We start from the raw sequence: 72089 nt of genomic DNA on the forward strand, positions 1-72089 counted from the left end.
CTAAAGGCCTGAGTTGCCGACCTCTGGTCTACAAGGACATTTTCCCCAGCATTTAACCTGACGCTTTAATAGACAATGTTTGAAAATCCCATGCATTACAAAGGGCTAATCTACACCAGGACGTTTCCTTGAGGCATGTTGATGAGCGTTATCTATAACGCTGCTTGCAGCGTTTAAAAAATTAAAATGCGGGACTAATGCTGGAAAACATTTTGATTGATTTCAATAGGTGCATTTTCCATGTTTATACTTTTTATAATTATTATTAAACAGGATTTATATAGCGCCAACATATTACGCAGCGCTGTACATTAAAATACTTGAAACGTAAACGCGGTAAAAACATGGCATAGACGTTTTCCAGGGTTTTAAAGGCAAGCTTTAAAATGCTAATAAAAGTGCATGAAAACGCATATAAATGCAGTAGGAACATTAACATGTGTTTTTAAATACGTTTTTGAAGACCCAGCCCTAGCAAGAAGGCTGATCTGACCCAGAATCATACAGTTCAGGAGCTCTTACCTCTCATTTACTTCACTTTATGCATGCTTGGCTGAGGCCAGTGTCCTGAAAACTATTAAAGTTTGAGAATGACCATGGTGGCTTGCCAACTAGAAATAAAGAAATAGGAGATCCACAAGGGTAGGTCCCATATTTTAGCAACATTTCCTTTTGGCAAGGGGATGCCTTGTATTTGTATTGAAACAGTACACATAGTGGTAATTTATGGAGTGCTGGAATGAACCCCAGCTCCAGATATCTTCTTCTTTTATACTGTTGAATGTCTTAATATTTAGAACTTTTTCACTTTATGCACTAACTCTGTGCTTTAATTGAAAAGTCTGTATTTACCTGCTCCTGGAAAGTGCAGTGGCATTTGTACAGCTGCAACATTCAGCAGCTGTAGTATCATCACAGCAAAAGTGCAGAGATTCAACTCTACCACTAGTCTGTGCCTAGCACTCTGGCCTTGTAGTACTAGGGCCCCAGGTCCAAAGCTCAGCCAGAACACAGTTTCCATGGAGTATGTACTCCTGTGTTTGCATGGGCTTCCTAAAATTTGGCTTACGTACAATAAACTGTGAGCTCCTGTGAGGGACAAGACTGAAAGCAAAGAATATATCAAGGTTTCCAGTGGATGTACTTTAGTGATGGAGATGGAGGATATGCAAGGTATAGTAAAAGGGCTGCCTTTCTCCATCACCCTGTAATTTTTTTTCTTCAGTGATCACAGAAGTTTAGTGCAGCACACAATTATATGTTAAATTAGACAGGAGTGTAAATCAGATACTCCCCTTGTCCTTTGCTCCAGTCTTTAGGTTTATTACAGGTTGCAAACAGGCTGAATGTAATCAAAGAAATACATTTTAAATTCTTCCCAGCTTGTTATGTCAGCCCCACATTAAAATTAAAGCTGAACATCAGACATCAAATTTATTTAGCTCTTCATTCATTATTACATCCTTTAACTTGTATTCTAGACAAATATAAATTATACAAATTATTGCAGCTCTTTAAATATTAAAAAATTAATAGAGGTGAACACATGTATACAATAAAGGTTGACTGGTCCTGTTTTGTGCCATTAGAACCTGTGAACACAGCACAGCATGTCTTAGAGAGGTGCCTGCGGGTGACTGGTTTCACAGAGAAATGGAGCGAAGGGATGAGGTATGTCAAACATTTCCCTGAAACTGAATGGCTTGTATTTGTTGGCTTTGGACATCAAAACGTTAAAGCCCCTCAAATTTTTGGGCCTCGATTCCCTACTGTCTTTAACAAAAATTTAAATGTCATTTTTTTAAGTCAGTTCATGTACTAGAATACGATTTCACATTAGCTTCTTAATGAAAGTATACATATAGTATACATAAAACACTATAGCAGAAATCAGACTGGGAAAGGAAGACAATCACAAGGAACTAGTCACAGGCTAAGGGGGAGACAAAGCCAGTAATTGGCCATTAGCTGTTAACTTTGCTAAAACTGTAAATTTCAGGACTAGATGGGTAGAAATACAAATCATTTAATATATCATACCCATATCTTTACCTATTTGGCTGTAGTTCAGCATTATGGATTAAATATATTTTAAAGAAGTGCAGATATCCATCCCAAATTCATGTATAATTCTTTTTCTCTGAAAACAGGTTATACATATTTAAAATGTGAAATTGTTTAATACAAAGGTTTGTTTGTACTTTTGTCTCATATATGTCAATTTAGCCATCTAGGTAAAGTCATTAACTAATTATTTTAAAAATTTGTAATAAACCTGTATCAGTATAATTGTATTATAAATGTAATAACTTCAACAAAATTATTGTCCTCTTTAAAAAAAAAAATGAAATAGTTTCCTTGTGTTCAAAGTCCAACTCAGTATTCCCAGGTTGAGAAATAAAAATGTGTAGGATAATAGGTAAGGGGAAAATATTCATGGCTACTTATTGCTTATCAGACATCGGCTGTTGAATGGTGTTTCTTCGCAGGAGATTATTTTTCTGCATACAGTAAAGTAAACAAGGATTTGGCTTGTGACTGTAACAGGCAGTGCCAAATATGTCTCTATGCTCCACACCTACAGACACACTCTGTGGAATGGTAAAGGCAACCAGTCATGAGCTGGCTAATTTAAATGTTTAGTAATATTTTATTACTATACTGGTTTATTTGTCATCAAAAATAAAGACAGGGTGGAGGGTGTCTAACTTTGCCACTTGCCTCCAAAACATTCTGTATCTATTCACAAGTGATATATACTGAATATATAATAAAAGGTGAGCCTGGACATCATTTTGTCTATCAATATCCAAAAATAGTACATTCATAAGTAATAATTTATCAGGCATTTAGAATAATTTCTTGGTTTATAAAAAGCAATGCTCTAACAGATTTTGTTGAATCTCTAAGCAATTTTCTTGGTGGAGACAGTATGGAAAACGTATTTTAAAAGTCACGGGTTGCCTTTTAAAAAATATTTGTAAGGTTTTTTATTGCTGTCCGTTCCTGCTGGCAAGATATACCCTCCTATTTTGGCCATGGTGACCACTGTCATGAACATGTTACAGGGACTACTGTCATGGGGGTTTTTTGTCTTGAGTTTTTCTTATCACTTTGTCCAGGAGAAAAATAGTTACAAGCAAACAGACAGAGATGATGATACTCTTACAACAGTAAAACAAGAAGGGATTTTAAATATTACTAGCGCTATTCAAAGTTGACTGAAGTACTGTGTAGGGGTATTGTGGAACTACTATCACTTGCATTTGATTACCCATGACCTAATTACTGATTTATGGCCTAACTGGCCATTAACTTGATTCCAACAGCAACGACTAACTGTCCCATGACAACAGTACAAAAAACATTTGAACCTCAGAATAATTTAGTTCTAAACTTGAGGTCACAGAAAAAAAACTTGTTGACACTTGGAGCTGGAGCCCCTAGGTATGGACACCATAATGTGTGTAATAGCAGTACTTCTCTGCTCAGAGTTTTTAGTATTTTGTCTATTTTTTTGTGTTTCACACCCAAATTTGACCCAAATCTGAAATGATTGACATTGACTGAATTGACATTGAATGAACCAGACCAATCTAATTTACTCATATTGTTTACTAAAGGCCAACTTAAGCCTCATTTTGGAGAACATTTCTTCATATAAAAACCTAGGACCCTCAGTAGCAAGACCTCTTTAAATAATTAATATCTCTTAAAAAAGTTCTCTATCCACATGCATACTTGTAACATGGCATAGATGTAATGGCAGCAATCTTGAGAAAAAAATATAGCCTCTTATATATAAATCAGTCTTTATAAATATAAACATCAGCGTTTCTACTTCAGTAATTTACTTCTCGAGGCTGATGCTTTCGTCAGCGACTGCAAACACAGGACTGATGGGAGCTGTAAATTTGGTTTTGTGGCTGTGAAGAATGACACAAGATCCAGGGTCAAAAAAGACCAGTTCTCCCCCATCAATATCCACCAAAACACCAATATGCTTGGGGCTTTTCAAAAGTTCTACAACTTCATGGTGAGAATTGTGGGAAAATCGGAAATCTTTGTCATAGCGCGAAAAGATCCAAGACACAGGGTTAAATCCTAGCCTGGCATCATTGCTTGCTCCTTTGCGTGCAATGCTTCTATAGGTAATACCCAGCTTGTAGGCACAGCTCTTCTCCACATTGACCTTCCAACAATGGATGCCCTTTGGGAATGACTCATTGGCCAAACAGTTGGGCCAGTGGTCAAAACGCTCAGGCCCATCTTGATAAATCTTTGCTTTCTTCTGTAGGAACTTCAGACTGTTGTCTTCTGCAAAGGCCAACAAGGGGCTCATAGACTTCTCATCAAAAGTCACTTCTTCACAAGCTGAAAAATAAAAGATATCATTATATAAATAATGTTTAGTGGACTCCATGTGTTGTATTGAAAGAGGTTTTTGAAAGTACAGCTGTATCTTTGTACTGTTTATGTTTAATAAGTTCCTCCAACCCCCCTGAGTGATATCCACTAGGTCTTATAGATACCCTAAGCGCCTATCAATTGATCTTTACAGCCCAATCTGGAGTCACATAATCTCTGGCTATGTACATACCTTTAATAACTGTCGTTTGAAAACAATCAATGATTTTCCCCGATTATTTTCTGTACATGCTGTAACTATACTAGCATTCAAATATATTCCACCAATAATGTACACACACTAGATACGATCGTACAAACGATCGTACAAACGATGCAGGAAGTGGCATGTACCAGAGAAAGTGTACCGCAGAACAATCCACGATCACTGAATGATGGTACACACAATAGATTATGAACGATCGTTGCCCAATCAGATCCGCCGGGGAGGTTGTTCGTTTCCACCGAGATTCCTCGTTTAATGGTGTCCTTGAGCACTTTTTTTGTTAACAATTATCGAACGATCTATCCTGGATGGTTTCTTTCCAACTACAATTATTACACGTGTGTACACAGCCTTTGTTTCCTGTGGGAAAGACATACCCAGTCCGAGCACATAATGTAGCCATGTGTAAAGCTTTTCTGCAAGAATAAATGCAGCCACGATGCACATGCAAAATATAAAGTGACCTTTCTTGCAAGAAAATACCCAGTGAAGGTTGCTGGATAATGATTGAAGATAAGTATGAGACATAATGTACAGGACTGGGTGGGCGAAAATTATTATTAGGATATATTAGGAAGAATCCCAACTATACTGTCAGGTGAATTCTAAATTACAGATGTATCAAAAACAAAGAGTGTTTAAAGTCTTACAGTTCATTTTCTTTAGAAAATAGCCACAATCTGGGCCATGCCAATATGCCATATAAAAGGACTCTTACTGTTTATGTGATGACCATATGAGTGGCTTAAGTGCTTTCTCAGATGCTAACACAGAACAAGTATAAAAATCAGGAATCCTTCTTCCTTTACTGATCTGCATTTATGAATCTCTGGTACTAACCCGTGGTCAAGCAGAGCACAGTGGAAGCCCATAATCTGTTCAATAATGGACTCTGTACGCAGTTAATGTTAAAGTTTAACTTATTCGACTCTTCAGGTTCCAGAATGCCTTCTGCTTCTTCTGTTCTGTGAAGAAAAAGGAAAAACTGTAAAACTATCATCATTGTGCTTGATTCTAAGATTAGCCTGTAAGAAAAACATTTAAGGTATCATTGCTGGCCTTGGCTCAAGCTGGAACAAGCAAAATTGACTTCTAATATAGAGACCCTATGGTTAGTAAAATTAAAGAGGAAATTGGACCATTAGCCAAAGAAATAGCATTTTCAGAAGAAAAGGGTGATAATGAGAGTTTATACTTTCTTTTAATACATTTGCTTTAAAGTGAACCCCAGTTTAGGTTCACCTAAAGTGGATCTACACTGAGAGTTAATGTAAGCTAACCTTGCTGACCTGGTTCTAAAAAAACCCAGCTAACCTGTTGGTGTGGTTTTGATGCCCTGTTTTTAAAAGCTTATGACACAGCTGCACGCTAGTTTCAGGTGTGTGACTAAAACTACTGAAACCAAAAGATCATCTTTACATCCAGGGAATTATTATTCATTATTATTATTATTTATTATTATTATTAAACAGGATTTATATAGCGCCAACATATTACGCAGCGCTGTGCATTAAATAGGGATTGCAAATGACAGACTAATACAGACAGTGATACAGGAGGAGAGGACCCTGCCCCGAAGAGCTTACAATCTAGTAGGTGGGGAAATTTCACACACAAAAGGATGGGAGATATGTAGTGTGGGAAGTAGTGATGGTTTCAAATGACAGAAGAAGCCGGGTAGGCAAGTTTGAAAAAATGGGTTTTGAGCGCTCTTTTAAATGAGCAGAAAGTAGGAGCAAGCCGAATAGGACGAGGAAGACCATTCCAGAGAGTTGGAGCAGCTCTAGAGAAGTCTTGTATCCATGCGTGTGATGAGGCTATGAGTGAGGAAGTCAGTAGTAGGTCATTGGAGGAGCGGAGGGAGCGGCAGGGGGAGTATTTTTTAACCATGTCAGAGATGTAAGTGGGACAATAACTGTGTAGGGATTTGAAGGCAAAGCACAGGAGCTTAAATTTGATTCTAAGGTGAAAAGGAAGCCAATGGAGAGAACTACAAAGAGATGTAGCGGAAGAGGAGCGGAGGGAAGGATGGATGAGTCTGGCTGCAGCATTCATAATAGATTGTAGAGGAGAGAGTCGGGTTAGTGGAATACCAGCGAGAAGGATGTTACAGTAGTCCAGACGGGAGATGATAAGAGCATGTACAAGGAGTTTGGTGGTCTCAGGGGACAGGTAGGGGCGTATTTTGGAGATGTTGCGTAGCTGAAAGTGACAGGACCTGGAAATGTTCTGAATATGGGGGGTGAATGAGAGGGCCGAGTCAAAGGTGACACCAAGACAACGTGCCTGGGGGGAGGGCCGAATAACAGTGTTGTTAACAGTTAGATGTATGTCAGGGGGAGATTTAGATTTTGAGGGGGGGATGATGATGAGTTCTGTTTTATCCAGGTTGAGTTTCAGGAATCGGTCAGACATCCATGATGAGATGGCTGACAGGCAGCATGAGACCTTATCCAGGACTGAGGGAGACAGGTCAGGGGTGGACAGATAAATTTGGGTGTCATCAGCATACAGGTGGTACTTTAAGCCAAAGGAGGATATGAGTCTACCGAGAGAGGAGGTGTACAGAGAAAAGAGGACCGGTCCAAGGACTGAACCTTGGGGAACACCAACAGAGAGGAGAGTGGGTGAGGAGGAGTTACCATTGAAAGAAACTTGAAAGGAGCGGTCAGACAGATAGGAAGCAAACCAAGAGAGAGCAGTGTCACTGATACCAATGGAGTGCATGATTTGTATTAGAAGGGGATGATCAACAGTGTCAAAAGCAGAGGAAAGATCAAGGAGAAGGAGCAGGGAAAAGTTGCCTTGAGACTTAGCTCTGATGAGGTCATTGGCCACTTTAGTAAGGGCTGTTTCAGTGGAGTGGGCAGCTCTAAAACCAGACTGGAGGGGGTCAAGGAGAGAGTTGGTGCTCAGGTAATGAGTGAGTCTTTTGTAGACAAGGCGTTCAAGGAGTTTGGAGATATATGGGAGAAGGGAGATAGGACGGTAGTTGGAAGGTAAGGAGGGGGGTTTCTCAGTGAGGGTTTCTTTAGGATAGGGAGAATTATGGCATGTTTAAAAGCTGAGGGGTATTCATTAGAATCAGTTCAGCAATGGCACCTTTCATCATCCCCCAGTTTAGGTTTACTTTATTAGCCGCCCTTCCTAGTCGCACATGCAATGTCTTTACTTCCACTCCTCTCCATTTAGCAACAGGGAATGAAAAAAGGAAGCTCTGTGTTTTCCATACCTGAAACAGCTGGTATGTATATGTAAAATGAGTATTAATAATACTCTCCAAGTATAGGCTGCCCTTCAAATATAACAAATTTTTCAGGTGTGAAACTACCATTCTATATGTTTATTTAACAGAAGTGTTTTACTGTTCTCCACATACAATTTAAAATGTAATGCAAGTTTTTGTATCCCTGGTTTAATATAAACTTATTATACAGAAAACTCACCTTTCATCCATCTCACTTTCTGAGTTCTGCAGCAAAGAGAGGAAAGAGAAACATAAGAATATGGTATAAAATTGCTGGGAAAATAGAACCTAAAACGTTTTCCCTGGTAAGGTACATAAAAAAAAAAAAAAAAAAAAAAAAAAAAAGGGAAAGAAATAATAATTTTTATGAGACAAATATTGTTTGGTACAGTGTTTTTGGATACCTAATATTTCTCATATTCTCTCACCTGGATTCAAAGCTTTATTTTGCTTTTTATATATTCCCTTCCCCCTTGTTTTACCCAGGTTTTTCTTAGACCCCCCTATAGCTGTCTTTATACTATATTGTTAATGGTTTATATATGAAAAGCGACATAAATGTTCTGCTATTTTTTTTTGTAACCGTGGGGGTTTAGCCCCTACTATATATATTATTTTGTCCTTTTCTCTGTATTCCTTTTTCGTTATATATGTTTTTGTACTGTTAAAAACTAATAAAACCGATTGAAAGAAAAAAAATAGAACCTAAAACAAGACCTCTATACAGTAAAACATATAGTGCTAGCGCTTAGCATGCTTTTGTTTAAAGATGACCACATACATAGCAATTGGTGACTGGTTTCACCAATCACAACTTACAATGTGTGGTATTGTTACGAATTTTAAACCTAAATGAAAATATTAATTGATTTCATCGATGTTCCATGACATTCATTGAGTTGGTTCCCTGACATTATTATATTTGTTAGATTGTTCAGAAACATCAGAATTCCCCACTGCAAAGCTATTTTTTTTGGAGAAGATACTTCTTAAAACTTTTTGTAAACTGTGGGATTACTCTGTGGCTCCATGGGGGTGCATATACACAATGCACTACATTTACACATACACATAATATGCTATAAAATTATTTAACTTGAACTATTTGACAAGATACTATGTTTTGGCAAGGGGAGGCATTAGAAAAGATCATACAAACTGGTTTTGACCTCCATGAAAGCATGAAAGCTAACAAAATAGGAAGCTTTCCAGCAAAGAAAACACCTCCACTTACAATCAGACTGATGTCATCCATCTTGGTGAGCATATCCACTAGATAGTTCCTGATGCCCGACAGTTTTTTGGAAGACTCGATCCAATGAGCTTGCTGGGTGGAAATGCCCTGCTGTACTCTTTCCTCTTCTGTGTGCACCTCCTCCAGCAGGCGCTGCTCCTCGTTGTCACACACATTGCGGATAAACGTCAGACGCTGGATGATCATTTCACTGGAGGCCCGGGCTGTGCTCTGTGGATGGGGACATAGACTGTAATGTATCTTAAGTGTGTCAAAAACATATGAAATTACTTATATCTCCATTTAAGGCAGACTTTACCTTGCCATGTGACCTTACCTTGCCATGTGACTTTACCTTGCCACCTTTACCATGTGACCCCCTAAGTCTAAATCTAAGTTTTAAAACTAGTAAAGGGGTAAAAAAATCTGTTGGCTTTTTATATTACTCCCAGGTCCCCATTGAGGACCCAAATTCACTTCTTCTGTGGGAGAGACAACAGGAAGTAAAACAAAAACACCCGAAAATTATTAGTTCTACTTTGGGTTGTTGTCACTAGAGGTGTCCACATTAGCAGATTCTTGGTTAATTGACAGCCATCTCTTTCTGTCCCAGTGACTAGGGACATCAATACAGACAGGGATGGTATATCTTCCCAATGAATAACCATAGATTATTTAGCACCTGTCAGAGGATCGAACCCTCCCCAGTCCATCCACAAAGCAGGAAAAAGGGTTTCTTTCTTGCACGCATTATGGAATCTTATTCCAAAAGGCAATTTTTACCGCCACATGTGGGATCTTTGCTGGCAGGGCATCTGTGAGGTACTTCTCAATCCCAGCTGTCTGCAACTGCAGCTTCTCACACTGATCGACAATCTTATTCTAGAAAGAGAAAAATTCTTTATTATTAAATAGCAAAGGCTGTATTTCTACAGTTACATTTTAGGTACAATTCAATAATGACACAACCCTCTGTAAAAACCCTGCCCATGACTGGTATAAATTTAGCAATTAAGTTTTACCTACTAGCATGTTTTATATGCAAAAAGGTAACAGCCATCAACCCAAGGAAAAAAAGGTTGTGCAGTGCAGTATGGCGCAGTGCAGTACACCTCACATAGTGGGCAACATGCAAGACTGTCTGACAAAGCATAAAAAACAATGTCTGATGTTCTAATGATATGTGATGCAATGCAGAGCATTGCTACTGTTACCCTAATGCACTGCTGCATATATTTATTGTAAAGTTTTACTTTGCTGTCCCATTTACTGTAATGAATAGGGTGGGCATCACAACAGACAACAATGTAGGTGGCTGTGTGCTGCAGTATAATGCAAGGCAACGCACAACTGTTAATTGACTGTTCTGTGTTCCCTGAACAGTAAAGAGTCTTTTGATTCCTCCCAGCATACCCTTCTAATAAATGTAGTCACAGCTGTCTAAAGATGACTTGAAAAAAAAAATAAAGGTTAGAGAAAAGTTACCACAATTTGTAAAATTTAAAATAAAATATTTTGCATCAAAACAGGGGTCTGCAAACTTTTTTGACTACTAGGCCATTTCAGGAGGCCAAGAAGGCGCACTAGGCCAGAAGAAACAAGGTGTCCAAGGAAAATTTTCTTCCAACTATGACTGCAAGCGAGCAGCCTGACTTCCGCTAATCCACAGTGGAGTCTCTGTGCGCGTGCTTGGCATTGAAATGCCCCTTGAGATTCGACCGCTTGAAAGTGCTGTTGGTGTCGTTGCACACTAAACACAGGGCTTTGCTGCGTTGGAGGAAGAATGATTCGTCAGTCCATTTGGGGTTGAAGACAAGACATTCGAGGTCAACCTTCCAGAGACTGGTAGCTGCTCGTTGCTTCTGCTCTTTAAGCATAGTAATTGGGGTTACTGTGTGGGAACTCGATGATATTGCGGGAACTCACGATAATGCAACAATTCAATTAGGCTGGATCCAACAATAAATAATTAGGGGAGCATTAAGCTGGACGGGAAAAACGGAAAGATGGCAGGAAACGAATCAATAAGGAGGGGAAGGAAGGACAGGATGGAAAGGGGGCCTGCCTTCAACACCAGTTGTACAATTACAGCCTTCAGATTCAGAAAGCTTTTTGGAAAAATTTCAGTTAATGTTGCATACAGCATTGGAGAGTACTACTAAGAAAATTACAGAGCACTTTACAAGGGAGCGAAGAGAGCTGGGCCAGCGCACAGTACAACTTGAGGGGCGAGTAGACGATGTTACCACTGTCCTAGAGGGGCATGAAGAGGATATTGAGTATTTGAAAGAGGAGGTACAGCCTTTACATCATAAAATGGAGGATTTTGAGAACAGGGGTCGCTGTTCTAACTATACGTGGTTTAGCAGAAAGCATACATGATCTTAATACAACAGTGACTGCCATTTTTTGCGAAATATGTCCTGAGATTGCAGTGGAAAAGCTAGAAATGGATGGTGTACTGCACATTAGTAAAACCAAAAACTGATGGTCCACCAAGGGATATTGTGGTTAAGTTGCATTACCCCTATGCCAAAGATGCGATAATGAAGGCAGTCAGAAAGAAGGAACCCCTCACTTTTCAAGGTCATAATTATCAGCTCTTTTTGGACTTGGCTCCAGCAATGATATTGCGTCGCAGAGAGATGAAACCATTTCTTCAGATCCTACAGAATCAGCAGATACCTTTATCTGCTTCCCCTTTAAATTGTTATTTACATATGGGGGCAAGTTACAAGCTATCTCTTCTATAGAGGAGGCCAGAAATCAGTTTCAGGAAATTGGACTTAATGCTTGTGATCAACATAAAAAATCAGGCCATGTGGAAATTCCTAACCCTCTTTTAGCACGGATATCTGAAATACATCAGCAAAAGAGGACTAAGGAGCATAAGGTCACAGATCCACTTAAACGCTTGAGACTCTCTCAGAGCAATATTTGAATACCTAATTCTTTTGTGCTCTCTTTCTTTTCTCTTCCTGCTTTACTTCAGGGTTATGGAAATAATGTTGGTCAATAATGTATGAATGCCCCTTTTCAAATGGATATAATGTTCTGATAAATCTGGATATAAATCTATTAGCCTATTTGGGATACTAATTATGTATTTGCTAGGAGCATATTTTCTTTAAATGGTTAGTTGAATATTTAGAGAATTGCTTGATGTTAATAAGTATTTATTAATGTGCCTTGGTCCTGGTGTAAAAATCACTCTCTTGTAAGTTGCCAGGGATATCCTCTGTCATTTAATTAGGGGATATGCCTGACGACATTTTCGGGGCCACAGGAAAAATTCTGTCTTCTCTTGTTTATATTGCATTTTTGTATTATTAGAAAGGGAGGATGCGGGGTGAGAACAGGTCTCCACTCCGCACACCCTGGGTGTATATATTATGCATAATGTCTAGTGTTTTATCTGTCCGTTGTCACCCCTGTCTTAGTCTATATCTTTTCCCTTTTGTTTCTGGTGTAAGGCAGGCAGCATATTGTATAAATGTTTGTGACAGGAAAAGGGTATTTACGAGTTGCTTGGAAAATATAGAGAAATGGTAATTTCAATACTTTCTCTCAATGTACAACGCCTTAACTCCCCAGTTAAAAGGTCACAAGCTTTTCGTTATTTTCATACACATAGAGCGGATGTAATATGTCTACAAGAGACACACTTCTCTACTTCCTCCTGCCCAAAATACTTTCATGCGGCCTACCCAATTGTCTTCAAAGCTAATGCAGCAGTAAAACAAAGAGGAGTGCTTATTGGCTTTAGGAAGACAGTGTCCTTTCAATTGGATAGAAAGATGGTGGATGAATATGGTCGATACTTGATATTGGTTTGAACACTAAATGACGCTAAGGTGACATTGGTGTCTTACTATGCTCCTAATGAGAATCAGTTTTTTTTGAACAGCTGATAATTTGGGTGCGCAAAAATGTGCAAGGTTATTTGAATATGTGTGGTGACACCAATGTTCCACTAATACCAAGTATGGATAAGAGAAAAATATCTATGTATACTGCTGTATCTGGGGATAATAAATTATCAAATAAATTGCTGGATTTGCAGGGATCTGAAATGTTGTCAGATATGTGGAGGGAACTACATCCTAAAGAAATGGAGTACACATATTTTTCTCATCCCCATCAACTTTTTACCCGTATGGACCATATTTTTTTATACATCAAAAAGCATTGCCCTTGGTTTTGTCTTGTGATATTTTGGTGGTCTCATGGTCAGACCATGACGCAGTTTGGGCTACATTGTCTTCCCTTTTTCCTAAACCTGATACATTCAGATGGTCACTTAATGACTCTCTGCTCCGTAACCCTGAGGTGGACCAAAAATTACAAGGGATTTTGGTTAGATATTTTTCTTTAAACCGACAACCTATGACATCACCACTTGTGCTATGGGCGGCGCATAAGACGGTGGTAAGGGGACAACTCATACAGATAGCCACACAGATTAAAAAGGAACGTAAGGCAAAAGTAATGGAGTTAGAATCTAAATATGAAAAGCTGAGAATGCAATACAAAACATCATTAAATAAGGGTATAAGGCGACAAATGGAGGAGGTCCCGACTGGAAGATAGTTTGGGTGACTTAGTGTTGGCTGACCAAACGGGTTTATAGCGGGAGATAGTACACAGAGGATATTGCATTTAATTCAACAAGCTAAACAAAATAAGACATCATTTTTTACTAAGATTGTATATAAGTAAAGCGTTTGACTCAGTGTTATGGCCATATCTTATATCATTATTAAACAAATAGGGTTTAGGAGAGAACTTTTGTAAATTGGAGTTTCTCACTGTATGACTCCCCTAAGGCATTTATACAATATATGGGTTACTGTTCAGAACGTTTTTCTATAGGCAGGGGTACCAGGCAGGGTTGCTCACTGTCGCCATTGCTTTTTGCTTTGGCAGTGGAACCCCTGGCTATAGCTATTCGGAACAATGTTGACATTCAGGGTATAGAGATAAATGGGGAACAACACAAATTCTGCCTTTTTGTGGATGATATTCTCCTTAGTCTGACGAATCCCATGGTAACTTTGCCCAATTTGATGAAGGTAATGGAAGGTTTTCAGGCCTTCTTGGGGCTGCAGTTAAATAAATCAAAATGTAAGGCTCCTAATATTAATTTATCAACAGAAGTGGTAAAATTGCTCAAAGAATCATTTCCCTTTCAATGGGAGTTAAAAAGACTTAGCTATTTGGGTATATTTATTCCCTCATCATATGACCTTTTATATAGCGTCAATATCCCTGATTTGGTGAAACACCTGATCCTTTTTTTAGAAACATGGAAACGTTATCAAATCTCATGGTTGTGCAGCAGATGGAATTGATCCGGAAGTGTGTGCAGTGGCGTACACTTCCTTTGACGCAGCGATCAAGTGGGTGAGGAGATATGGGCCCGGGGCTTTGTTGGCAAAAGCGGACATTGAGGCCTCTTTCAGGCTCTTGCCGGTTCACCCAGATTGCGTGCGGTTGTTGGCCTGTAAGTGGGAGGGGGAGTACTATGTTGATAGGTGCCTGCACATGGGTTGTTCCATTTCGTGCGCGTTGTTTGAGCAGTTCAGTACTTTTCTGGAATGGGTGGTTCCAATTGTAGCAAAAATAGACTCGGTCATACATTACTTTTTTAGATGATTTTCTATTGATTGGGCCTGCTGGCAGCTCGGTGTGCAGGGTGCTGTTGGCTACTTTGCAACATGTGGCGGAGCGGTTTGGTGTTCCTTTAGCGGATGACAAAACGGAGGGGCCGGTTACGGCCTTGACCTTTTTGGGCATTGAGCTGGACACGGTTGCGATGGAGAGTAGGTTACCTGTGGACAAATTGACAGCGCTGAAGTTGGAGGTGAGCGGCGCGAGAGGGCGCAGAAAAATGAAGTTGCGGGAGGTGCAGTCTTTGTTAGGTAAGCTGAACTTTGCATGTAGAGTGGTGCGCATGGGCAGGGTTTTTTGTCGGCGCTTAGCGGCCACTACAGCCGGGGTTAAGGCACCGGATCATCTTGTACGGTTGAATGGGGGGGTGCGGGCAGACTTGCCAGCATGGAATTTGTTTTTAGAGCAGTTTAATGGAAAAGCATTGTGGCTAGAGGGGCTGGTTGATGCGGTTGATTTGGTATTGTTTACTGATGCGGCAGGGGGGGTTGGTTTTGGGGCTTACTTTGGGGGGTAAATGGTGTGCAGGGGTTTGGCCGCGGGTTTCGGTGGAGGATGGTTTGGTTAAGAATTTGATAGTACTTAAGTTGTTTACCATTGTATTGGCGATGGAACTGTGGGGAAAGGAGTTGGCTAACAAGAAGGTTCGGTTTCACTGTGACAATTTGGGGGTGGTACAGGCCATTAACAGCTTTACAGTCTCCTCAGACCTGCAGTGAGGTTGCTGAGACATGTGGTCTTTAGGTGCATGGAATATAATGTGTTTATTTTTGCTAGGCATATTCCTGGGGTTGCTAATAGTGTGGCCGACGCCTTATCTGGTTTACAGTGGGACAAGTTTCGCGAGTTGGCCCCAAAAGCAGAGGAAAATGGTCATCAGTGCCCAGAGCATCTGTGGGAAATTGCGAGGGGATTATCGGAGGGCTAGTCCGAAGGTCGGTGAGTGAAAGGACCTGGAAGTCGTATGAAGCGGTGTGGAACGAGTGGCTCGCATGGGAGTCGCAGTGGGGAAGGGAGGCCAGGGAGCAGCCAATTCAAGGGGTTTTGTGTATGTTGGCTAAGAAATTTATGGAAGGGGCGTCGGTGTCGGTGGTGAACAGATTGGTGGCGGGTTTGGCTTTTGGTTTCAAGTTCAGGGGAATGGCGGATGTTACGAAGTCCTTCATTGTACGACAGGCTCTTAAGGGGTATAGAAGGGGTAGGAAGGTACAAGACAGTAGGAGACCTTTGACTTTTGAGTTGCTGCGGGGTTTGGTGGGGAGTTTGGAGGCACTTTGTTTTGGGGGGTACGAGACAAGCTTATTACGGTGAATGGTGGGGTTTGGCATTTCGGAACCGGGCTTGGTGTGGACCCTTGGACATTTCTATGTGTGGTGGGGTGCCCGGAGAGCACAGGTCAGGGCAGACGGCAGGCAGCTGGGGGTGCCCAGGACGGAAGCCACGTTGCGGTGGATTGGGATTCCAGGAATGCTGTGGAGTCGGGTGGTGCCTGAGGTTAGTAAGTTCACAGCGCTGTATAAGCCGCCCAATGTGTTGGTGGTGCACACGGGAGATAATGATTTGGGGAAGAGAGGCATTCGGGAGCTGATCAGGGATATAAGGTTAGATTTTTTGCGGTTGCAGGTAGAGTTTCCGGGGATGCTGATTGTGTGGTAGGATATCATAGCAAGGACCCCTTGGAGGGGTGCGAGGTCAGTGGAGGGTGTCAACCGAGGAAGGATTAAGGTTAACCAGGAGGTGGGTAGATTTCTGGCCAGGCATGGAGGAGTGGTGGTGTGGCATAGGGAATTAGAGGAGGAGACGTGGGGGTATTTGCGGGGGGATGGTGTACACTTGAATGCAATAGGTACAGGCCTTTGGTTCTTGGGCCTGCAGGATGGCGTGCAGCGGGCCCTTCGAGTGTGGAGGGGCGCTCAAGGATGGGGGGTCACCCTTGTGCTCTGTGGCGGTTGGGGTCTGGGGGAAGGTAAGTGCCCTACGGTAATTTGGTGGTGAAGGGGCATCCTGGGTGGTGGAGTGCCCCTTTAAGTTGGTTGAGGTTGGCTACTGAGGCAGGATGGGCCTAGGGGCCATAACAGTGGTTATGGTGGGTTGCAACTATTGCAACTGGAGGCGGGCTTTACCTTCCAAGACCTGCAGCCTGAGTAAATAACTCAACAAAGTAGACTAAGAGGATAGTTTAAAGGGGGTGTTAATATTTTAAATGTTGGGGGGGTATTAAAGGGTCAATAATTGGAATTATTTATAGTTATGTATATTTTTTTTAGAGCTATTTACAGTTGTAAGGTTAATATATGTTATGTAGGTTATTCACGTTATTTATGGTTAATTAATATTTATGGTTAATTTGTATTTATGGTTATTTATGCAAATGTTATGTTATTTATTTTGTATACAAATAAACGGCTGCTTGCCGGCCAATTTTAAGTCCAAAAAGGTGTTGTGTTTTGGTATAAGAAAAGGAATAAGAAAAGGAGGTTGGCAAGCCAAGGTAAAGGGAGTTAAGGGGAGGGGGGGGAGAAAGCAGAGAAGAGCATGGGCACGGGATCCGCACTACCCTAGTCATGTGTAAAACCAGATCTCTGATGCTCAGTGTATGCAATATGAAAGGCAAAGTAGAGTTTAGTATTCCCACTGAACACATATTTAAAGGTATTATTACAGTCTGACCTCCAGGTAAACAGGTAAACTAAAAGATCTAATGGGAGATTATTTTATTTGCCAAAGGATTTGTATTTTTGCCTACCCAGTCCACAGCTCTAGCACAAAGCACAGTTCTGTTTGGCAGGACTGCTGTAATAAAGTAACTCCTGCCCCAACCCTCTGACTGAACACTGAAAGAAGAAACCGCAACATACTGAGTTTATTACTCTGTCACATGCATTTTCCTCCCATAAGCAAGCACCTTGCACTTCTGCAGAAATGTTTGGCTCCTTAGTCTGCATCTCTCCCCTCTATGAGCTATGCTGTTTAGTGTATTTCAAAATTGACATACCAAGCCACGTTCAAGTGCTTGCACTGTGAATGTATAGCCAGATCTTTTGAGTAGGTAACAGTTAAAACTCCCACAATCTTTTTTGTGACCTCTGCAGGTCTGAGAGGTCACAAAAGCAGTCTTGAATGTATAGTTGCAATGATTGTGTAAGGTAGTCCCTGAACTATGGCCTCAGCGCAAAATCCAAATTAGGGTAAATTGATGTTCAGCCAAGCAAAAGTTTCTGGTGGCAATGACCCCACCACCTCCAATCATATTTTCCCTCTGACCAAGTTGCTTTGGCTATAAAAGTTTTGGTGAACAGTCATTTTATATTGTATTTCTTTACATAGCACTAACAAATTCCACAGCACATTGAGGGGTACATGTTAGTAATGTGCCCTTACAAGCTTACAACAGCCTCCCTAATCATAAAAAGTTCATGTGGACTCATGTAGCTCAACTGTGCTGGTTGCCTGTTTAGAATTAAAGGCTGGTAGATGGCCAAGATTCAGCTGCAAGAGAAAATAATAGAGAAATAATCTATAATGCATGGGATTGTCAAGCAGACGGCACAATGCAAGCCCACCTGTGCTGATCTTCATTGTGATGTTATTTCAATTTATTACATTAGGCATTGCATAACAACAGACTGAAATGCATGCAGCAATGTGTTTTGGAATGCATTTAGAAGTACAATTTGATATTGAGATTTCTGATGTTCTTGGGTTTTGAACACAGAAACAATGTACTGCACTGTTTGTACATAATGTGAAGATGGTTTTACTGTATTAAAGTCTAACTTTAAAAAAAAACACCTACCCTTACTTTTTAAAAGCCCTTTATTCCTCCACATTACAAGTTCAGCAGGCCTTCTTTTGCTCTGGCGCAGACTGGACAGCAGGCGCTGCCACCTTCTTTCTTCTTCTTCAAGGTTTTGCTTACGCTGCCTGATCTTACACTACACAGGTGAAAGATCAAGTGACATGTCTTCCTGAAAATGTAGAATAAAAGTGCGAATGTCTGAGATCGACACTTTTTTTTTTTTACATTCCAGGAAAGCCCCTTATATATATCCTAGAAGGCTGCGGGCTTCTCCTTCAGTAAAAACAGAAGAGGATGGGCCCCAAAAATGTTTTTAAAAAAAGTATGTAAAAACAAATCAATAAATAAAAAAACAAAACACCGTATTTTTACATAATATAAGAGGGTTAGCCACCCTTTTACATAATGTTAAAAATGTGGTTATAGGTCCACTTTAAAGTGAAACTAAATCCCACTTTTAAAAATCCCTTATCAAGCAGGTGGTTTTTGCAAAAATTGACAGGTGATATCCCTTCAACATTAACTGTTCTTACCAGCCTGATCAAGCCTGACCAAGCTGTCAAATTTTGCTGAGCAAAGAGAAACCCAGCAATCCCAGCTTCCCTTGCGCATATCAAGAATTATTGAACAAAGGCAGTACATGATCCCTGTATGGCCAATCAAAATGGCTGTAGGTGGTAAATAGGAACAGGAAAGGAAATAACATGTCAGCCCCATGCGATAGAATAGGGATAGGTAAGTAGAGCTGATTTAGTTACACTATATTATCTGTGCTGTGAACTTTAAAAATTATTTTTCTCAGTGCTCATAGATAGAGAGCTAAATGAGGGCTTATAAGTTATTGTTTATTTTGAATATGTAAATACTTTAGTGTGCATTGTTTGGGCAACGATTCACCCACAGCTTACTCTCCGATCTTTACAAGGTTTATTCCAAGGGTTTCCCAGAGGTAAAAAGGTTTAGAAAGGTGGTGTTACAGCTTTCACAATGCTTACTTCCTCAACCCCAGCAAGGGAGCAAAGGGAGGTAAATAAATGCAGTTCAGAAGAGGAGAATTCATAGAAACTTTCTGTCCCACAGGTCTACTTTAACCCTAAACCACTCCCAAAGTTCAATACCTTCACTCACTTAACATAATCAAATTCTTAACATAATGCCAAAACTGTTAACCTTCTATGGAAAGTTGTACCCTTTAAAACCAAACCCCAACACTAAACCTGAATCTAGCCATTTACCTTGCAATGTGACTATTTTTTTTTTTTATTCACAAGTAGTTGAGGATCCTGTTTGACTTGATAAAAATTGAATGGATTGCTTCTACTACACAAATTTGGTAGATCTAAAAGATACTTAATAACAAGATAACAAGATGCATGGCCAGTTAAACTACCCCAACAGTAACCTGATTGACCCATGTGTGTACAGAATAATGATGGATCAGTGTGGAAGGTAAATAAGATTTACACCAATGATGATATAATGATGCGATGTGATTTTATTGCAGGATGATGAAAGTTGTTTTCTTAATATATCTGGCATAGATGGGAACTATCCCCTCGTGAAATAGCAGAGGGTAAATACAAATTGCAGTTACATACTGGAGGAAAAGTAAGAGTACTGGTGACAAGGTTAGGGATGTAGTATACGTCACAAATTTGGATATCTAGGAGGGTTCTAATAAATATAATCCAGTTATTATATGCCAAGCCTGATTTTTACGGGATATAAATGGGAAATTTTTACTGGATATAAAGAAGAGATAGGAACAGACAGGCTTTTAAGGGCAAATATTTTATATGTGTTTATTAGGTGAACAATTTCATCTGGCCCTGGCTCTAACAGAGGCCAACTAATTTATTCAAATACCATGAAGTAACAATAAAATATCTATTTGCATAGATTCATTTTTGTACAATATTGTTTATGTACTAGGAAATATCACATAATGCCCGCATCGTTTGGCTTTTTGGCTTCCTCGGGGGACCATTGAGATCAAAGATAAAACAGTACAGATTTAAAAGGGGACAGCTGAATCAGTGCATCCTTAGAAGTTCAGATAAATTATTCTCATGAGGTCTGGCTGTAGTATATAAAGGGACCAATGTTGAGAGGAATTATTTGAAACAGTACTGGTTAGGTATTGTAGGATTAAAAGGTTTAGGTAATATATCAAGATGTCAATGACAAACGGCCCCTTTAATGTAATACTCATTTGTTTTTTAGTATCCGCATAGAGAACGATTGCAGCCTGGGAAGTTTTTAGCTCATTGTATATATTGTTCTAAGCAATCCAATTGATCGCTAATGCTATGACTATGTTGAATTGTAGGAGATAAGTAAACAGATGGTGTACTGATATGCCAATTTTTCAATTATCCGATAGATGTTGATTGATGTTGTAGGACTTGGGGGTAATTTTTGATCTCACCAGTTTATTGGTGTTTCAGTATGATGGTAGAGTATCAAAACAGGGCGTCCGCAGCACAGCCTCCATCCTAGCTTGTCTGTTCCTATCTCTTCTTGCTTATATTTAGGGATGTATTATGTCAAGCTGAATGTTAGATTATAGCATCTGAACAATGGTGAGTTTTGAAAAAATTAAAGAGTTAAAGAGCCAGTCTCCTGCCTTTCACTAATCTAAACTATATCTCTAATACGTAAGCACTCTAAACCATAACACTAAACCCTCTAGTATTTCCAATTTCCTAACCTAACAAAATACCCTAAAACAGTGGTTGCCAACCAGTGGTCTGTGGATTACTGGTGGTCCGTGAGAAAATTTTATTGGTCCACAGAAAAATTTGGACATATATACATTATATAAACAATGGAGACGCAACGTGACCTCAGTGTAATCTTAAGTTGTATGAGGCAACCGTTGCTGAGCCGTACGCTTCAGTATTGTTTCCACCATTAAAACAGTCATCCCGCTCCACGAATACCGATTCTAATCGGATTGTTCTATTTTATTTGTTTATTTCTCAGATGCTTTTTTAGATAAGTATGACCTTAACTGTGTAACACCTTTAAGCTGCGTACACACGGCAAATTTTTCTCGCCCGATAATCGGTATCGGCCAATTATCGGGCGAAAATCTGCCGTGTGTACAGTCGGTCGTCGTCCATCGTCCGACGACCGTCCTGGCGGATCCATGGACAATGGACGACGACCGATCCTAATGAAAGGGAAGGGGAGAGCGCGCAGCAGGGTGCCGCTCCGTCGCTCTCCCCCTCCCCTCTCCATAGAGCATGAACGGTGCTGTATGTACAGCATCGTTCATGCATCGTGCAGTCTTTTCTCGTTGGAAAGGATCGTGAAAGATCCTTTCCAACGAGAAAAATTGCAGGTGTGTACGCAGCTTAAGTGTTAAATTTAACAACATCTTTGATAACTATCATTTCTTGTTTGGTCTTAGATTCAAATGATATAAACCGATAATGAGTGGGAAAATTAGAATATTTTGCATTTCTTTAGTAATACCAAAGATAATGCAACTAATGATAATAGTAATAATACTAATACTTCACCTAACCATGAGCTGATCAATGAATCAGAGCCTCCACAGTCCTTGTCAGTACCATTAGAAAAATCATTATTTTACAAACGTATTTATGTTTTTTAAAGAATTCATATTAATGGTTTGCAGGATATAAAAATATGAATTTAGGGGTCCGTGAGGTCTGAAGGGTTAGTGTAACACCGAACAACTCCTAGGTAGATTCAGGAAGAGACAGAACATCTCACAGATTTTAATCACTCTCTGCGACCCCATTGAAGTGATTTGCTTCAATTTGTTATCTTCTTGACAACAGAAATTCAGAGCAGATCTAACATTTTAGAATTGCTACTGTAACAAACATTGTCATTGGCATTTGCCAAAGGCTAGGTACACACGTGTAATAATTATCGTTTGAAAACGAACGATCCACGATTATTCTTGATTATTTCGAACGATTGTATTCTGCTTAATTCTGCACAGGCTGTAACGATACGATCGTTCAAATATAATCCACTAATAATATGCACACTAGATACGATCGTTTAAACGATGCAGGAAGTGACATGTACTGGAGAAAGTGTATCACAGAACAATCCACGATCACTGAACGACCTTACACACAATAGATTATGAACAATCATTGCCTCCAGCGGGATTCCTTGTTCGTTGGTGTGGTTGTGCACTTTTTTTGTTGTGGATTGTTAGTTTCCAACGACAATTATTGCATGTCTGTGTGCAGCCAAAAACAGCAGAGAAGCCACAATTTCCTGATATGAAATGTTTAGGACAGGTCCACTTTAAGTGTCTGCATTCATTCTAAAGGTGTGTGGCATTTCCTAAAAGGCAATTATCTGCAGAACAAGGTAAAAGTGCCATTGTGAAACACACCCACTTGTCACTCTTCTGCATACAGTACACAGTTCAACAACATTCATACACTCTGTAGTATGTTGCAACCCTCCCCATGACTCTCATGGTGAACTGAAACTTGACACACATCAATGATGATCCAAAGGAAACATGTTTATTTCTCCCTCTTCATTTATTTCAATGCTGCAGTGAGTCACTGAGATTTCCCTGCAATCTTTGCTGCACTGCTCCAGCACCCTCCCTCTGTCCAGGGGGTTCTAACCGATGAAGTGGCAGCAGCTCCTGGATAACCCTGCTTCACAGGTGCAGTGCTGATGGTTACATTGCATTATTAGAAAAAGAAAGGCAGATTTACACTCACCCTCAATTGCGTGGCCCTCTCTTCCACTGAATTGGTCTTGTGTGACTGACAGGTTCCATGGGACTTACATTGGTGGCAAATCAGCTTGTGATCCTGGTAGCAGAACAGGCTCAGATGGTGCCCATGGTCGTTGCAGGTGCCTGGTATGGAGGATTGGGCACAGGGTGACGTTCCTTCTTGTACTTGCAGCTTGGTGGGTGATGGTTGCTCTTCAAAGGGGTTCTCTATAAAATCAGTGGTCTTTTCTACCCCGGAGGGCTCCAGGGATAAGGTGGCCATCTGTTCATCTGGGATCCATTCTACAGCAAAAGGAAACTTGATGTCTTTTTCAGCAGTCTGCAGAATGTCCATCTGCCCTGTGCCAGTCCAGGATTGGGAACCTGTGATTACCCAGACAGGGGACTCTGTGGGCACTGAGTCCAGGTGGGACATTTCAGTAGGTTGCTGGAGGAAGATGTGGATGTGATTTCTTCCTGTCTGTTCTCTGCACCTGTTCCCAGGTAAGAGACTGCCTCTGGGAGGAGCCCTGCAGCCTGTCACACAAGCAGAGGTCGCTTGAAAGTTAGCAGAGGATAGGTTGGTCTGTGGCTGATGACAGGTCCTCACCTCCTCCTGGGCTTCTCCCATTGATTGCATTATATATGCCAATCGCAGCCAGGCAACCTGTGTCATTGTAGAGAAATGCATATCCCAGCATGATCAGGCTGGGGAACTAGGAGAATTAAATCTCTCCAGGGTATGTACAATTACAAATCCTAAAACAGACAATCTATTTATATAGTAAATTACTTTACATTTACTGTATATCTACATATCCAACCACATTCAGGCTAGAGATTGTCAATATGCATTCTTTTCCTTTTTGTTCTTTTACAACCAATACAGCATGTGGAAACTCAATAAAACTCTGTACCTGCAGGGTAAAACTACATTACTCAGCAAGCCAGACTAGAAAATATTTTTTTTTATACAATCTTATGTAATGTGTGCTGCTGCAGAACTAACTATACCAGCATATCCAACTGCTGCAGAGCTACATATCCCAGCAAATCCAGAAAAATATACATGTTTCCTCTGTATGTATCCAGCTACTGTAGAACAACATATTCAGAATAAAATATATATTTCCACTGTATGTATTCAGCTAATGTATAACTAAATATCCAGAATAAAAGATATACAGTATTTCTTCTGTATGTATTCAGCTAATGTTTAACTATATATCCAAAATAAAAGACCTATTTCCCCTGTATCTATTAAACTGCTGAAGTACTACATATCCGAACATCAGAATACAATACCCTTTTCCATGTTTCTCTCAAGCTGATGCAGAACTATATATCACTGCATATACAGAATAGAATGCCCTTACCCTGTTTGTCTCCAGCTGCTGCAGATATATATACCCCAGCATATCCAGAATAAAATATATTTTCACCTGATTCTATCCACCTGCTGCAGAACTACATATCCCAAAAAAAGATCCCCCCCCCCCATATCTAACCAGGTGCTGCAAAACTACATGTCCCAGCAAATGCAGAAATAATCACCCATTCACCTGTAGCTGCTGAAGAACTACATATCCTAAAACAACCTTAAAAACACCATATGTACCATATCAGGCACACTGACCTCCCTCCCGTGGTGCTTACGCTAGCTACCAGCGGCGTACTTACCATACCCATTTCCGGACCTGTTGTGGATTCTACAGGGACCACCGGGAAATTGACAAAACGGCCTCCTTAGACGCAGAGACAGCACCGCAGCCTGTATTTCAAAATGGCGCCGGCGGCTACTGGTGCTCATTCAGACAGGGATTCTCTGGACGACTCACTTCCATCTGACTGCAGTCAGTAACAGTTCCCCTCAGATCTCTTCCTTCCTGATCCTTAACCAGGTGAGAGTTGGCTTGGCAAGATTAGGGAAATTATGAGGGATGAGATTTCACATGCAAATAAAAAGCTCTCCTCTGCATTGGTTAAAGAATTTAAGAAGTTGGGAGGCCGGATTGTTGTCCTGGAGGATTGGTTTGATGATGTGACTGTATTGGAGGGACATGAAAAAGATCTGGATACTGTACAATTGGAATTACAAACACTGAGGGATCAGTTAGAAGATGCAGACAATCGTGCTAAAAGAGATAACCTAAGAATCAGGGGTATCCCTGAAAGTATTATTACTACACAGTATTTATATAGCGCCATCATATTACACAGCGCTGTACAAAGTCAATAGTCGTGTCACTAACTGTCCCTCAAAACAGCTCACAATCTAATGTCCTTACCATAGTCATATGTCATTAATGTATTCTAAGGGGAAGTCAATTAACCTTACTGCATGTTTTTGGGATGTGGGAGAAAACCAGAGTACCCAGAGGAAACCCACGCAGACATGGGGAGAACCTGCAAACTCCATGCAGATAGTGTCCTATCCGAGATTCGGACCCCTGACCTAGCGCTGCAAAGGTACCAGTGCTACCTCTGAGCCACCGTGCTGCCCACAAATGTAATGTGGATCTTAATGGAGTAATAACATCTGTGCTCAGTGCTTTGGTACCTGATGTTCCGGCAGATCGTCTTTAAATGGACAGGGTTCACAGAGCCTTATCTCGTAGGCCCATGGATGGCCCTCCCAGGGATGTTAAATTTAGGTTTCACCACTACCGCACAAAGGAAGTGATTCTACAAGCGTCGCGTTCCCGGGACTCTCTTACTTACCACGATTTTTCCTATCGGGTTTGAGGATTTGTTGTAATCCACTATCCAAAAATGGTCTTTAAAACCATACTTGAAGATCCTTCAAGATAACAATGGGCAATATCGATGGCGTTTCCGGTTTAAATTATCCTTTACATATCACAATCGTCCATATTCAGTGGTTACTGCGGCTGATTTGCAGCAATGTCTCATGGACTTATCCTTATACCCTGTGGCGAATGATTCCCAAGCATCATGGAGATCACAAGTATCATCGGTACATGTGGGTTCGCAGGATCTTCCTGCTAAGAAACAATGTTCTTCAGAAAGGGCTTGTTCCAAGGCTTTGGGAGGTCTTCAATCACAATCCTTTCAGAAAATGGCGGATGGTTGATCTTTGATTCAGTTCAACTCACTTTATTGAGAGTTTCCTATTTTGAATATATGTTCCTCTCCCCTTTTTTTATATGTTTGCTGAGCTAAGTATACAGTTTTGCGTTATAAGTATGCATTTATTGTATCGTTTTCGCTAGTAATGTTTTGTGAATAATTCAATTCCCACAGTGGCATGGTCAGTGCCTTACAGTTACCTTTGTCCGAGGTGACACCTGCTCTCCCTCATTTTTGTTGACCTTGATTGTATTGGTTTCCCCCTTTTTTTAGGAACAAGGCTCAACCATGATGCACTACAGTGCTTCCCCTTCTATGGTTCTTTCATGCTTTTTGATTGAGATCTGGGTCTCATTGATCTTGTTGTTGATTTTTCTTTTTTTTTCTTTTTGTTGTCTATTGTATGTCTTTTTCTATTGTGTCCTTTTGCCAATTTTTTGAATGGCTATTCTTTATCTATTGAGAGTTTTGGATGGCATTGAAAGTCCTAACCTTGAATGTACAGGGAATGAATTCTCCTCTGAAGTGGTCTACTATATTTAATTACCTTAGATGCCATAAGATTAAACCCCCTAGCGTACTAATTCTATGCAAATTTCCATTTGTTTTGCATGGAAATATATTTTACATTGTAGGCTGTAATTCTTAGGCATAACTCACCGATATTTCATAAATTTATTAAGTTCAATAATAAATTTTAAATAAAAAAACACAAAATCTGTAAAAAAATATTAAAACATTTATTATAAGTGTACAGTAGCATATATAATATATAAATAATATAATTATATATATTATATGAATATTTCTTTGTATTGGACTTAATACAGCTATTTTGTATTGAATCCAATACAAAATTATTTGAAATTCCTGCCACTAAGTCCCAGCACCGCACCACCGCATGTACCGACATCACAGCTGGAGATCAGAGGAGCAGGACGTGTCCCCAGGACCTGTAGGGACCAGCGGGAAGCCGGGGGACAGAGATAGAACAAGGTAAGTGCGTTTTTTTTTAGTTTAAAGCACCCCCGAGTGTGACTCGGGAATATCGCTTTTTGCAAGTATAATCCACCCCGAGTCACACTCGGGATTATCACTAGGGGGTTTAATATCGCGTGTCTACAGGGGACTTATTTTTCTGCCTTCTGCGCGCTGAAATACTTACATGCCTCCTATACACAATTATCAAGGTAATGCCCCAGTTAAAAATGTGGTGTTTTGGTAGCGATACACAAAACAACACCTTTTATTTGTCATAAGCACATTTCTGATCCTCAAGGTTGTTATTCGTTACTGGTTGGCTCTATTCTTGACACCATGGTGACAATCTGTACTTACTATGCACCTAATACAAAACAGACATCCTCAAGGTACTGTCATTTTGTGTGGTGATTCCAGTATGGTTCTGAACCCAAAGTTGGATAAATCTAAGCCGGATGGTTCTGTTTCCAAACAGGAGATACTGCATTTCCATTCTATACTAAATATTTTAGATGTAATCAATGTTTGGAGAGAGCATCATCCTTTGGCAAGAGATTTTAAATTTTTTCACATCCACATAATTTCCATTCCCTTATAGACCATATTTTTATTTCACGGACCCTACTAACACAAGTAACAGATTTGCGTATTTTACTAGTAGCTTGGACGGATCATGATCCTGTCTTCTTGGTGTGCAATTAATTTTTTCCTGTACCTTTTCTAAAAATTGGTGTCTTAATGATTCATTATTATCGTATTCTCCAATTATGGCCGAAATACTTACGACAGACAGAAAAGCTTCTGTCCTTATCTCCCATATTTTTATGGTCACAAAGCAGACTATTGCACATGCATGGGAAGCCTCTACATAATTATTATTATTATTATTATGATTATTATTAATAAACAGGATTTATATAGCGCCAACATATTAAGTAGTGCTGTACATTAAATAGGGGTTGCAAATGACAGACTAATACAGACAGTGATACAGGAGGAGAGGACCCTGCCCCGAAGAGCTTACAATCTAGGAGGTGGGGGAAGTATCACACAATAGGAGGGGAGATATGGAATGGTGGGAAGTAGTGATAGTTTAAAAAAACAGAAGAAGATGGGTAGGCAAGTTTAAAAAAATGGGTTTTGAGTGCTCTTTTAAATAAGCAGAAAGTAGGAGCAAGCTGAATAGGACGAGGAAGACCATTCCGGGGAGTTGGGGCAGCTCTAGAGAAGTCTTGTAACCGTGTGTGTGATGAGGTTATGAGTGAGGAAGTTATTAGTAGGTCATTGGAGGAGCGGAGAGATCAGCTGGGGGAGTACTTTTTTTACCAGGTCAGAAATGTAAGTGGGACAATAACTGTGAAGGGACTTGAAGGCAAAGCACAGGAGCTTGAATTTGATTCCAAGGTGAAATGGAAGCCAATGGAGAGAACTACAAAGAGATGCAGCAGAAGAGCAGCGGCGGGAAGGATGGATGAGTCTGGCTGCAGCATTCATGATAGATTTTGGAGGAGAGAGTCGGGTTAGTGGAATACCAGAGAGGAGGATGTTATAGTAGTCCAGATGGGAGATGAATTGAATTTTATGGAAGTTAAAAATCTTATGCATGATACAATGAATAACGAAAAGATTACGGCCATTAATAATGACTCCCATGAAAAGTTTTTGGCCATATGGCAGCCCTTGCTAAACTATTATTTGCCATCCCCAAGAACTCTTTCCCTTTTACATGCATAAAAAGGTATTGTCATGTTATACTATAACTATCTCTTTCTTTTTTCTATTTCTTTGTTTCTTTTTTATTTTGTTTTTATATTCTCTTTTCTTTATTGGACGTTTCATTTACCATGGGTGTATATGGTATTTCACTTTTTATATACCTCGTTGTATTTTTTATTATGTCTTAACCACCTGGGCGTTACACTGATGTCTAGATTTCTGTTCCAAAAGCGTTACACTGTTTTTCATGAATTTTTTTTTTTAAATTGTAGACCTGTAACTTACAGAAATATGTCCGAACAGGGTTCTAGTAGATATCATGAATACAATCCAATACAAAATGAGAGTTTGAATTTACCAATTACATACTTTGTATTTATTTTGAATTATTTTGTATTGGATTGGATACAGGAGTTTGTATTGTTCAATCCAATACAAAATGTGTTTGAATGAGTTTCAATCTGAATTTCCCGCACACGCGCTAACGTCATCGTACGCGCCGACGTACAAGCTACGGAGGGAGAAGAAGCCGGCCGGCTTCTTCTTCCCGGAGAGGGCACCCGACGCTGGAGATCGACGCTGGAGGACGACGCTGGAGCACGACGCTGGAACACGACGCTAGATGATCGCAGCGGGACCGGGTAAGTGATCGATAAACCCGAACTTTTCTCACTGTATTTTCATACAATGAGAAAAGTTTGGGGTTATCGATAATTGTAATTATTTTAAACCCGAACCAAGGTCGGGGTTATCGCTCAGGTGGTTAAAGGAGTATTTGTATTGTTGATTTATGTTGATTTATAAATACTGCTGTGTAGTAACAGCTTTATGATTTTTCTTTTGTAAAACGTTGAAAGAACATTTTTATACTTGAAGTACTTTTCTTAATTTTAATATTGTTTGTATTTGTTTATGTGTTTTCAATAAAACACTTTTGTACCAGAAAAACACCATATATCTCTTGTTCAGTAGTGTATAGCCTTGGCAGCTCATGACAGACAACATGATCCACTTCTGATGCATGATCCACCTGTATTATTCTGACATCAGCCTTTTCATTATGTTTTCTGCTGCTGCAGAACTAAAAATCCAAGTATAGCCAGGTTAAGTTAAAATAGATCTCATATTGACATTAATTACCTTTCCTGATGCTAAAAAAACTACATATCACACTCATCTCCAGTCTTAATAGGTTTTCTCCTACTTAGGAGTTTAGGTCATGAAGTGTTGCAGAACTACAAATCCCAACAGAGGCAGACCAGACAATGCATGTCTCTCCCAAGACAAGTGCATATAGCTAGAAACTCCACTGTTTCCTGTATACAGCCAGCTTCTTCCAGGGGTCATTAGCAGCTACAGCAAGAAGGATGCATCATGCCTCATTACCTGGCTGTAGAACACAATAGGATGTAAAAAGATATTCAAGGACAACAGGAAGGTGTGTTTAAAAATGTAATTAGAAGCCTTCGATAGGGTTCAGTGGAAGTTGACAATCGAAAATCTGGCCATTGATAATTGCATTTTCAATACAGGGACTGTAGTACACTGTTTGGCCACTTGTTGTTTTGATGGCACTGTTCTGCAGAAACAGCTGTTAGGTCTGCTGCTGTCTGCTCCCTGTGAGCTGTGCCAGATGTCCACAGGTGCAGCGAAAGGAAGGCTGGCCTGTGTGTGGAGGTAAGTATAACTTTCAAAAGTCCGGATTTTCGAAAAACCAGCACTCCTTAGGTCCAGAGGTTGCCAGATTTTTGAATTTTAGCTGTATAGGTACGGTATTTAGATTTAAGATTACGTCTTCTACTCTACCCCTAAGTCAAGAGTGTTGGTGAACAGTTCCCAATCGGATATCTTTAACATAGCCAACAGCACCAGGCAGGGTTGCCCATTATTCACCCTCCTTTTTGCTCCAGTGATGGAACACTTAGCTGTAGTCATTAGGCAAAACCCCCCTATTCATGGGATCCAGGCACTCCACACTCAACATAAGGTGGCACTTTATGCTGATAATGTAGTATATGTTACTCAGCCCTTAATCTCTCTTTCCTCCTTATTTTATGAGTTCAACAGGTTTAGCCTTTTCTGTAATTTTAAAGCAAATCTTTCCAGGACTGAAACTTTGAATGTCAATCTACCTGCTGCCCTAGCTACCCAGATCCCCCGTAATTTCCCCTTCATTTGACGTCCTTCTCATATCACTTATCTGGGGTTAGCTATTGGCAATTCCGTCCGACCTATTCAAATTATACGCTCTCAATTACATTCCATTGCTTAAGAATCAAGTTAAGGATCTTGACCAGTGGAAAAACTACACTATTTCCTGGTTTGGCCAGATGAACGTTTTGAAAATGGATTCTCTACCCAAGCTTTTGTATGTATTCCAAGGTTCCCATTGCCCCCCTAAGTCCTTTTTCCATGCTCTCTGCTCACTCTCCATTAGTTTGATCTGGGGCGGTTGTAAACCAAGAATCAAACATATTTCGCTATGTAAGCATAAACAAGTTGGGGCATGGGTTTGCCCCACTTCAAATTGTACCACCTTGCTACCTTTCCCCTCCAGATAACTGAATGGCAGGGGACCTCTAATTTTAAACCTTCGGTTCAAGCCAAACAGGCCTTATCTCCATTGGACCTTAGAGCTTTAGCCTTGATACTTCCATCCTCCCTCAAACATTTTCCCCGATTCTCCTCTCACCTCCGCTGGGTTGAAGGTTTGGCACTCAGCAACCGTTTTGGCTTGTCTTCCCTGCCCTCTTCACTGATACTGTTACTCAATAATCCCCCCCAGGCTCCCTATAGAGCAGGGATGTCAAACTCTGGCCCGGGGGCCAAATTTGGACCGGCATGTGCTTTTTTTTGGCCCCAAAAAGAATTCTTAATATGAATTGCAGCTGGCCTGCCGCTACTGCAATTCATAGTAATGGCAGGCCAGCTGCAATTCATATTAAGCTGCTGTTCTACAGACGCAAGTACAATGCCACTGCTACAATTCCCAGCATCACTTGTGTCTCTAGACCGGCGGCCTCCCTGGCTATGCGTGGCCCTGCATTTTATAGATGCAATTTTATTTTAGTACCGGCATCACTCGTGTCCATTCAACAGTAGCCTATGCTTGGACCCCACAGAGTTCATACCGACAGGTAAACTCAATAATCAGAAATGATCAGGAATTATCATAGAGCTATTCCTATAATAATTGTTTTACTGTGCCAGAGAATGCAATGTGAAACCAAGGCCTGCCATTTGTAGAACACACAGTTGGTAATTTTGTGCCAGCTGGAGTTAGACCTGTTGACTCACGCTCTTGGCTGCTTGACAAACAGCTAGACAAATTTACTAAAAGCTCTGAAAGCTTTTGAAAAATTGTGCACATTATCAGAACTGCCATGCCATTTGGTCTCCATACTGTACAAAATGCTCATAAGTTGTCAGGATACAAATTTGCCCAAGTTTCTAGCAGACTGGCAGAGGGAGCTGGGTCAGGAAATAGTGAAGTCTGACTGGCTTTCTTCATTTGATCTGGCACACAAAACCTCTGTTTGTGGCTAGGAGAAAAAATATAAAATTTTGTTAAGAGGGTACAGAGACCCGGATTTCCTACACTGGGTGTTTCCATCTGTCCCAAACATTTGCTGGTGTTGTGGGGAGGGTGTCAGTACTTTTCTACACATATGGTGGGATGTTCAGACATGTACGAGGGGGTGCTGAGAAGTTCCTGGCTTTGCCCAGAAAGAAGACAGCCAGAGTTTTGAAAAACCACATTTATTCAACATATTCCCCCCTGAGACTGATGCACTTGGTACAGCGTAGTTGCAACTTTTCTAGACCGTTCAAATAAAAGTCCTTTGGTTGGGCCGCAAACCAGCTCTAAGCAGCATCTTTGACATCAGAAATGTCCTCAAAAAGTTGCCCTTTCAGGTGTTTCTTCAAATTCGGGAACAGATAATAGTCCAAAGGGGCCAGGTCAGGTGAGTAGAGGGGATGATGGACCAATTGGATACCCAGGGTGTTCAATTTGGCAGCCACAACATTGGACGTGTGCACAGTCCTCCAAAAAAAGAATCCCTTTGGTCAACTTTCCACAGCGTTTCCTCTTAATTGCCTCCTTCAGATGGTCCAGGAGGTTAGCATAATACTGTCCGGTGATACTAGAGCCCTGAGGGCTGAGGAACTTCTTCGGCCACCGGGACCCGCTGTGGCTCCATTCCTTTGACTGTTCCTTGGTTTCAGGATCATAGATGTGGAGCCAGGTTTCATCCTCAGTCACTAACCTAGCCAAAAAGTCCTGTGGAGCTTCAAAATGGGCCAAAACAGCTTTGGATGCTTCAACACGTTCCTTCTTCTGATCACTGTTCAAACATTTCTGCACCCACTTCGCTGAAAGCTTGCGCATGTCTAGGATAGTGGTGATAACAAACCCAACATGCTCTCGTGAGATGTCAAGTATCTGGGCTATCTTTTTTGTGGATATTCGCCGGTCCTCAGTATTTAGCTCATGGACAGCATCGCATGTTGCTGGGTCAGTTGGGGTTGGGGGGGCGCCCACTGCGGGGCTCATCTTCAGTGGTGAAATGGCCAGTCTTGAAACGAGATATTCAGGTTTTGACAGTGCTGTAGGAAGGACACTTCACTCCCAGTGTTTGTGACATCTCAGTGTGAATGTACCTTGCTAACTTTCTCTGGAGAAACAAAAACTTCATGACAGTCTGGGCCCTGTAACATATGAGAAAATTGTAATTTTAAATATTTTCGTTTTGTTTTATTTGTGATTTTTACTTTATTGAATTTCCAAGTATATTTCTTTGCTGAAAATTTTACATGTTTTCACTGTATCCATGGTATGCAAAAGTTTTTCAATAAAAATATTTTGAACCATAAAAATATAATTAGCATGTTGATAGTGGAGTGGGGGTGATAAGGTATAATTTTTCTGATCACAATTGTCTATTCACATATGCACACATTGGGCCTGATTTATTAAATCTTTCCAAGGCTGGAGAGGATACACTTTCATCAGTGAAGCTGGGTGATCCAGCAAACCTGGAATGGATCTGGTCCAGTATTGAAGACATTTGCTAGTAAACAGCAAAAAACTTGGTGAACCATTCCAGGTTTGCTGGATCACCCAGCTTCACTTATGAAAGTGTATCCTCTCCAGTCTTGGAGAGCTTTATTAAATCAGGTCCATTGGACCTGATTTATTAAAGCTCTCAAGACTGGATAAGAAATACTATAATAAGTAAACCTGGGTGATCCAGCAAATCTAGAATAGATCTGGTCCATGACTGAAAACATTTGCCAACTAATAGCAAATGATTTTTAATAAATCCATTCCAGGTTTACTGGATCACACAGGTTCTCCCATGATAGTCTATCTTCACCAGTCTTGAAGAGCTTTGATAAATCAGACCCAATGATGGGGACAGAGTTGTTATGTTTCTCACAATGGTTATTAAACAATTGAAGATCTTTATGTCCCATGACCAGATATTTTACTCTCAAAACATTTTTATATGCAATCTCTTTTTAGAATGGTTTTATTTTCTGCTGTACTCAATACAGACTTCACAGTTAATAGCTACAAGCTCAACTTTGTGCTAGCCACCTTTCTTATGCCAAGACAATATCCAAGACAATAGCAAGTCTTTTGCACCCCAATTACATGGAGGGCCCAAAAAACAGCAGGAAAGTGTCAGTAAGGACCAGAATTTTATCATTCCCCATATCCCTAAAGATACCCTTTGCTACCTGACAGATATTCTCTCTTTACCCAAAATATATAATAGCAAATACTGGAAGTGATATCACCCTGACCATATCTTTAGAAACTATTGGAGTGTTAAGGACATATAAGAAGCCATGATCTGACTTAGTCCTCCAGGCACATCCTCAGATACGTAAAATCACAAACATTCATTTAAAGTATCATCTGAATTTGCCAACATTAATGAATCCTTTACCACGTAAGCTTATGCACTATTCTTATGACAGCTACTACATGTCCTCTGTTTGTATTTCACCTGTGTATTTAGTTCATTCAAAAAGTAGAAAACATTTTCTATCATCTTGCTGTTAGACAAAATCCTTTTCCATTGAGCTATAATTTACATTGTGTGATTGTTGCTGTATCTGTACAATGTGAGCATGTGAGGCACTGCCCCTGATTCATCATTGAAATCCGCGATCGCTAGAAGCGCGAAAATACGCGCGACCGGCGATCGCGGATTACCGCGGTCCGGACTCGAGCGTGCGCGTACACTCGCCTCCTCACTGCCAGCCGGATTCCTGCTTGTATCAATTCTTTGTAATTTTTAAACAATGCAGTTTAATCACTTCATTTTAATAACATAATCAGTCCCTCAATTAATAAGGAAAAGCATTTGTGGGCACTCTACAAAATTTGATTGAACAGAAATCAATCAAGAGCTTTTCCTAAACCCCTCAGATTCTTTAACAATTTTTTTTCTGGAAAACCGGAGAGTATTTAATGACTTTCCACAAATAAACTACTTATTGCCAAAGCCCCAAGTTCATGACATAATGGGGTGAAAGGAAATAGAGGGGTTTCTGATTGTATCAAACCTAAAACACAAATGTATTACAATTAAACTTCATTGTTTAAAGGCCAAATAAACCTCTCTTCTTTTCTCTGTTTTTATATATTTTTTTTTTTGATTGCTCAATCAAATTCAAAAAGAGTAACTATGAGTTATGCTGTGGCATGATTTTTGTTTTGCTCTCGTTTGTGTATACTGCTTTTTATGCAGGGTTAGAGTTAGTCACAAAAAAACTGTATTTAGGAATTTTTTTACTTATTATTTATTTATTTGTAGTTTGTAAGTATCTAATATATATACTATGGATGACATGATGTAAAGCAGATTTAAACCCCTTTCAGCTGCAGTATGTTTTGTTACTACATTACTACAGAAGTTTGAGTGCAGGAGAATGGTTTTTCAAACTTGTCTTGCATACCATTTGATGCCATTATTCTCTTGGAGCAGTTATGTACACTTGCTAGACAGGACTTTCCCAACCTTCTGACCATAGAGATTTAATTGAACTCCTGAAAGCATAACATTTGTGGTCAATGTAAAATGTTTCTCACATTGGTGGCAAATAGAAAAAATTACTTCCTTACAATGCCACCTTTACAGACATTGAACCTGGAACTTGCAGGTACCATCAGATGGGAGAACAGTCTGCCACATTTCAAGGAACCCCTTTTCACTCCTAAAAATGGCTATGCTAGACATTACTCATTATTTTTCAGTCAAGTAGCCCCTCACAGGGTCCCTTACTTCTCCCTTACTCTGTTGATGGTAATAGTGGGCTTGTGGCTCAATAACTTTCCTTTTCTGGCACATCATATATGTTCTAAAAATTTTAATTACTTTTGGTGACAATTTTGTGTAAATTTCCCCAGTCATAAAGTTTTGTGCAATTAAGAATGTGCAGAATCCAGTAAGTCTTTGTAACCAACCGGACTTCAGTTATTTATTGACAAAATAATTATTATTATCATTAGGATTGTTAACATTTTTCATTCCCATTTTATTACTAAGAAATAAAGTACTTTTTTATTGACTGATAGTACACACTTTTTTTTTCCTGACAAACCAAACCAGTTTTCAGCAGCTGTACATTACCAATGTAATCTACCATTGCCATTTCCAGTCATTGCACACTTCCTATAGATATATAGATAGATATATAGATGGGTTGGCAAATGGCTTGCAATTATGTTGCAGCTTTCAATCATAATGAACTGCAACTAACTTCCCACTGTCATTTCTTTAGAAATGGATAAGGAAAGTTAGAAATATTCCACTGGTTGCTAACCAGTGTGTGTACTGAAAGGATCTGCAGGTTTCTTGGCTCTATTCCTCTGTGATTTCTCACTATCCCAGCGTCCCTCAGTACATCAGAACAGGCGCCTGGGAAGAATGGGTCAACGACGCATACACTCATATGGTATCAAGCAATCTTCAACTTTATTATAACAAACATTAGTTTATATACCATAACAATATGCCATTGCGCATGCTCATTTAGAATGAATGGAAATTCACTAAAGTATATGTATCCTAAAAGATTATTTAGCAACATAATTTCAGACACATACAAAACACCTTGTTATTATTAAACAATCGACATTATCTGAGTTTAGCAGAATTAACAAGGACACTCATCTTGGCAGAACATCAGGTTTATACATATATAGTATAAACAACCAAGGAATACATTCAGTTCTCACAACTAAGCTCTCATAAATAAAAACTGAAACAAAATGGAGTGTCTCAGGCAACAAAATGGAGTGTCTCAGGCAACAAAATGGAGTGTCTCAGACCCTTTCATGTACCAGTGTACTTTGAGTGACATGATGTAAAGGGGGCTTCAGCTGAAGTGTGTTTTGTAACTACATTACTACACAGTTTGAGGTAAGTAGGTTTTGCAGTTTTCTTGTTTCACATTTGATGTCATTGTCCTTTTGTAGTGAGTATGTACATCAGCTGAACCCCATTTTTCCAACCTTATTTCCCTAGAACAACATTTCTCAACCATTTTAACAAAAAAGAAAAACCTTTGAAAACATGTTCAAGACATCAGGGAACCCCTGCTATAATTTCTATATCCACAGTTTATATTATATTAGGTACATTATCCAAAAAAAAACCATTTAATTAGAGATCAGTGCAGAAAATGCTTCAAATGCATAGGTGGGCAGTAGTAGAAAAATGCTTTCCTTTACAATGGGGGTCAGAGTGTCACCCATAAAGACAGGTCTAATGAACATTGATGGATGATAATTGTCTTCGAAAAATTATTGTGATCTAAAGGCATAATACTTTTTGTTATCAATGCAAAGATTTTTTTATTGTCAAATGTTTGCACTTTTTTTATGTCAATAAGTGTAATAAAAATATTGAAATACAAATGAACATTGATGTCATGCCATTAGTTTTGTCAAGTGGACCCAAAACTATCCTGAAGAATAGCTCAAGGAACTTGATTTATATGTCATAATTCTGTTTGTCATTCTTGTCACCCAATACCACGGGTGTGTGTATATATATATATATTCAGAACACATTTACCTGTTACCTATTACCAGTCCCACATGGCTGCCCCTGGAAATCATACAACACCCATAACTGAAGCCTATTCTTGACCTTTACAGCTGCCCCCCTACATTGTCCTACTTCAAGACTGAAGGTGGATCACATGACTTTCTGATAGCGCACTCCCTGTGGGGCGGAACCAATGCGCAGGAGCTCAGTTGGGATAGTTTTCCATGTCACACCCGAGGATGGTAACCGGTGCCGCGTTGCTAAAGAGAAGAAAAGAAGACGGTGGAGGATGGGCGAACTCTGGGGGCACTGCGTGTTGTGCGGGGTAACTCTATTCATTTCAGGGCTGGCACCTCAGCCCCTTATTATTACTGCCGCAGGCTATGTACCATTATCATTATAGTTTTCATCGTCATCCCATCAATCACTTGTGCATGCTGTTCTTATAATATCTGCTAGTAATAATCTGCAGTATACATGTGTGGAATGGCAATGCTGGTCGTGTTTTTGTATCATTGCATTCTGCATGTTGCTCATAGAGTGATGATGATAATACAAATCAAACTAATAATTATTCACTTCTGTATTACATGTTCTGAAGACTCCTGGGTGATATAACATCTAATTATATTTGAGCAATTTAGTTATATATATTTCATGTATATAGTGGCAGACATCGCCAACAGTGGCTCCGGTGCAGATCTGTGGCCCCAGGGCCTCCCCAGCGAACTGGCCTGAGGCCCCTTGTTGGCTGAAGAGTCTCTGGGGCCCTTCTGTAGTGGCACCCATTGCACCTCCCTCTGTCCCCTCCTGTTTATGTATAGAGAGATGGAGAGATGAAAGAGAGGGAGAGGGAGAGAGAGAGGGAGATGGAGAGATGAAAAAGATGGAGAAAGAGAGAGATGGAGAGAGAGGGAGATGGAGAGAGGCTATGCTAAAAATGGCTGTGCTAAACATTACTCATTATATTTCAGTCTGAGCCACACATTTAATATGAAATGGGTTTTCAAGAACAACAACAGAAGAATTAAATCCCATTTATAATTTCCCTCTCCTCCACCTTTCTAAATACAATTTTGGAGATCCCCAAGCACTGAAACACAGTGCATTTTATAGTTTCTGCTCAATACTAGCATTGGGACAGGGGGCTTTTAGCCATTTCAATAAAAAAAATAACACAAATAGCCCCTCACAGGGTCCCTTACTTCTCCATTACTCTGTTGATGGTAATGGTGGGCTTGTGGCTCAATAACTTTCCTTTTCTGGCACATCAAATATGTTCTAAAAATTTAAATTACTTTTGGTGACAATTTTGTGTAAATTTCCCCAGTCATAAAGTTTTGTGCAATTAAGGATGTGCAGAATCCAGTAAGTCTTTGTAACCAATCAGACTTCAGTTATTTATTGACAAAATAATTATTATTATCATTAGGATTGTTAACATTTTTCATTCCCATTTTATTACTAAGAAGTTTGAGAACTTTGAGTGACATGATGTAAAGGGGGCTTAAGCGGAAGTATGTTTTGTAACTACATTACTACACAGTTTGAGGTAAGTAGGTTTTGCAGTTTTCTTGTTTCACATTTGATGTCATTGTCCTTTTGTAGTGAATATGTGCATCAGCTGAACAGAGAGAGAGAGATGGAGAGAGAAGAGGGGATGGAGATGAAAAAAATTGAGGGAGAGAGCACAGAGGAAAAATCTCTGTAGCTGTTCCAAGTAGTAGTCAAATAAAGGGGCCATGGAGTTTTAAAATGTATCAATTCTATCCAAAATCTAAAAAAAAATATATATATTTTGGTTGAACATTAAATTCAGATATTGCTAATGTATTGCCAGTGTAATCCATGAATAATAATATGATTTATAGAAAAAAATACTAAAAGCATTTATGTGTTTGTTAGTTTTATTATAACTGTTGTGTTCCTATTTGCCAAATATTGATATAAATCAGATATATATGTATTGACAAATTATTGGATATTCTGAATACATTTAATATGGTAAATATATATATTTAGAAAAGTAATATGCAACAAACTATATACATAGTTCTCCCCAGAGCTTTTTAGCCGGTTGCTCCGCCCGGCTGATTTGAATACCCCGCCCAGCTCTCGGCAGCTCTCATCCTCGGATGCACGGATCTCAGGCTGCTGTGTGCTCTGTGTCATCCGTTCAGAGGATTGCATACAGCTCAGCCTTCATGTGAAGGAGACACAGGCAGCCCCGCCCCCATCTCATAGCACGAGCTCTGCCTGTGAAATGTATCCAGTGTGTGTAAAGTATCCATGTCATTCTGCATCCTCACAGCTCTGTATACAAACCTCCATATCTCCTAATATGTATGTCACAATCACCTGTAATTTTCAGGGTGTACAGGGGACCCTCATAGATAATAGTTATTACAATTTCGCCCCCCCAGCTTTAAAGAATTTCAAGGTATGGGGGGTCACAAATGTAAAAAGTTATGAAAAATGAACTTTGGGGTTGCTGTTTCAGAGGAAAGTGCAACTAGGAGTCCTAAATTGAAAGTGCAAATTGGGAACCCTGGAGCCACTAACATAGCAAAGAGCATTGGGGTGGGGCCCCTAAATATATACCTACTTGTCAAACTACTGTCTTCTTCTCTTCTGTTTACACCAATTTCTCTAAGAGTGGGGGTACAAAACTGAAAATATAGGTGCAAGTGGCGGGCACATTCTCCCCTTACAACTAAATTTGCCGTGTGTTGCCACACCACCTTTTTTTACCACCCGCCTACAGCTTCCTACCACCCGGCTGAAAAAAATTTCTGGGGAGAACACTGTATATATATATATATATATATATATATATCAGTTTCAGATGGAGTGACACTTTAATCAGTCGCTTCTTTTTAATTATGTTTACATAATTATCATCAGGCCATTCTGAGTATTCCCCCCCCCCCATATGAAGGTTAAAAGACTAACATGCTTCTTATAAGTGTCATGTCAATCAGACTGATGCTGCGGAGTGCTGATCCTAATAAGATTTGGCTGGCTGGCCCCCTTAGCTACATAGTGCTGACCATCGCAAATGGTGAGCAAAAACAGCTCTCTTAATGAAATGTCTTTTTTTCTTTCCCGATTGGTTGGTTGTGCATCTAGTTCAGAGCCTGTTTAATCAGATTTCATTACAGAGATCTCTTTGGGATCCTGGAAAAGTATTAAATGGGTTTATTTATATGCACGGTAATCTTCTAAGACTCTAAAGTGGATTGTAACAAATCCATTCCTAATGAGTTGTGGTGTTTTTTACGTCCATCTTATATCCCTGAAATGTTGTCCATCCTATAGAATTTGAATGCTTTCTGTACATATGGTTGTTCTGAAAAGCTTTTCTGTATTTTTGAGGATCATTAGTGGCTAGGATTATACACAAACTTGCATCTTGTTTTGATAGTGTGAAATACTATTTGTCTGTGTTGACTGATAACAGATACCTTCAACAACCCAGAAAGTTTATATTGTAAATCATGTGACCCCCCCCCCCCCCCCCCCTCCCACACACACAAGCACATTCTTTCAATTGGGACCCTGGAAAAGGTAGATTATAGGGTCTGGCCAAATTTGCCATACCCTAAAACTAGCCCTGTGAACAGTTGTACATAAACAGGTTGTTTGTGGTGGGATTCAGGCTGCCTAAACATCTTCACTGCTTTCAGTGAATAACCTGTAATAGTACTTGAGCTGGCGGTTTTTCTAAAACTATCTACGTCTTGCATTATTCCTTTAATTATTATTTCTGGAGCTGACCAGTGTAAGCATTGTTAGTGACAGGTGAGACATGTAATGGAAATGAAGCTTCATGGCTTATGTGATAGCTGAAAAGTACAGATATAAGTATACTAATAGTATATTGTTATGCTTCTGCTTTGTCTGTAGTTGAATTCTGATCTAACTTTTCTTTGCTGATAGGGCTCAGCACTGAATTCCTGACGTCCGGTCAGTACTTTAATGGTCCTCTTGACTAATGCGTTTTTCTTCTGTCCTGGAAATATGGGAAAATTCCAGAGTAAAGTCAAGCGTAATAGCTCAAAATACAGGTAAACTGCTCACTATCCAAGATAAAATTCAAAACAATGGAAGGGTGTGCAGGTTACATTCACAACTTTTTATGCAGTACAGTTTAAGTGGGGAGTACATTCCATTAGTTTACTTTACATTACTTTACATTTACATAGAAGAATTTTACATCTTCCAAATGTAACAATCCAGATTTTTTTATTGCTCCATACTGCAGAACATTAGTAAAAGGTATAGATTAATGACACTTTGTAAATGCTTACTGAAGCACTAAATATAAACTATTACATAGAAATAATTATGTACTAGTTTTGGAATTTGTAACTGGCCACGTTTTACAATTCACTGCCTATTTTAATCTTTGATGAAAAAAAGCAATTTTTTAATCTTACTCAATAGCTCTGGATTAAAGTTACAAACACCCAATTGCATTCGTTGGTGCAAAGACTCCTTCTCATCACTCGTTGAGCCTGAGTTATAAAAGCTCTCCAAGCCTGAAGAGGATACACTTTTATCAGTGAAGCAGGGTGATCCAGCAAACCTGGAAAGGGTCAGATCTAGGACTGAGATTGTTTGCTAGTAAATAGCAAATTACTTTGAATAAATCCATTCCAGGTTTGCTGAATCACCCAGCTTCACTGATGAAAGTGTATCCTTTTCAGGCTTGGAGAGCTTTATTAAATCAGGCCCTATGTATTTGTCTACTGGCAACGTTTTAAACAAACAGAGTGAGCCATAAGTAAGTCAACTTCTGTGGTATTCATTGTGAATCTTGGTAAACCAGGGAATAACATACTTAAGGTCCTAGGATGACAACACTCACAGACTGTACTTTATTTTTAAAGGAACCATATTGCCACCCTGGGTAGTTTTCCTGATTTAAGCTGAAAGCATTACCTTTTCTACATTTTCAATACATAAAGAGTGTATTGCAAATCACAAAAAATGGCTGGAAAAACTGATAAATGATGTATCATTTCACCCCATTTTGTCACAGCATTTCTTACAAGATCAACAGGTGTTTTCTGTACCTGAGTAAAAAAAATCAAAACCAATTGTAGCCACCACATTTAGAGACTGGAAAGCTACAATCTAATATATTTTTGTTTTTGGATTTTAAAAGAAAAGTCAAATAAAACTGATCCCCAAAATTAGAGTTTTTAGTTAGGCATGGCATGTTTAAGAATACAGAATGATGCAAGGATGGTTGTAGATGGAGAGGGTCTTCATTGTCTAAACTCTCCTCTCATCATGCTTTACACACATGGCAGTCGTTATTTATTAAGGATGACAAGATTTCTTTGGATTTTTAAATACAATAAGTATCCCCTTGTAAAATTTTCACTAACAACTGTAAAGGTTTGGATCATCAGCTCACCAGGACAAATTGATGGGGTAAATGGATCTAGCTTTTCCCAACAAACAGAAAAAAAAAATGGTTTGCATTTTTTTTTGTTCAGGGCTGACCACCATGTGGATGAGCATCCCCTATCCCAGCCAATCCAACAGCCAACCCGAGCTCACAATGACGCCGTTACTTACATCTCGGCTCTGAAATCTGATCTGTGCGTATCAGGAGGGAAGGACAAGGTTAGTTTGAATTGCATGACCACAGTCCTGTGGATACATTACCTGCACTGTGATATAGGCTGCTCTGTAATTAAAGCACAGGGGTTTAGGTTTCTGCTTGACTACAAGATTGCCGGGATTTCGCACTTTTGCTAAACTGGTTGAATCTGGCATGCTGCTGCATGGCAGGCAGATTTTTTAAGCCTAACTTATGGCTTACTTCATCATTTCACCCCTATCCCCCCGAAGACCCCTCAATGTATTTTCTTTCTTTTTTTTTTTGGTATTTTTACTTATGTTGAGGCCATTTCCTTCTTTGGTTGCTCTCTGCATCTGTGAAGAGGTTCCTCTAGGTTCCTGAACCTTTAGTCTTTATATGTCCTCAGTCTTTGGGGTAAATGATGCTGGGTGTCTTGTGCTCTTGTGGTCAAAATATTTACTTTGCCAACACTAAAGAGGAGTATTTCAACCAGAACTATGTGATTGTTTCCCATTTGAAAGATCCCAGTTAGGCCAAACCAAATTACAACACTACATTTTTTTAACCACTAGCATAAGCATCCATTATCTTTCTATATATGAGCATTCATTATGTTAGCTCTGCACAGGTAAACAGACTGGGAGAAGAATAGACAGCCAATCAGCGTTTTGTTGATTTCTACAATGCACCTGTTCATATAGAAGGGAGGAGCAGAAAAAAATTACCTCATTAGCATGCTGCATTCCATTTATTCTCCATATACAGGTTAGAAGCCAGTTTCAGACTAGATAATGTATACTAAGAGGCTCTGGAAGATGTCAGCATATACGGCGTTATATAAACAGTCAAAAACTATCATATAGATAAATAACACTACACATTTCTTGACCGGTAATGCAGAAATTAAAGTAACAGGTAAAAACCTGCATGTTTAGAGATTTTATAGAATAATAATTACAAAAATCCTTTTATTATCTGGCCTAGGCTGTTGTTGTGTCGAATTGGAGAACTGGAACAGCTCTGAAAAGATTTGTGGGACATGATCGAGAGATTTCCAAGGTAAATATTTGTGTGATGTCATGTATTTGTGTAAATTTAAACTGCATACTTTACCAGACCTTAATAAAATCTGTCATCACTCTATAGATTACCTGTGTGTTTGGGTCAAATCGGTTCTTCAGCGCCTCACGGGACAAGACGGTTCTGATGTGGGATCTGCACTGCAAAGCCGGCAGTACTCAGAAGTTCCATGGTCATCATTTAATAGTGACAGGACTGGCAGTAAGTCCTGGTGAGGCTGAATTTTTTGATAATATTCTTACTAAGAGGATAAAAAAGATTTCCGTTATTTTACTTAATTGAAAATGTAAAATATTGATAAGTGAAAAGTACACAAGTGGGCTGGAGCAGCCAATACTGGGTGGGAACAGATCCAAGAATAATGGTGAGAATTAAAAAGAATAAAGAAGACAGAAAGATAGTTAATCCAGTAGGTGACACCAAGGAGACCTTTAAAAAAGCAAATCTGTCATTATATTGTTCTAAAACTCTCAGTAACCTTTCCATAAAGATGTAGAAATATATTTACCCTCACATTGCTTGTGTCAAGTGGGGTCATGAAAGACTGATACTGCCACACCAAATCAGCTCTAACATGCCTTGTTGCAAATTCTTCAGTATGTTGTTGCTGATCCCACAGTACAGTGTTCATAGTATTACTCTCAAGATTTAGCAGAATAACATCAGAATCATTTAAAAAGCATTTCACACTACACATAGCATCGTCATAAATGACTAAGACATTATGACAGAGAAGAATAGAACAAAAGATGTAACAAAAAGATCAAATTGGCAAAACTTCAAAATGAAAGACAGATTGGAAAGGAAAGTTAGGCAAACCCCCCAATTTTTTTTATCTGGGGATAAAGACAAGGCAGATTTACTAAACACTTTTTTTTAGCTCTGTGTACACAAAGGCACAAACAAAAATGGCAGAGCTCATGTCCAAATTCATAAAAGCAATGTCACTGCCTTAAATGAGTCACAGTGGCTCAGAATTGATGTGATAGAGAAACAGCTGGGAAAAAATTAAGGTTGACAAAGCACCAGGACCTGATGGATTACATCCACGTGTCCCAAAGAGCTGAGCTCGGTATTTTCAAAGCCATTATTTTTAATTTTTAGAGATTCTTTAGTCACTGACATGGTACCGATGGATTGGCGTAAGGCCAATGTGGTTCCTATCTTCAAAAAGGGAGCAAAGTCATTACCAGGTAACTACAGACTGGTTAGTTTAACGCCCATAGTTGGAAAGGTCTTAGAAAGTTTGATGACCACATGGAGGAGCATGGCTTCAAGAAAGACAAAAGTTGTCAAACAAATTTACCCTTTTTTTAGAGGAAGTAAGTAAACAGGTAGACAGTGGAATAGCAGTTGATATAGTGTGCTTGGACTTTGCTAAAGGATTTGACACTGTACCCCACAGACGGTTAATATGCAAGTTAGGGTCGATAGGTTTAGAAACGTCAATCTGTAAATGGATAGAGTCCATAGATCCAGAGAATTGTAATTATTGATTCATACTCTGAACGGTCTAAGCTTATTAGTGATGTACCCTAGGGTTCTGTGTTGGGACCTTTACTGTTTAACATCTTTATAAATTATATAGAGTTTGGGATTAAAAGTACCATTTCTGTGTTTCTAGATGACACTAAACTAAGTAATGGAATTAAGTCCATACAGGATGTCTATAATCTACAAGCAGACCTGGATGTACTGTTTGGTTGGGCAACCAAGTGGCAAATGACATTAAATTTGGATAAATGTAAAGTTATACACTTGGGAGCTAACAACATGCATGCTTCATACTGTATAGGGGGAATACATTTGGGGGAGTCAGAAATGGAAAAGGATCTGGGGGTTCTGGTAGATTATAGACCTAATAACAGCATGCAGTGCCAAGCTGCAATATCTGAAGCTAGCAAAGTACTTTCTTGTATTAAAAGAGGAATAGACTGCAGAGATGGAGACATAATCCTGCCCCTGTACAAAACATTGGTCAGACCACATCTGGAATATGCAGTCCAGTTTTAGGGCACCAGTTCACAAAAAGGACATTGTTGAATTGGAGAGAGTGTACAGAAGGGCAACTAAACTAATAAAAAGAATGGAGGAGCTCAGCTATGAGGACAGATTAGCTGAACTGAATCTATTCTCCCTTGAGAAGAGATATTTAAGGGGGGATATGATCATCCTGTATAAATATATAAACGGTCCATATAGAGAACTCTCTTCCCCATTATTCACTTTAAGATCATTATAAAGAACAAGAGGGCACTCTTTGCGTCTAGAGGAAAAGAAGTTTAAGCTCCAGCTTTAAGTCTGTGAAAATGTGGAGTCAGCTCCCTCAGGAAGGAGTTTCAGCAACTACTATAGATTGCTTTAAGAAAAAGCTAGATGTTTTTTTTGGAAGCACAGAATATAACTGGGTATTAAGGCTTTAAAGTAAAAATAACAGATACTGTTGATCCAGGGAACATCCGATTACTTCATTGAGTCAGGAAGGAGTTTCTTCCCCCTGTTAAAGCAAATTGTTTCAGGGTTATTTTGCCTTCCTATGTAATAACTATGTCTTATAGGGTTTTATATCTGGGATATGTTTATTTCCCCAGTGGTTGAACTTGATGGACCTATGTCTTTTTTTTTCAACCTAACCTACTATGTACCGTGTTTCCCCGAAAATAAGACACCCCTCGAAAGTAAGCCCTAGCAGGATTTTTGGCTGTTTTCGAGCAAGCTTGAAATATAAGCCCTCCCCCGAAAGTAAGCCCTGTTGGCTTCTTTGGAGGGTGTGGTCACGTGGTACACAGAGGGATACCAAGACAAAGGAGGGAGCAGAGAGAGAGAGCAGGAGATTTCAAAAGCACTGGAGCAAGGGGTGAAGAAATCGCAGGGTTAATTAACCTACAGTACTCTGGTGTGACACTAGCACTAAGAGGTTGGTGGATTCTCTTTTCAAAAGGTCCTTGCTGGTATTTTATTCATTAGCAGCAATGCATATTTATTAATTGATTTTTTTTTTTTGCTTTTACTCAGATTTAACATGTAACTCTATGAGTCACATGTTAATTGTCAGCACATTTTCTTGTTATGTTGCACTTGTTTGCTTATGAAGCTGTGTTTTTTTTTCATGACTCATTTATGTCAATTCCTATTCATGACTTCTTGTATATAACAGAAGATATCTATGATTTTGACAGGTCACAGGTAACACAGAGGTATCTTTCTATAGTAGTATTGGTTGCAGGTTTTGGTAAATACAGATTTTTGTACATGAATAAATATAGATTTTTTTGTGAGAAAAATAAGACATCCCCTGAAAATAAGCCCTAATGAGATTTTCAGAGATAAAATAAATATAAGACACTGTCTTATTTTCGGGGAAACATGGTATGTAACATTTTCTGGCTCAGGACAAAAAAATGTAATTTCCTATTGACATATCAGTTAAGCTAAGAGGGCAGTGTGCCCTGCAAGCTCTCTGATGTCATTTTTCCAGACATGCACTATGCATTGGTTGTTCATGATGGGAATTTTCTATAATTGGAAGATAGCCTCAAATATAATGTCTTCAGAATTTATAAAAAGTTCTATTGTGCTAGTAAAAGCAACCATAAATCTCAGACATAATACAGCTATCGGTTGGCACCAGTAATGCTTCTAGTGGAGTTCATGCAGGGGATCTGAAATCTAGTTCAGGACAGACAAAGTCTCCTCTGTCTGATAGAATCTTCTTTGTTGATTTTAGATTGCACCCAGTTACTGACAGGCTCCAGAGACAATACACTGTGTAAATGGGATGTGGAAACAGGCCAATGCTTGCTCAAGGCTGCTGTGTCTAGAAACCTGGTAAGAAGAAATCTGTCCATGTTAAAAGTGGTATATAATATAGACTTGTATACATTTTCATTTTATTTTAACATAGCCAGAACTAACAAATAATACAAAAAAACTTGTTTTCCCAGTAAAATAAAAAATAATTATTCAGCCAACAGGTGGAACCTTTTTGCATATGTTTGCCAAACTAGCCTTACCTGCTATGGTAAAAACTGCTGAGCTGAGGAGTTTAAGCAGAACAATATACAAACTAAAACTAAATAGTTTTTTTAGTTGGAGAGAGAAAAATCAATCTATAAAGGGATAGATAACTGGCTTAAAGACCACATCCAGAGAGTAGTGATTAATGATTCATACTCTGAATGGTCTAAGATTATCAGTGGTGTATCCCAGGGTTCAGTGTTGGGTACCATTTCTGTGTTTGCAGATGACGCCAAATTATGTAATGGAATTAAGTCCATACAAGATGGCTATAATCTTCAAGCACACCTGGATGTACTGTTTGATTGGGCAGCAAAGTGGCAGGTTTTTTTTTAAATCATTTTCTATTTGCTAGCCAAGTTTCGAATCCTGGACCAGATCCATTCCAGGTTCGCTGGATCATCAAGCTTCACTGATACAAGTGTATTCTCTCCAGCCTTAGAGAGCTTTCATAAATCAGGGCCATAATTCTGCCCCTGTACAAAGCATTGGTCAGACCATATCTGGAATATGCAGTCAAGTTTTGGGCACTAGTTCACAAAAAGGATATTGTGGAACTGGACAGAGTGCAGAGAAGGGCAACTAAACTAATAAAAAGAATGGAGGAGCTCAGCTATGAGGACAGATTAGCTAAACTGAATGTATTCTCCCTTGAGAAGAGACATTTAAGGGGGGATATGATCACCCTGTATAAATATATAAATGATCCACAGTGTTCTCCTCAGAAATTTTTTTCAGCCGGGTGGTAGGAAGCTGTAGCCAGGTGGTAAAAAAAGGGGGTGTGGCAAAACACGGCAAATTTAGTGCTCCCAGTTGTTTATGCCATGGGTATCCAGTAACCTCTTATTGTTTCAGTGTTCTACCTTCTCCCAATTATTTGTTACAACTTTGTAATGCCTGCTCCGTTAGTATATCCAATTCTGGGGGGCTGCATTTGTAGTAACTAGTATCTATGAGGGTCCCCTGTACACCCTGAAAATTACAGGTCATTGTGACATACAGTTTAGGAGATATGGAGGTTTGTACACAAGAGGTATGTACACAGACATCAGACTTCACACGCAGAGCTAGAGGTGGATACATTTCACAGGCAGTTTTTTTTTAAACAGAAATCCGAGCTTGTGCTATGAGATAAGGGCGGGGCTGCATGTGTCTCCTTCACCTGAAGGCTGTATGCTCACGTCTCATCGGCAGCAGCAATCCTCTGAACGGATGACACAGAGAACAGAGCAGGCTCACTGAGATCCGTGCATCCGAGGATGAGAGGTGCCGAGAGCTGGGCAGGGCATTCAAAGCAGCCGGGCGGAGCAACCGGCTAAAAACCTCTGGGGAGAACTATGGATCCATATAGATTATTCCCCATTATTCACTTTGAGATCTTTACAAAGAACAAGAGGGCACTCTAAGTGTCTGGAGGAAAAGAAGTTTAAGCTTTGGATAGGGAAGGGATTCTTCACTGTATGGTCTGTGAAAATGTGGAATCAGCTCCCTCAAGAAGGAGTTTCAGCAACTACTATAGATTGCTTTAGGAAAAAGCTGGATGCTTTTCTGGAAGCACAGAATATAACTGGGTATTAAGGCTTTAAAGTAAAAATAACAGTGACTGTTGATCCAGGGAACATCTGATTACCTCATGGGATCAGGAAGGAGTTTCTTCCCCCTGTTGAAGCAAATTGTACCAGGTTTTTTTTGCCTTCCTCTGGACCAACTATGTTCTATAGGGTTTTATATCTGAGATAGTCTGATATTTAAATTCTGTGTTCTCTTTTTAGAGGACCCATAATTCTCTGTGATACCAGTTCTTTCAGTATACATTTTTAAATATATACAAGCATAAACAAAACATAAGTTTAAAAGAGTTTCAGTTAAAATAGTAAAATTGGCCCTAAAGTTTAAAATTTTCACCATTGGTTTAATTTATTTGCAGATAAGAAGAACAGGGATTTTTATGCCAACCTAAACTAACATCTACCTAATAAAAAGGTTTTCTTTTTTAAATGACAGAAGAGACTGTTCTGTCAAAGATGTAACCATCTCCATGACAGTATTTTTTGGGTACACTGAGCTGCAATTTTGCAGTTATTTGTAGTGTCTTGGACATTATTCTTTGCCAAGCGGAAGTAATTCCCTTGTACATGCACAGCAATTATGTCATCCATACATGTCCAATGAAGTTGGCAAAATCCTATTCCAGAATAAGACTGGGCGAGTGAGGAAAGCATGGACATCACAATCTTGGAGTTGTAATAGTGGCAGGTAAGCAAGCCATAAACTTGCAAATATGCTATTTGCACACTATGGAAAAAACTCCTGTAGACACAAAATAAATAATATTGTGACAGTTTAGTTTTGCTTTAACTTTTTTTCTACAGCCTTTTATTTAAGTAATCAAACTGTGTAGATCAAAAGGTAAATCTGTAGTTGGTATTGCACCATAGGTGTTTTGGTGTAGACATGGCACCCTCTTTATTAGTATCAACTCTTCACAACTTTACAGTGGCCAAATGCAAAATGGGTCAAACTTAATACAGTGGTTAGAAACAAACAAGGAGCACTGGCTGCAATACCTGACTTTCTAGGGCTGTCCCCTACAGTAATACATTTTCACTACTGGATGTTCCCAGTCTTTTTGTTGTCATTAAACCTGGAGGACATACTGTAAGTGCATGGTTTTATAGACCCACTGCCTGGGGGATGGGCTTCATCACAGTATCCTCCACTCACATGCATCAAAATGATGCAGCAACCAGCACTTATAATATCAGTATCTAATATTTTTTATGCCAGTTTAGGAATGTCACTTCATACAGTTACATATTCATTCATATGACACTTTTTTATTAAATATACTTGTGTAGGTTTGCTTTGATTTGAAAATACTGTCATGCTCACCACAGCAGGACAGCATAAGGGGCAACCAATGATTTATTTGGCCGCTGACCCGAAAGTTTCACTTGCAAAACTTACTATATAATATTTGCTTCCTATTCTGTAGGTAACACACCTCTGCTGGGTTCCTGGAGAGTCATGTGTTGTTCAGACCTCAGAAGACAAAAGTGTCCGGTTAGTAACATGTCACATCATCAGTCATTGCTGTAGTATATTAGTACTACTGTAACTAATATTATTTTATATCTTTTATATATATCCAACCCCAGTTACAAATGAGTATGTTAGTGCTGACATATCATAATGTATAAAATATTTTCTAGTCTAATACATTTGAGCGAGACCTATATATGGTTTTTTAGACTGTTCATAATGGAGCAAAAAAAGTGTTGAAATATCTGGCATGAAAGTCTCTCCTACTAATCTGGCTTTAAGCTAAGATTGTAAGCTCTTCAGGGCAGGGTCCTCTCCTCCTCCTGTGTCACTGTCTGTATCTGTCTGTCATTTGCAACCCCTATTTATTATACAGTGCTGCGTAATATGTTGCTGCTAAATAAATCCTGTTTAATAGTAATCTGATCCAGATTTTAGTGCTGTGTTTATCTTTTTTAAGTGGTCAGTTTCACTTCAGTTTTTCTACCTCTTGCACAGGGAATATTTTCCTTCTCTTCTGTCCTGGAGGTGTCACCAATAAAAGATTTCCCCTCACACATTCCAGTGAAAACTGTAAGATTTTTCCCAACACTTTCGACCCTAATGACCGCAATGACCCATTCCACCAGATCAAACAAAATGGTAAAACTTCCCTGGAGAGAAACAAAAATAGTAAAAACCTGACCGATACTTTAGCACTCAAACCCAAACAAGGTCTGTTTTTAATATCATTCTCAATTCAACTTTTGGGTAACCATTCTCCAGACTACATATACAAATATCTAAATCCTAAGCAAAAGCACCCCACCATTCCATATTCCTCAATGCAAAGCCTTAGCTAGACATACACCATGCAAAATGTTCATTTGGTTAGACACTCAAGTAGACGAAAATATCAAATCAGTTTTAATAAATGCATTCAATCAATTTTTGGTTAAAATGATTGACAATTGATTGGTCAAGTTGGGATTTTTCTATTGAATGGTTAACTACCTTTTATAATAAAAAACATTTTTTGTGTTATGATTGATTTTTTCTATTAGATATATTAGTGAAATTGATTCAGGTCATTTATAAATCAAGTGGATGGTACATTCAATATTTTTAGTTTATCCATGTGAGCCTTGCGCGAGTCTCATACCTAAGCAAACTATAGAGAAGCCATGAGGGTTTACATTGGAACCCCCTGCTTCACTTATGTACAAAATACATTGTTTATTCTATTCAAAATACTAATATTATAACTGCTTGAAATCTGAATTCGTATTGTCTCCCTACATTCCCCTGCATTCCAGTCTGACAGTAAAAAGGCCTGAACAGAAAAAGGAAATACAAATCTTTTGGCATAAAAAAGAGTTTACATTATTGTTTAAAGCAATGTGTTTAGAGGTTTGGCTTGGGTTTGTTTTTCATATTTCCAGATATGGGTATTACAGTTGGGAAAAAAAACTTATGCAGCTAGACACCTCACGTCCTACATTGGTCCTGTAGGTGTCACTGTGTTTGCAGGTGATTCTAAACTTCTTGTATATCTTCTGTTGGTTACTAGTCTATACATTTCTTTTTCAGTGTCTGGGACATCCGTAACCTGCAGGTGGCTCAAATGTTCCCAATGAAGCAGTACATACAGATGCACTGTGATGTCAGTGAAGATGGAAATTACTGCATGACCAGCAGCAATGGCTTTGGTGGACAGGGCTGCGAGGCTACGGTGAGAGATCAGCTCATGCCCTTCTCTAACCAAATACAAATTTAGTTTTTTTAAAGTCAACCTTTTCAATAAAATAAAGGCACATTCATTTTAGAATGCAACTTGTCTGCTGTAAGGAAATGTAACAAAAAATGCTGAAAATATGTTTGCTGTACATGAAATTCTGGTATTGAATTCATTTTAAATTAGAACTACTCTCCTGTAAGGGACTTCTTTAAATTGCATTTGTATCTATTGCATACTTTGTTAATATTTTACAGAAGTTATTGCCCTTTCTATAAAAGAATAAAAAAAAAAAAAAAAAAAAACGTTTTACCATGTTTTACCAATCATCACAATGCTTGTGCTGACATAAACAGCATTATGTAATTTTTCTGTACCCCTGTGTAGCCATCCCTTCTTAGTTTAATACACAATCTAGACAACAAAACTTTTGACTTTTATTATAGAATAATTCTTTCCAATTTTAGGCTGTTCTTTTGGTAATCAAGATGTAGTAAAAGGTGACACAAATGTATTGCTTGTAAAAATATAATGTACTAGGCTAGATATTGCTTTTTACGTAATTCCAAGCTTTGAGGTGGTAGAATATATTGGTTGGATGTATAGGGTGTAATGTTTCTTTTATTATATATTATATAATATAACTTAAATAAATAACAAATACTAGGGTATATACCTGTACCAGCACCATATTGCCAAACACTGTAAACCACCAGACTGAGTAATGATCTTATGTTTACCCAGGGGCAAGATAGAGAAGTTCATTGTTAGGGTTTTTCAATAAAATACAATGTAGTTTTTTCTGCTTAAAGTTAAAAGTAAATATGTACTAAATGAACAAGTTCAGTGTCCTGTAGCTCAAAACAGAGTAATGTAAAAATGTTTGTTATATTTTGTTTGCTTTTAGTATGTTACCTTGTAGTGCTCAACAGGTCACACACGTTACAGTTGTACTACTCCTGTTGATTTACCAACAGCTAAGTAGTATAAATTGATTGCATTTACACTGAAAAGATTGTCACTCATATATAGTCATTGGTAATACAAAAGAGATGTAAAAAATTGTTGTAACTTGTGGTTAATTTTAGTTTTTTTAGGGTTCTAGTAAGAAATTAAAGTGCTTCAAATTTCAGTTAGTGGTAATGGTACTTTTTCCAGTTATGGGACCTTCGACAGACAAAAGAAAAGGTGTGTGAATATAAGGGGCACCAGCAAAGCACCACATCTTGTGTCTTCCTTGCAAAACACACATGGGACACCCCACTTGTGGCCACAGCATCACATGACTGCACAGTGAAAGTCTGGGAACGTGACACTGGAGGTTGGTAATACACAGCATTTAATGTATAAAGTTGAAGGGCGTCAACTAATTATTACTGAGATGGTGGCTGCAGCCACTAGCTTTTCTTTGAAGAGAAAGCCTCAGGTACAGATACTACTTATACCACCTTTTGAAAATGTAACTTCTTGAATAACCTTTGGACAGCTGACATTGCTGTGATTGTAGCCAATCCATTTACTAGATAATAATGACATCACTGATGGTGCAGCCTATCTATTAGATACCAGTGACAACTATCTATTAATCCGAGACTAGTTACATAACTAAGAATACAGCCATTCTACTCACTGGAGATCAGTGACATCACTGAGAATACACTTTATCTATTCATCAGAAGCTGATGACATTATTAAAAACGAGTGCGAATTTTAATGGAAATTCAAATATCAAAAAGGCACCTGTTTATGTGGGTTCTTTATTTTTGTTCTTCTTCCCTTTTACCTTAGCATGTTTGAGCAGCCTGTTCTTGGATTGCTCTGGGCCATTATCCTCCTTGGCAGTCTGTGATGAAATTTCCATCTTGTGTGCCAGCTTTAACTCAGGAATCCACTCCCTCCGTATACAGAGCAGCCTGGGAGCCACACTACAGCAAGTCACCAGCTTCTAATGACAGAAACCAGACTACTCTACCTTCATCAAAAGACCAATGCCTGAAAATACAAAGTGTCAAGGGATGGGCTGGAGGACAGTCCTAATAACTTCTATTTTTTATTGTATAAAACTGACAGTATGGCAAGTTACACCAAATTACAGCAAGCATGGTGGATAAATGGGTTACCAAAACATGTTGTCCATGTGACCTTGTGAAGTACACTGTAAAAGCCTTTACCTAGGATTTTAGAATTACTGAAAGATTAACCTACAAACCTGCAGAATTGAAAAATTGGATCACTGGATCCTTTATTGGAGTCATTTGGTTTAATCATGGCTTAGATACTTTGCTGGAATCTCTAAAGACAAAGTTTTGCCTATTATTTTTTAGAAGGTATGGCTGATTAAGGCCTTATATAAAAAAAAGTTGTTGATTTTCTGGTATCTGTTGGTTCCCACATAATCTAAGCATAGATCCTTTTTTGAACATTTTTGGTTCCAGGCCTAGTCTATGCGGACACCCTTTTCTAGAATGTTTTGTTTCCAAGTCTAATTTAGGCATAGATCATTTTCTGGATTTTTTTTGGCTCTAGGTCTAACCTAGGCATAGTAATTTTCTCTGATATCTTCCTGTTCCCACCTAATCCAAGTTTAGATGCTTTTTTAGAATATTTTGCTTTCCGCCTAATCTAAGCATAGGTCACGTTCAAAAAGTATTTGGTTCCAGGGCTAACCTGTGCATTGATCCTTTTCTGGAGTCCTTTGGTTCTAGGCCTAACCTAGGCATTCATTTTTTTTTTTTAATATTTAGATCTGATTTAAAATCTGAATTTCAGATCCCAATTTTTAGATTTTTTTTTTGCTTCAAGTCTTAGCCTAAATCAATATTTATTTTTTCCTAAAATCTTTTGGCTCAATCTGGTCCCAAAGTTTAGTAAATAAATTACTGATCCACTTCTTTTTGGTCTGGCCATTTTTAGCTCTGCTTCCTAAATTTTGCCTTTTATCTAGATTTTATTTTTGAGATGTTTCATGGCTTTTACATGCGAACGTGGGCATGATAGCCAGTCTTTTAATCATTGAATTAATGTTGACAGAACTAGAATATTGAGCTTGATATTTCACATCATTCTTACTGTTTGAAATTTAATTTATTTGTCTTGTATTTTTTAGCAGGGAGCAGTGATTATGTGCAGAGTGCAGTAACCCATAGTGGACACTTACATTTTATCAGTGTATAGCCATCTTAATCTGTTCCAATTTGCTGTCATAGGTGAGATTTGTAGCACTGTCTATCCATAGTTACTGTATTAGACAGATGCACTAGTCTCAGCCATGTGACTTTGTGGCTACACTTGATAGATTTTTGGGAAATAGGATGCTTTTTACTTGTATATTGCTGTTATTTCATAGACTTTGAAACTCCATATGTTGTTTTGTAGAAACTGTGATAATTTTTTATTGTATTTTTATACAGGCTGTCACATGTCAATTATTGCCACAGAACAATATCACCATGTGTTTTAATGGAAACCTCTACTGAGAGAAATACACAAGCAGTCATTTTTTATGTCTCCTCCTGATAATACTGGTTTTCCATGAATGAAATATATCCTTTGTCCTGAGAGCAAATATGCAGCCAGTGAAACTTCAACTCCTGATCTGCCAACTTGTTCTGTGTAACATACAACATAACATACAACATACGGAGGTCGGATGATCAGCATGAAGGGCTGAACTCTTTTTTTTTAGCTTGACAGTGGTCCCTCCTCTAATATAGAGTACCTTTTGCTGTTCCATCTGTAGTACTATGTACACCCAAAGGATGGCAGTGGTGAGCGTTTTCATTTCAGGATGCTGTTTTGTAGAATGTAATGTATATCTTTGGAACTTGTAATCATGTTGTAGATATAAAGTAATGTAAAATGTTATAGTTTTGATTCTCTTTAGTATAATCTACCCTTAATGTAACATATTGCACATCACATATATATATGTTATTAGGCATGGTGTATTCTTTTCAGACAATATTTTGAGTTATACACCTCTGCTATATTTCTTAGTGGCTGGTGACATCAATATTTCTTAATCAAGGTTTTCAGCTCCTTGTGTCACCCCTGCTTTTATCCTCTCTTCCAAAATCTTTTTTCAAAAAGCTGTCAGGTGACACAGGAAGCAGTTTTGGGTGGCAGATCCTCAATTGCACAACCTACTATGCAAACTTCCTACCTTCTATATTCTAACCTTGTTCTAACCTTCTATAATTCATCCTTGTTACATATTTACTTACAAGATGTACATAGTTTATTATTTATTTATTAATCAAACCATTGGACATTAAAATATACAGGCACTTCCTGTTTTTACATAACAACTGCATAGTCATCTTTGTCATGCACACTTGTTAGTAGATTACAAGCAACTATGCTTACACACACTTTTAAGAAATAAGACCTTATTAAGATTCTCATTAATTGTCACTGGTGATCAGCTGAGGTGACAGTGGGAATAAACAAACACTGTAGTGTACAGAAAAGAAATCTGAGCAACCTGTTGTGTGCTATAAAAGGAATGAGATCTCATTGTCAGTTGGTTATCCAAATCACTTTTGGTAATTTGGCATGACAGATTGCTTAACAACATCATGCAATGTTGTGGGACATTTGTGCTGATACTAAATATTCACCAAAGATAATTACAAAGGATCTTCTTCAGCATTAAATAAAATTTTTTTTACAGATCTTAAGGCAACATTTTGTTACATAGGGGGAACCCTTGAAATACCTTCCAGGTCCTACTGAGTCCCTTATTTAATTACTATATCCACAGCTCATAGTTTATTAGCATGATTTGTGGTGTGGGGACAATAGAGTTAAGCTGCGTACACACGTGCAATTTTTGTCGTTGGAAAGGATCTTTCACGATCCTTTCCAACGACAAAGGACTACACGACGCATGAACGGTGCTGTACATACAGCACCGTTCATGCTCTATGGAGAGGGGAGGGGGAGAGCGACGGAGCGGCACCCTGCTGCGCGCTCTCCCCCTTCCCTTTCATTAGGATCGGTTGTTCATTGTCCGTGGATCCGGCAGGTCGGTCGTTCGGACGATGGACGACGACGACTGTACACACGCCAGATTTTCTGACGTGTGTACGCAGCTTTACATCTGGGATGAGAAATTTGGAGAAAGTTTTACCCAAACAAAAAAAGTTGTGCACATGGTGAGCTGGTCATTTGTGTGGTCAAGAGTGGTCCAAAGAGGTTTTTGTTGGATATTATGTAAAATAATCATTTGAGATTGAATATGAAAATAAAAAATAACTCTTTTACTTCACTCAATCTATTTGGCACTCCTGAGTTATTTTTAAGCCACAATCGAAATGTTTATGTATTGGTATTGAACAATTCTATATGGTCACATTGTAAAATTCAAAGTCTTTTAGCTGACCTGTGAAATGTAAATATACATTGCTTATACCTATTCTAGATGAATAGTTTGTTTAGTAATTTGGTGGCAGCTTGTGCTTTGCATAAACTTTGAATGAAGGTGCAGCTTTGTGATCATTTGTCCTGCCCTGTTCTGATGATCTGTTTCCCATTGTGTGTCATAGTTCTCTCTCAGTGCTACAAGTCTTGTCATGTCCTATTTATTCTTTGTTCAATACCTGCCATTCTACTACTCTGCTCACACCTAGTAACACAAACCCTGCATGCTGGTCCAATTCCAATAGTCTGCTCTTATCTGCCAAGTGTCCACAATGACCTCTTATCACCTCCTGATTATCAAATATTACATTGCAATTATCTGTGAGTAGATAGAGAACACTTCCAGCCTTTAAAAAGAAGTATATTATTTTAAAGAAAAAAAAAATTTAAATAATGTAAAATAAATTATCACAATAAAAATATTTGTTTTAGTTTTTAATGTTTTATATGTTTCAATGTAGTCATTCTTTATAGTGGTGGAGCTTCGTGTTTGGCCAATATTCTACCTGAATATACGATGAAGAGGACCTCCCACTTAACCTAATGGTCTGCCTTCATGTTTGCCCCTCCCCTTTTCAAATTATCTACTGTTTGCAGGTGTAAAATGTAGCTAAAACAAAAAGAAACACAAAATACCAATATACCTATGATTATTGAAAACTGCGTAAGTTATCACAATACAAACTCTCTAGTTGGCTATATTAAACTTCATATACACATTAGATTTTTGTCATTGGAATGGATTGTTTATGATCCTTTCCAACAACAAAAGACTGAAAGATGCATGAACAAGTGCTGTACATATAGTGCGATTCTGATCTATGAAGTGGGGAGGGGGAGAACGAGAGTGTGGCACCCCATTGCACTCTCTCCCCTTTACTTGCATTACAGTCGTTTGTCGTTCATGAATCTGCTAGGACGGATCCATGAATAATATCGGACAAGCACTGTTCACAGATCAGATTCTTTCCAATACTAGCCCTGAAGCGATAATCAGACGAGAATCATCTGACGCATGTACGTAGCCATCATGGGTTTGGTTGAATTCTTTTCGTGATTGATCCTTTTTTTTTCAATATCCATTCATCCACAAGGAACAAATAAGCTTCTTAGTTAATAAGTTTGTTTTTGTAACCACTCCAACTAACATCATGTCTGGATGGTTATCAACCCTGCAGTACACTATTACATATGTACCTGCATGAAATGATATCTCATACTCTGTATAAAATTAGAATAAACATAAATTACCTCTATTTAATGACTAAGCTTTCATTTTAATGGTGCTTCTTGTCTGGCTTACTGTGTGGAAGCCGGCCTGTACCTTATCTGCCTAGAGACCCCCCCTGGTTGTTGGAAGGGGTAAGATGAGCTGGCAGTTTTTATTCTCTTTATGACCAAACTTCTGAAGCCGTTCATCTGTAAAACGCATTAAGATTGGAAATATTGAGGTTATAAATGTAGTGACAAAGCAACTGATTTAATTTACATAATGTTGTCAATTGGAAATATGTATCAAATAATGCAATGTTATATAAGATGTAATCTAATAACCTCATGGAGTGGAGAGATAGATTTTAATTAATTGTTATGAATGTTGTTTTGATGTTTTAATGTTTATATATATTAAAATTTATGAATTTCAATCAATGAAGTCATTGGTTGAAAAGGTAAGCCTGAAAAGTTCCACCTCAAAAGACATTTTATACAAAATTAGAATGATTTCCTAAAAGTCATTTGGTGTTAGCTGGTAAATGTTTTTAATTGTAGTCCAGATCCTTTCTGGATCTCCCAGGTTCTCTCATTATATTTTATCTTCTCCAGTTCTAGGGAGCTTTTATAAATCAGACCCAATGCATCATATCCTCTGTATTTATCCTGCCCGCCCAATTTTATGAGAACAGGTGTTGATCAGGGAAACTAAAATATTGTAGTAAGTTTGAAACAGAAAGAATAATCAGCAAACTGTATTAGTGTGTAATGAACAATTAATGTAACAAGCAGATAAAAATATAAATTATATTACATAGCAGCATTATCAATAAAAAACACATTTTCTACTCCCCTTTAATTTTTTTTTTTTGTTGTATAGATGCTGTTTAAAGTTACTACTTCAATGAGTTTTGTTTATCATCCAGTTGCAACAACAATATCTTGTTATCAATATCTTTACTGCAGTCTGTTGACTGCAGAGAGACATGAATGCATCATTAAGTGTATTTTTTAACCAACCACTGTAAATACCTTAAACTGACTTGGTATCATCTTCTTGGAATTCATATACAGCAAAGCTCAGAAAATATTGGGAGAAGAGGAACAAGGGAGCAAATCAGCTATGTTGTAGTGCTCTTCTGCAAATAATGAACAAGTGGATAGGGGGAGAAAATAGAGTACCCGAGAGATAGACTCATCAGTCTGATACTTCTCTTTTCACTGTTCATTTACAGGCTGTGGGAGGGGCAAGACTTGTTTGCATTGCTTAAAGAAGCAAAGAAACTAAAGACCTTACAAACAGAAATAGGTGGACAGAAATACAAATCCCTTGGTAGGTAAAACAGCTCTCATATAAGTATTTTACCTATATATTTAGCTGTTTACTTGGGGTTCAAAAGAGAACACCAGAAAGGAAATGTAAAAGTTATAAAACTCCCATGTGTCATTTTCTGTTCATATAGATTGGTAAGAACAATACAACAAATAACAGAATCACAATTAGGAGTATAGTGAACCCAAAACCCCATACACTTCTCATGAAAGCCCGGCAACCATGTTGTTCAATAGTTATTAGGCCATCTGGGGCAGGAGGGATCTGACCATCATTGGACAAAAGATGGATTGTCATCATTGATCCTTTATGCTCCATTGTGTACTTTTTTTTCACTGAACATAACTTGTATCCCACCAACCAGACCTCCTGGAGGATTTGCATTTCAGGTGGTAGTTGGGCCACAATGTCAAAGTTCGGTTGTATTTTTGGCACTCCTTTTGGAGGTATTTGGGCTAAGTTTCTGCAAAGCGGGCAAGGAAAGTCCTGAGATTTTCTAAGAAATAGACACATCCTGGAAAGGCATTCCATGCAAAATGTGTGGGAACATGGAAGCAAGAGTGGAGTCTTGAATATATTATCATAAGACACATAACAAATAGGACACTCCAGGATGTTTTTGAGGCTTTCCCCAGGTTCGTTGGGAAGATCTGTGGCCATTTCATGTCTTGTCAAAGGGCCTCTCTTATCCAACTAATGAATGGTGGAGATAAATCTTCCTACTGTAAAAAGAAAATAGTTAATTCTCATCAATAATCTATTCACTATGAACAGTTTTTTGAAATAAATGTTCTAAATTGGAAACTGGAATAACATTGACAAAAAATACATATATAATGAAGAAGCAAGTTTTATTTTGGGGGGTCAATTGCTAGTTCTCTTTGTGGCTGAAGATAAGATGAAATGTTGTCCTCACACCTTACATTTCCTAAGGATTTAACTTCCCAAATGAATGCCCTACCAAAGTCATTACTAGGTGGTCTTGTCTGATTTGAATTTTGAGTAACATTTTGTCGATTTTGTTGAGATCGGGGGCATGCTGCCATGAAGCCACCGAGACCAAAAGGTATGAAAAACCACTGTGTGATTTAAAACACAAACGATCACCAGTTGAGAACAAGAGTATATGTTAGGGGGCATATGGGGATGAGATCCTGGCAAGGCATTTATACCATTGAACCAGTAACTAAATGTTTACAACATCTCAGTGTTAAAATCATTGTCTCACATGTTTAAGGTTCATTGTTCTATTAACCTAATTTTCTGACTCAAGCCACCTGCTGTCTTCCATGTTCATCCAAATTTAATGAACTTTTACATCATTCACTGATCACTACCAAGGTTACCCACATCATCATCACCATCATCATGATCTGTTACAATCATCATTACCTTGATCAATAAACAGGCAGTTACTAGTCTTCCAGAACAGTGGTCGCCAACCTTTCGGACCTCAGGCACACTAAATCCACAGAATCCGGACCGTGCATGCGCAGGGAGCAATGTGTCATTCAAAGGGGAAGAAACTTCCCCCAAAGTAATGGGACAGAGCCGCGGACCACTGGTTGGTGACCGCAATTACAGAATACTAACCCCATCCAGAACCACAGTGGTATTGAGTAAAGCATTTCCTTATGACATCCAAAATTAGAGAACCATCAGAGAGCATAAAATTTCCCAAATCTAGTCTCATCTACAACAAACATTTTACAGTGGTATACTGATGTAGTCTTAGAGGCAGGGAATTGCTTTATAATAATAAGTACCTCCTTTTCTGATCAAATCAAACAAATCAAATTAACAATGTGTTTAAACTTTGTGATTAATTGGATATAAAATGGCATCTAACGATACCAGTTATTATTAGGACTGACTTTTAATTGTTTTATTACCGGTGCAAAAGGGTGTTAGGTACTGTGTATAAAGTTTGCAGCAATAAAACCCTGCCCTCCTGGCACCAACATCTGCAGGGTCACACATTATGCCCATTCTGAGTACTCGGTTCTGATGCAAAGCAAGTGTAGAAATAGTCCTGCATGTCTCCATTTAAATCATCTTACATATGCAAATACACATTTTCAGCCTAATAATGCCCAATGTAACTAAATCATTCATTTTATTCTACTTTTTAATTTATAATAAATCATTTGGAAGCCATCCATCCCACTGACAGCATAAAAGGTCTAAAAAGTAGGCACCAGCTGGCACTAAGAAACATTGCCTACCTGAACCTTGGCATCTGTCCAGTGCCCATCTTTAGGTTTAGTATGGAATCTTACCATTCTGTGTCTTTATTAGGGATCAGAGCTTTCACACATCAGTAAATCCTCTTGCCTTGAATCAGCTCTGAACTTCTATGTATATAGTTTCCTCTCTCGCCTAGTAACCAACAATTAGCTCTAAGTTACAAACTTCAGCCAAGAGAGTTCCTTGGGTCATTCTGTCGTCCCTCAGCCCATAGCAACACTAACAATTGGGGAAGGGAACAATGGAAGGGGTCAGAGGCAGCGTTCACACATTCATCAACCACATTCTGTAACTGGAGAGTTAGCATGATGGGTTGGGCTGCAATAGAACCAATGAGATCTTTGGGCCCTATGACTTTATCATCCTATTTTTTTATGTTGTGTACCTTGATTATACAATGTCTGTATAATGCTTAGAATCTCACAATGCATTATAGAAACCAAAGTGTAAAATGAAGAGAATGTCTATGGAAATCATATTTCAGGTATCATTTTATCCTGGCTGGTTGCTGAAAGCTGTAGACTTTTTTAAACATGGGCATTACACAGCAATATACCCAAATGATTTTTAAGGAAAAAGTTGCTGATGACTGAATAGGATGTGTGATTTGCATAAATCTGTAAAATGTTTATAAAGATTGATAGATAAATTGATTGATTCAGGCAAATCATGCAATTTTGAAAGCATAACCTTTTTTTTGCTCCGCTGTCCTTTTAATTGGTGCACTAGGTTCATCAGTTGCTCTGACAGTTCAGTCTTGCTTCAGCTGACTAAATATTCTGTGTGCAAATATGATTCGTTCTGTTTACAAAGATATGTCAACTAAACCATCCTTAGCATTTTCTAAGATGTATGCAATCCATAGCATGAATCACATATATGCACAGATAGCCAAGGGGCAGCTACTTTTAATGACATTCTAAAACCTGACATCCTTTCTTTTCTTGCCCTTCCCGCAATACATTTCCCTTTGTACATGATTTCATACATACTGCTGATGGCATGTATTGATATAAAAATTATTTATTTTTTTATTTTTCCCAGAGCTTCTAGGTCAGCCAGAAAGATGGTTCATGGTAATCCTTTTTTTTTTTTTTTTTTTTTTTAAAAAAGGGTTACTGCTTTCAGCAGGTTTTTTTTTTTTTACCCCAAATCATAATCGAGCATTTATATTTGAACACCAAAATATGTATGCAAGTTCTCCTGCCAGACAAAAAAAAACTGAATTTAGTTCTGGACAGAGTATGGTGTATTTATTTATTTCGATAACTATTTAGTTCACAGGGCTGATTAGCTGGTAAAGAACCCCAAGTCTGCTGGAAGACAGCAGGGGTTCTAAAACTGATACAATACAGCTGTATGTGTCAATATTTTTATTTTAAGTAGATGCTGGAGAGACAAATTTTCAGAAAAATTCCTGTATCTCTTAGGAATTCTATATGTAAAATTTCCTCTCAGGTCAGCACAATTGCTATGTCAATAAAACCTAATGATTTACTGTTTTTTTTATATTATGAAGACTGCAACAGGAGGAGCTCGAACAATGAAAGGTGGATGTGAGTACCGAAAATTCCCAGAGGGACATGTATCTTGGCATCCTACTTACCACCAGTGTAGTAAGGTCCTTCCCCTGCTGAGTACCTCAATGGCAACCAATATAGGGGTTTCTTCCACTTTGAATCACAAATTAAAGGTGTCCTACATTGATCATTGTACTTGCAGAAAAACCCCTGTGAAATGCACCAGCAAAAAGACACTTTTCAAGTAGACTGGAGTATCTTCTCATTATAATTTGCCATCTCTGTGTTTCCTAGGGCTCTACTCAGAAGAAGAGTAACATTACACCCAGTGAAGCAGAAGACAGGGTCAAGGTAAGTGATTATATTAGGGAATAAAAGGCATTCATTGTAGTGGAGGGTCTACCTTAAATTAGTTAGGAAAAACGGTCCGCACCAACATTCATCCAAAAATGTCACTTTTGGGTAGACAGACTCTTGATAGTATCCAATGATGCTTTTCATACTGAAGCACTCAATCAGCTTACCTTTCTCCAATGACACTAAAAATCATTCAAAAATCAAACAGATTCACAAAGATTTTCTCAGTTATTTATGGGAAAATAAATTTAAATTACAAAAAAAAAAACATTTTTAGTACTAAACATTGTGAAAAATGGTTGACAAGAATGTACAAGACTTTCTGTGTTTTGTCCATTCTTTGTAATATTATTGTAGTTTTGTGTGTAAAGTTAAATCTGAACTTGAGGAATAATGAGAAGTTACCCTTGTAATGGAGCTTCGTACTTTAAGGATTAAATGCTCACTTTTGTCTTGAGGAAGTAAAAGTGATTTTTTTTTACCCTATTCTTTGCCCCCCTGGATGGCTGGAGTGCTCCTCATTTCTCCAGTGTTTCAGATTGGGAGTGCGCTCTTAGAATTCTCACTTACAGTATTGGGCTTTTGGTTCTGAACCATCAGAGCCATTGAGCTCCTTAGAGAAGAGGCTTTGAGAACATCAGAGAAGGAGTCTGCAGATAAGTAGAGTAAAATTACTTTAAAACCTCCTAAGACAAAACCGAGCATGTAGCACCTGCAGTATGAGGAGACTCCTTGAGCATGGTTGTTTTTTTTTTTTTTTTTTTTTTTTTTACATTTTCTAGAAAAATAAAATAAACGTAACTTCTAATGCTTTAAGTTACTAAACTATACAACCTTTTTACATGATAAATAGTTGATATAAGTGCAACAGTGCCTTAAAATTGTCCCATCAACATTCATCCAGACGAAAAAATTCAGTTTTGGATGGATTGACATTTTAGGAAAAGGTAAATTATTCTTGATGAAGTCATTTCTGGTGAGGAGTAGCTGAAAGATATTTAGTTGCCATATGTACACCCGGTGTGTTTCTATTTAAATACGCAGATATGTTGGAAAAAACACAAAAAAGAACAGTAGGAGAATACAACAGGTGAAGATCCACAAGAGGCATCCATAATTTCTTAGTATTAAGTTACAGCGGTGGTAGTGCGGCTGTCGAGGGACTGTGGTCAGGTCACGTGGCTGAGAGAAGTGGGTCTGAGTGGTCCCCAACAAATAAACTGTAATAATGACATTTTCTTCTTGAGCTTGTGGAAAGTGAGACAGAGAGTGTCTGGTACTGCTGACATATGTCTGCCCATTATTCTTCTTCCAACAAAGTTTAGACCCTTCAAGCCATACTTTTTGCAGTTGACTCATCCATGGTGGGTAATGGGAGACAATGTCCATGTTGGGGGGTAGCTGTGGAATGCCCCCCTGTGGTATGGTAACTATGGCCCTGCAAATGGGGCAGCAAAAAGTTTCCATCTCTTTCTGAAAGACGCAAAGCTTGGACAAACACTCCATGCAGAAGGTGTGCTTGCATGGCAACAGGAGAGGAGTTTTAAATACATTATCATAGGCTCCAAAACAAATAGGGCATTCGGGTACTGCATTTTCCTGGTCCATGTCTGAAACAAGCGATGATCAATTTAGAGTTTAGAGTTAAAGCACAATTTGTAATCTCTAGACCCCCAGATTAAAGATCAATTCCTGTAAAATCCAAATGAGAATAATGATAAAAAAGTTTTTAAGGACAGGTATCATGGATTAAAAAGAAAATAGTTTGAAGGCAAAAAAGACATTCTCAGAAAACCTTTTTAAATGTAGTCAAATGGTCTCAGTATCTTCTATAAATCAGAAGCAACATTATAGCAGTTTACCATACCTGTAGAGAAAAGTTTAAAAACTTCTCAGATCATGGGCCAGTCAGCTTTCTGACTCTGGAGCGTGGCTGAAGAAGCTCCAGTTATTGGCTGTACCTAGGTATCTGTGTCGTCCTTCATTTGTTTATACCACCACTTTACAAGGAATTGTCCTTATGTAAAAAGTGTTGAGATGGAGTAGGCTGGACCTTATTAATTACTTGCTCGTCAGCTCTGTGTTCTCACTGCTCCTAGTAACAATATTTACCTATTTTGTTGGCTTGAACTCATAAACTGACACAGGATCATGTTACTCCCTGACAATTGAAGACTGTTCTTCTTGCTCACCACAGTGCCTTTCATTAAGGTGTAATACCTCATTTCCTTTGAGATCAGAGAGAGTCGACTGGGAGCCAAAGGCAAAATACCAGGTGATTAGAAGAAAGAAGTCACCTCCGCACCTATATGGGATTGCCAGGATAAATCTTTTAATTCACACACATTGGTGGAATGTTTGTTTGTTGTATTTGTAAGTCCCAAATAAACAATGTCCTTTATTTTTGCACCCATATGTAGTGGAGATCATGGAGAGTAATAGTTAGCTGGTTTTGGTGTCGGACATACTTTAAGAACTTTGCCAGCGGTCTTTTGTTTTTTTGCAAATTATGAAGTTACATAAAAGTTTATGGGAACTCCCAGCCCCCTGAGGCTGGATTTACTCCACTTTTTTACCTGCCTTACAAACATACAAGTTCCCAATACAAATAATATTACAATAAACAAATAAATAATATAAACCACCCCACTTTTGTTCCAGCTTTCTGGAAAGTATTTGTGACATCACGTCTGTCTCCCAAAAGCCAGAACAAAGGTAAGTTTAATTTCCATATTTTATTACCTATATATTTTCCATATATTTTATTATGCAACATACCCTGTTTCTTTAATCTGAACATGCCATGAGACAAAAGCCAAACTGTCTTGTTCTTATGTTGGGGCAACATTGCCCAACGCAACCTAAGTTGGTGTGAACTATTTTTTTAGGGGTAAGGGAGTCTGATCCAATAAGAGGATCATGCTTTACTTTTTGCCTGCAGATAGGTTTAGCATACAACAAATGATTAGTTAACACACACTTTTATTTCCTGTTTAGTGTCTGTTTAAAGTAGCAAACAAATCATTAGAAGGATGGATGAAAGGCTTAGTATACAGTACTTATAGTACTTAAGTAATACATTTTTGTAGTGGTGTATACACAGGGATCACTAACAACAAAAAAGAGAGTGAGGAATTTGATTCCAATGAGTGACAGTTGGTGGCTATAGATTTGGTAATGATTCCCTATACTGATTCACATGATGCATAACATTTAATGATAGATCTTCTTTAACCAGAGATAGGTTGGCACTGTACTATCCGTTTTTTTGGAAACAAATATTATTAACTATACCTGTTTGTTCCTGGCATCCCATTTAGATGCTTTCATGTATGGAATTTCTTGAAATTTACCAGCTTTGCTCTGACACTTCGGAACTGTGTATATGTGATAGTAGCACGGCTAAAGTAATCATTTGCCAGGGAAATTAATGCAAATGTTATTGCCTTGGACGTGTGTGTCTTCTATTTTCTAAATAAATAAATTAAATATTTATCGAGAATCTAGTTTATGGTTCTTGCTGTGGTCTTTTTTTGAAGAAAGTTATTGCAGCCATAGTGAAATGAAAGAGGTACATTTTAATTACATGATATAACTAAATATAACAATTTTTATACATCTTACAAAAGTAACAGATAAGAGTCACTCTACCCCATTCTGTAGAGTTTGGTGGAGATGCCTAACTTTGAAGCGCTTTTATGTTTAATGATCTGGCCTTCTATGGCATTTGAAACACAGCCATCATCCATGCAAAGAAGGGGGGTTACCTATAAGCACAGCACACCAATAGACAGCTTCACTCATTAGAGATATCAGCCTTTTCATATCAGTAGAAATACAATCATCCTACAGAAAAGTGTGCAGTGATGGACATCTAGCCCTGACTGTAAGCAAGCACAAGGTTAGATACACTTTGCCATAGTTATTCACCCTATGGAATGCAGCTAAGGACAGGACAGCAGTGGATGCACTAGGTTTAAATATAATGGATATTAGATTTTTGGCTTGGAGATGCAAATTCTTACCAAGGCTTTTCATGTCATATCTTTTAGGCACACACTGCTTGCCAAGTTAGCAAAGAGAACTCTTTTATTAGTTGACAACCCATCTTTTGGGAAAAAATGTGTTCCCTACCTAAGGACTTGACTTCCCACATATTACTATATTCTGTATAAAAACCTTAAAATGGAAGCAGACATTATCCCTACCATCCCTGAATTATTGGACTTTTAAGGTATGATTACATAATTTAATATTGTTAACATAATTCACAATAAAACAAAGTGTGATGCAATTGCTACATGTGCAACCTTGCTATCGTAGATCACAGTACGTATTTATTAAAAGTCCTCTAACATTGAGACCCTTCCTCTTGCTTATTATCCTCTTGCTTAAGATCCAGGTGTTTTGCATTCCTTGCTTCTTCAGGAGAAACACTGCATTGACTTTCTATTCACACATAATCCATGAATTCACAATAACTTGAATTGGTCACAAATCACAGAAAGCCTCAAAAGAGTGGACAATTTTTAGATTTTTTTCTAAAGTATATAGTTGTTTAGGAAATGTTCATAATCCCACTCACGGGTCTGCATCCCAGCATATGTGTGGAATTATGAACATTCCAGTTGAGAAAATAAAGTAATTAAGTGAATCTTCTCTAGTCATAGACATAGGCTGACATGTTTTCATTTTTGAAACTTTTGGTGAAGTCACTAGAAGGCCCAACTCAACCCAAAATTGAACAACGCAAACTCCTATAGCAATCAGGTTTATACGTGAATGAAAACAAGGTCTATAAATCAATTTATGGGCAGAATATCTATTTTATAGACCAAACATGTCTACATGTTGACTGACAAAACATGTCTCTTTCTTATTGTAGATGCATTGACTTTGATGCCAACTGTTTAGAGAGTTAGCTGGGGTTCTCAAGTTCATTTTTTTGGTTGGGCCTTTAAAAGTTGTTGCTTGCTCCCCCTCCCCACATATCCACCAGACCCTTGGCTCATGCTTAGGGTTATCTTGTGAATAATCCAGCTCTGATTTCTGAGGAACCTCCCCTACTGCTGAAACATGTCACACAAAGTGTTTTGAGTGGGACCCCAGATTTTAGTTTTTGCACAATAGGAACTATTGATCATGAAAAGTAATAAAAATTGTTAAGTATAATAGTTGCTACTAGTTTGAAATGAGAACAATGTACTGTGGTCTGGTGTACTTGTTTGCCTTTCATTATTGGAACATTGTATATTATTACATAATTTATTGAAAGGTAAATTTTTTTATAATTTGCCATGTTTGATTGTGCTGTGTCCGCAGATCTGGTTGCATTGTTAGACCTGGTATATATTGCTATATAATGGACATCTCATCTACAAGCATTAACATATTCTGATCCCAGTATCAGTATAACTATCTGGCTTGAGTAATTTAAATAAAACCCACACTAGAACTTTGTTATAGTTATTCAACGTTAAACACAGATAAATACCTTGTTCTTAATTTTTTGGGAAGCAATTCTGAATTTTGTTTTCATAAACATTAACAGAATAAAGGGAAACATTCTAGGCACTTGTCCTTTGTTGCTGAGCTAAGGAGATTTTGGGACAGGTGTAGTGCTGTGTGTATTTACTTAAAGTCCAACAAAACTCAAAATTGAACTTTGTATTCACTTTGCATTGTTTGTATTCACTTATCAACGAGATTGCTTTTAGCTTTTAGTGTCCTGATACAGTATAAACCTATAGAAAGAACTTTTATTACCTCCGTTTTTAGTTTGTTAAATATATTATTGCATGAATGTTTTTATTATATTTGCTTGATAACTGCAAGACAAAAACTGCTGATCTTGCCAGAATATTTGAGAGCTGAAGGTGCACACTTACAGTGGTCCTAGTTTCTGTGTTAACCCCTTCCTTCTATGTTATGAAGATGCAGAAAAGTGAGGGAGGTTTTTAAAAAGTCCTAACACACATTAAAAGTGACAGTACTTCTTCTGCCAGTACTGAGAACCGTTGACTGTTGTCACCCAATGTGATACTGGCAGGATCACAGGGTAAACATCAAGGCAAAAGAAAACAAAATCGGCCACTATGTTTAAAGACACAGTTTTGGATACACTGTAAGATGTAATGGCAGCCTGGAGTTTTAAACTAGTGACAACTAGCTCTAAATTCTGCAGGTTGGTTGTTTCCCTGGGCTTTTACTGAATCTGCCACAGCTAATGCCCTCTGTTCTCTACATCTAGCATCTAACACAGGAACGTGCTATAAGTGTAACTGCCTCATTTACTGTACAGCGTGCTCTATAAGTGTGGATCTACTGGCAAGATCAACAGACATTAAAAACTTTAGATGAGGCAGGAAAACCACTTTATTAATTCT

General features: G+C 38.6%; 3 protein-coding genes across 6 annotated transcripts in view; 2 read left to right on the forward strand and 1 right to left on the reverse strand.

Annotated features, from left to right (window-relative positions):
* Positions 1-1415: 1415 nt before the first annotated feature.
* BSPRY (B-box and SPRY domain containing) lies at positions 1416-25128 on the reverse strand. 2 transcript variants are annotated; one of them, XM_072430085.1, is made up of 7 exons: positions 24990-25128; positions 23314-23976; positions 9898-9996; positions 9115-9345; positions 8080-8105; positions 5474-5598; positions 1416-4374 (listed from the first exon to the last, which is right to left on the reverse strand). In XM_072430085.1, the coding sequence occupies exons 1-7, from the start codon at positions 24996-24998 to the stop codon at positions 3851-3853; spliced, it is 1677 nt and encodes a 558-aa protein (XP_072286186.1). In that variant the 5' UTR covers positions 24999-25128; the 3' UTR covers positions 1416-3850. The 2 variants fall into 2 exon arrangements, with proteins under 2 accessions (XP_072286186.1, XP_072286185.1); XM_072430084.1 differs by lacking the exon at positions 24990-25128 and having other exon boundaries at positions 23314-24729.
* Positions 25096-59478, forward strand: WDR31 (WD repeat domain 31). 3 transcript variants are annotated; one of them, XM_072430087.1, is made up of 12 exons: positions 25096-25210; positions 38275-38489; positions 39634-39716; positions 42104-42231; positions 43672-43801; positions 44745-44819; positions 44907-45051; positions 48568-48668; positions 51853-51920; positions 53469-53610; positions 54772-54934; positions 55402-59478. In XM_072430087.1, exons 4-12 carry the CDS (start codon positions 42143-42145, stop codon positions 55560-55562), a joined length of 1074 nt encoding a protein of 357 aa, XP_072286188.1. In that variant the 5' UTR covers positions 25096-25210; positions 38275-38489; positions 39634-39716; positions 42104-42142; the 3' UTR covers positions 55563-59478. The 3 variants fall into 3 exon arrangements, 2 of the variants coding, with proteins under 2 accessions (XP_072286188.1, XP_072286187.1); XM_072430086.1 differs by lacking the exon at positions 39634-39716; XR_011923323.1 differs by lacking the exons at positions 25096-25210; positions 38275-38489; positions 39634-39716 and having other exon boundaries at positions 41723-42231; positions 55402-55940; positions 57024-59478.
* Positions 59479-65155: 5677 nt separating this feature from the next.
* The window catches only part of LOC140344320 (E3 ubiquitin-protein ligase RNF183-like), an 11489-nt gene continuing 4555 nt past the window's right edge, over positions 65156-72089 (forward strand). The window contains exons 1-2 of the mRNA XM_072431401.1: positions 65156-65697; positions 68365-68418. The gene's annotated coding sequence lies outside the window, so the exon portion shown is untranslated. The remainder of the gene's footprint in view (positions 65698-68364; positions 68419-72089) is intronic.

Source organism: Pyxicephalus adspersus, chromosome Z (genome assembly GCF_032062135.1).
Source record: "Pyxicephalus adspersus chromosome Z, UCB_Pads_2.0, whole genome shotgun sequence".
Taxonomy (NCBI): domain Eukaryota; kingdom Metazoa; phylum Chordata; class Amphibia; order Anura; family Pyxicephalidae; genus Pyxicephalus; species Pyxicephalus adspersus.

Coding starts and splice junctions, on each gene's coding strand:
- WDR31 (XM_072430087.1), top strand. CDS start 42,143: ATGGTCCTCTTGACTAATGCGTTTTTCTTCTGTCCTGGAAATATGGGA. Junction 43,802..44,744: donor TATCAGGAGGGAAGGACAAG/GTTAGTTTGAAT, acceptor TATCTGGCCTAG/GCTGTTGTTGTGTCGAATTG. Junction 54,935..55,401: donor CTGGGAACGTGACACTGGAG/GTTGGTAATACA, acceptor CTTTTACCTTAG/CATGTTTGAGCAGCCTGTTC.
- BSPRY (XM_072430084.1), bottom strand. CDS start 24,000: ATGCATTTCTCTACAATGACACAGGTTGCCTGGCTGCGATTGGCATAT. Junction 9,346..9,897: donor CAAAGATCCCACATGTGGCG/GTAAAAATTGCC, acceptor CCCCATCCACAG/AGCACAGCCCGGGCCTCCAG. Junction 4,375..5,473: donor TGTGCTCTGCTTGACCACGG/GTTAGTACCAGA, acceptor TTTATTTTTCAG/CTTGTGAAGAAGTGACTTTT.